The following is a 72,089-nucleotide window of genomic DNA, read 5'->3' as shown; positions in this document are numbered from 1 at the left end:
CCCTAATGAACTTCCCCACGTGATGTCTATGCTCTGTTATCAATGTGTTATAGGAGATATGGGTTACAACTTTTGCCCTAAATGCTCTAATTTTAAAGTTATATTTTCAATCTTTAACTGGTTCCAATGTGATATTTGCAAACGAACAGGGCTTCAATATTCTGTTGCAAAAACGTTCCACCAAAATAACCATCAACCCATCAATTTCTGTAAACTTTGCGTGAAAGATTATAGTTTATGCCCCCTTTGCGAAAAAACATTCGCATTAGCTAAAATGCGTCTGAAAACATACCAAATTTTAATCCCCTCACTTTTTATTTTACTGCTAATCCACTCGATCTCCCTGACTCACTTTAGTTTTTATCAAAAACAAGTCATTTTCTTCACAATAATTCTACACTATTCATTGGTCTGACAAAATGCACCCCACAATACTTTTTATTTTTTTATGTGTGCTGCTGGGCGCTTTGGGAATATCATTTTTATCAATTTTTATCTCCTTTCTACAAATGGCCAAATTTTTTCCAGATACGGAAATGACCAATCCGGACCTATCCACAAAATTATTTATCCTAGTCCTAATTAACTTGCTTGCCATATCGCTCCTCATCAATCTCATCCTACTCCAGTTTCCCAAAGGTTCTCTTGTTTTTGTCTAAGAAAAAAAAAACAGTCACTCAATGGGTCTCTTACACTCTCTACTCGACAGTTTTCGTTGGCTCTATCCCAAAAAGGACATTTGTTGCCCAGATCCGTTTGCGGAATATGTTTGCGCAGATCGGTTATTGTAGAAAAAATACACAAACAATTCCACAAAAAAATTCATCACTATGTGTTTATTCCTTGCAGAAAGGCCTTTTTCAAAAGATACCCGGGCCCTAAATGTCCCATCGGTCTTCGACCTTGTTTTCCCGTCCTGATCTGATCACACGCTACTTCCGATGCAATTTATGCAATAAAAATGAAGACCGAATTAGGAGTAAGAAAACACCCACATTTTTCCCAACATGACGAACATCAATTTTGTCGAGTATGCATAAATATGCAGAAGAAATGCCCGATTTGAACGATAATATTTAATCAACTAAACACAACTCGATTCACAATTTCATTTGTTTTTACTTTTTCCTCGGGATGGAGTTACCTCAATTTTCTGTAGCTTGCCCCCCTGGCCTTTGAACCTACACACTTAAGGATGCGTCATCCAATTTTATTCGAATTAATCAGGTCTTTCATGTCTTTCTGCGTAATTGTTCTAACAATATATGCTAAAGTTCAAAGATTTTTTTAATTTTTTGAAGAGGAGTTAAAGAGTTAAAACTTATTTTATGGTGTTTCCTCTTCCAGCTCAGCATCATCTTCCAGCTCAGCGAGTTCGTCTCCCCAGCTGCACGGGTTGTTGCGGCCATATTAGTGTGACACACGCCCCAAGACTCACACCTCCGGGCAGCGGAGAACGACCTACTTGAGCCGGGGCTGCCCGCCTGGCATAATTATAAAGATTTTTTTCTTATCCCCCTCCTTTTTTTCCTTTTTTTCCATAATAGTTAATTCAAAAATGGGTATCGCCCTCTCATCAAAAATGTTACACTTCCTCAGTATACCGTTCAAAAACTGTTCAAAAACACTTCTTTGGCTGATAAACGGAATTGAATTTGTATTCAATTGCCCTATTTACAGCATAGCTTTTATCTACCTAGTCATTGCGACTGAGTTTGGTCTATAATATCTATCGCATTCCACGAATACCTTCGAGGTTTTCACAACGGTAGGGGCTAAACCAAAAAAAAAGAAAAATTGCCTTTCGCAAAACAAAAACATTTCTAACAAACTTTAACAACAAATGCATTTAGCATTATAATTATTAAATAAAGCATTTAAAAACAAAACCTTTCAAAACGATTTTTACAATAGAATGTTATACTAATGACAGAGGCTGATAATATGAAAAGGCTGATAAGATGAAAGTTTAATCATCCCCTGCTTCTCAAATACAACCACCATCTTCATCAAGCCAACAACCAACACTACAACATCGCAATCTAGTAGAACAACAGAAACTGACATCAACTCCGGCATTTTCATCAATGCGAGAACCACAGGACCTATATGACCCTTCAAACAACTAGCTAGTGAACAGTAACAGATCGTATTCGTTTCAAAATTCCCAACAAAGCAGTCACGCAGAGAAAATATAAAAAAGTGCAAACAGAGATGACCTCATGAGTGATAAAAAAACGAAAGAACATCTTCTACTGCTAGAAAAGACAGAAAAGTAGGGAAAACACCGTATATCCTATGAATCCCAAATTTGTGACAAACTTGAGATATGCTTTGAAGAATAAGTTCAGAATCTCTGACATGGTTAAGGTTCAGAACATCCCAACCGGCGAAAAATTCCTTGCAAAAACCCAAACCCTGCCAATTATGAAAAAATTTTCCTTACCAGACACAATGAATGTTCGGAAAGTCAAAGACAGAGACACTCAAAACAACACTTACCTCGCCAGAAAATATCAGCTAGGTTCCTATGTAAACTTCCCGTATGCCCACTTGACTGCCTTCCCGACGCCTGCGTTCGCCACCGAAGAAGTCACTCAAGCTTCAATAATTACGGAAAATTTGAAGTGTCGACAGGAATTAATTATTAAACAGACGGAACTGCCGGAGCTACAAATTAGATTTGAAAGATTACAAATGCAGTGCAGTAAAAAGGAGAAAGTAACAAGCGATGATTGCTGGCGGAGGCAGTACATGGTCTCCCAGCAAGTAAAAAAATGGAGGAAAGTAATGTTAGAGAAATTCACAAAGTGTATGCGAGAAAACATTTAGAAATCACTACAGTCAACCCGAATTTAAGAATGGAAAACAAAAACCAGTTGAAAAAGTACAGCAACTCAATTCTGAACAGACAAAACTCAAGAATTAAGTACAAAAGTACAACACAGAAAAGAAGACTGTGAACAACACTACGCAGAAACATCAATCGGACCATGGAGACAACAAAGAAGTGGTAGAAGTGACTGTACATCAAGATAATGATCAATGCCCAAATTCATCCCAACGTTCGTCTTATACATGACTAAACTCCAAAAACAACTTCTTGGAGATTAACCATTAAGCCTGCAAACTTTACGAAACTCCTAGAGACTAATTTCCGATATTTTTTAAACTACTCGCTCTTCGCGATTTATTTTGTATTTCACCACTTCAGTTCCTTTATCGCTTTTTGCGATCGTTTTTTAGCACAACATTATCGCCCTTTGCGATTGATTTTATATTACGAAGCCTTCAACCCTTGTAACTATCCCAACTAAACAACATTTGCAACGAAAGGTTGAACAAAACTCAAAACTTACCTGACCTTCACTTAAAACTTCTATATGAAGTAGATTAATTTATTAAATTTCTTTCTTACTAAAAATTGGGGTGAGCAGTAGTATTACGAGAGCCGTTACAAATGACCGGATAATTAATCCCACATTAGAGCGAACGTATTTAGGCGTTAATTGACCATTCTTTTGTTGCGCGCTAAGCAAATTAACGCTTGTTAAGACTACCAGTACACGAGTATTTAAATTACTTAGTTCTACTTATTTAAATTAACACAACGTTAGGCCTGGATCTCCTCGCTTATATGCAGGATAGAATAAATACGTTGTTGAGCGTAGGCGGCCTGTATAACCGCACTTTGTTTTGCTTTAAATTACTTCTGCTTTTGACAGTTGCAATGCAGACATTTCCTCAGATTTCTTCAGGGGATAAGACAATAAAGTCTCATAGAAAGCCCCGAAGAAAACCATAATTTTTGGGGTTGTAGAAGAAGGGAAAACCAGAAAACAGGCGCCTTCGTGATCAGTTTTTGATGTTCTCAGTTTTTAGAGTTATATATTTTTTGGAGTTTCAACAATTTTTCCGTGAGATAAAAGGAGTTAAATCTCTTGCCTTCTCGGCCAATAGGAATATTAGGAAGCACCTTACTATGAACGTGAGTTTGTAATTGGCCCCCTATCGACCCAAACTGAGCTGAGATGAAAATGTAAATTTTCTCAGCGAAGTGGGACGGAACAAAATTAGAGAGAAACAAGAGAGCGGAAAATCAACAGCAGACAACTGCTTCTTTTTTCTTCCAAAAAACCACTTTCTAAAGTCCAACAGAAAAATTATATCAAAGATTCCGAATTTAGCCATTTTTCAAACGGACAATTCTTACTAGAGATCGGCTAGAAGAAGTACCTGAAAGAATATCGAAGACGTACTCTCACAATAACAACTCCATCAAGGAAAAGCTAAACCCCGTTAAATACTCCTCAGTGTAAGCTTGTTTATTTAAACAATCTTTATTATTAATTTAACTTTTCAGCCCCCAACAACGTTAAATTGAGACTTATAGCACATACAGGTCTTAGGCATATATTTTTGCCTTCGATTTGTTATATCTTTTGTCAAGTTAGACTGGCATACATAAAGAGATCCCATATTGTGTGATCTGTAGCAGCCCATCCTAATTTGATACAACCCCCTGCATAAGGCCTGCAAACACGGATCTTATTGTCTTCTCCTCGCCTTACCTTGACAACCCTTCCTAAGGGCCGTTGAACACCTGGTGTGTTTGCCTCAAAAACCCACACGACGTCTGATACTTTTAATGATTTGAACAATATATGTTTTTTTATTCTTTCTCTCAAAAAAGATGATAAATTCGGGATTCGTTTCGGAATCAATCGATGAATTGTGGAAAAATTGGCGTACAGAAATTTCTGTCAGCTAAAAAATGTCGCCAACTTGTTTAATCGAGAAAAGGCTAAATGTCGAGTGAAGTCTTTAATTTGTTGTGAGAATACAAGTCGGCAACAAATTCTTAGCATTTGAAAGTTTGCACAACAGAGTACAGGAGGTCGGAAAAGTCAACATACGTATTTGGGTTGCTACTGACGAGAAAATTACAGTTTTGTGCCTAAGCTCTGAAACTGTGGACAATGAGACGTTTGTTTCAGAACTGGCAGTAGAGTTGATTGTTGGCAGCCTTGAAAAAAATTCTATCGCAATTGAGACAGCGGATAGTTTTTTTCGCTCTTCTTGTCACCAGTCATCAGTCGACATCAATCAAAACAGACCATCTTTCTGCCTGATGTCGTTGATGTTTGATGAACCATAAATTAAAATGTTCCCAACCAATCAAACCAATTGCAAATTTTTCCATCAAACGCTTCCATTTCCATTTTTAGAAGGTAATGTATATATGGATTGGGCACATATTGTACATATAGGCACAGCTATTGTCGAATCTGTTGCTTCCCAGGTTGAGGTGCCATCCGGAAGTGACCCCTGATCAGACCGTGCCAGACGAAAGTTACCTCTGATCAGACCCTCCCAGACCAAAGTATCCTCTGATCAGACTAAAGTGCGCTCGAAACACCGTGTGCGCTCTAAGTGCGCTCGAAACTGTTTCTGATCAGACCTTCCCAGACGGAAAGGACCTCTGATCAGACCATAATCAGACCATTGTCCAGACGATTGTGCGACCATGGCCCAGTTCAAACCCAGACCATTGTCCAGACGATTGTGCGCTCAAAATCACTTCTGATCAGCCTAATGTGCGCTCAAAAGTTACTCCTGATCAGACTATTGTGCGCTCGAAATCACCTCACAGCACGAATTTTGTTATAATATATTCATTTCATACAAAATGATGTTTGCATTATTATATTCATCTAAAAAAAGACCATTCTAAAAGTATTATTGCAAAAGAAAAGATAACCCAACTGCTGAATAAAAAAATTATTTAGTATACATTAGTGCATATTTCCAACTCAATGGATAAATTTAGACAGTTTTCCATATAAAGCGTCGTATTCTACAGTTAAACAAAGTTTCCTTGTCAGGGGACTGACATGTTCAATCAGTTGGACCCCTTTGGTTCTGATCAAAGACATCAGACTCTAGATGTGTTTGTGATCAGAATGCTGCTTTTTGTTGCCTCTTGACAGAGCCGACATCTCTCTGTAAAAAAAACAAAAATCAAAAAAAAAATTCCGCTCGAAATGGTCTCTGATCAGACTAATGTGCGCTTGAATCCGCCTCTGATCAGACCATTCCCATCCTGAAGTGACTTCTGATCATACCATCCCCAGACCAAAGTGACCTCTGATCATACCATCCCCAGACCGAAGTGACCTCTGATCATACCATCCCCAGACCAAAGTGACCTCTGATCATACCATCCCCAGACCGAAGTGACCTCTGATCATACCATCCCCAGACCGAAGTGACCTCTGATCATACCATCCCCAGACCGAAGTGACCTCTGATCATACTATTGTGCGCTGGAACCAAATCCCAGACCCTGTAATTTTGGTCTGGTAACACACCGTGTGCGTTGGACTTGGTCTGATCAGAGGTCACTTCCGGATGGCACCTCAACCTGGGTTATCTGATGGATTCAAGGAAGTCCATGGGTGTTTCCATAGGTGTCAGTCACCACGGCCTTAAATGGAAATGGACCTGGAAGTTTTGTCAACTGAAGCTTTAGAAACAAGATTTCGAAAAACACATGCTTACAATGGTGTTCCACGTTAAAATTTCAGAGCCGAAAATTGGCCAACATCACCCAAAATGAGCAGTGCTTCTGTTGAATTAATTAATGGAATAAAACAAATAACCGAAAATGCAGTTAAGAAGACAGACAATTTTTGGCATGATCCAATTCTGTACTCTGTCAAGAAAAAATTCTCCTTTATAAAAATATAATTATTAGTTTTTTACATTTTACTGATTTCAGGTATTATATTGTAGTGTCGTTCAGGTATTTCAGGTATTATATTGTAATATAATTCTAGCAAAAAAGTCACCAAAAATTTCAGTTAGATCGTATTGATCATGATTCACATCCATTTAGGTGTCGTAAAGACGTTACATTTGTTACGGGATAAGGCATTAGAAGCGCTGAGTTTTTTTTTAAAAAAAGAAAATAATAATTGTGAAAAGCCTGAGTGTACAAATACGCTGAAAGCAAAGACCTCGAAGTAACATTGATTTTTTGCCATGACGCTTTGATGCTTTTCTTTGATAGACACGGTGTCGCTTTTCCTTGTGGCCATATTTTTTCACTCATTAATTGTTACCAGAAATAAAGTTATTGTCAATACCAGCTAGAGCAAAAATCATAATTTTTTGCATTTTGAGCTAAATTGAAGAATCTTTTAATCGAATTCACTTTATATTTTAATATTGATAAATGAACTCTTGGTGGCAGGACAAAATACCCAATGCCAAAATACCCAATGTGACAAAATACCCAAAATATACCCAATAATTTATTCTAACGTTGAAACTTTCAGAACGATTATTTAACATAATATTTAGTAAGTGCATTTGGCCATGCCTCGCGGGCCATGGCCATGCCTCAGAGGCCCGTGGGACTTGATATGAAACTATCACAACCAAACATGGGATTACACTATCAACTTAATTGCGAGAAAACATACTTGTAATTTTTAGTGCTAATTTGTAATCGGATTATTGAACGAAAAGATCAAAGGCAATAAATTGGGTATAATGGCATTGGGTATTTTGGCACATTGGGTATTTTGGCATTGGGTATTTTGTCATGTAACCGAGCTCTTAATTACCATTAATGTAATTAAGAGATTGGCTTTTTTCAATTACGTAATCGGGAGAACTTCTATTCATCAGTACGAAAAGTAAGAAAAATGTCTATTTCGTGCCTATCAATCAAAGATATTAGCCGCTATTGAGCGTAATAGAAATTTAGTGCTGGTTGAAGTGAAGCTGATAATGACCATTTAACTGTAAAACTTTGCACACGAAAAAGCTTTTTTTTTCTGTCAATTTGAATTTATATGGTGCCCACAACTTATCTGATACCGACAACTCTATTCTGTTGAAAAGTATCATGTGTAAAAACAATCATGTCAAAGCTGACTTTGTTTGAACACTTAATGAAACATTCGAAAACCTAGTTAAAAGCACTCAAAAAATCATTGAAAACCTTTAACATAAAGATTGACTTGTTAGAAAAATGCTCTGATCAGACCTCCCTTCACTCAAAAATGACTTTTCAGATCAGCTCTTTCAGCAATTTTAAGTACGTTTGTTAATAGTTTTTATATTAGGCCTCGTCCATAATCATTTGATTTAACCAGTTGTTCTTAATATGTTATGTCTTCAATAGATATATGGTGTGTTTCAGTTGTCATGTTTTGCACTTAAGAAATAATCCTGAAACTGTTAACCATTAGAATTATGTAAATTTCTTTGATTGTCATTATTTAGGTTGAAATGGTTTATTACTTCGCTTATCCACCCAATGGATACTGTACTGGATTTTACACCTTTAAGCTGAAAAAAAAGTGAGAACTCTAAGTTTTGCATATTTTTTAGAGCATTGAACTAGCCGGCTTTGATACTCTCGGAAACTTTTTTTTCACCTGAAATGCAATTCAAATGAAACGTTTTCAGAGTTGAGCAGAACATTTCAGATTGGCAATTTCTTTGGTTGATGTTAGCTTTCATAATATTAGTTCAAATAACACTGTTAATTCCAAAAAAATCAAAAGAAATTCAATTCTAAATGAACAATAATTCATGAAGACATTTGAGAGAAATCTCTTGTAAAAAACAGTCAATGCAGATTTTTTACTGACCCTGCATCTGCTTTAATAAAAACGCATTTATAATTTGACTCGGAGCTAAAAACAAAAGAGAAAAAAATAAACCGCTTCTTCTACTGTTTGGGCACAGAGATACACAAAAGTCTGCTAACTGCTTAAGTTCCGATTTCGTAATTTTTCAATAATTAGAGTGTATTCTGGTTATTAAGTGAGAAGTTTATCTGCTGCAATGTTTCTGCAGTTTTTTTTAAAAAAACTTGAATCTATACCATAAAAATAGCGGTTTATCAAACATTTCGTTAGCTTCAATAGATTTTGACAGTTGTCATCTCAAATTTTAAGTGAAGCTTCAGACTCTTATAATATGGTAGAAATATTACAAAAAACTTAAATATAAGAACTACCATTATTAGTCTGTTTTTAAAACTTAATCAATATTTACGTATACATAAACGTGAAAAAAAATTTAATGGCATTAACAATTATCAGTATCAGAAAAACACTATTCAAAGAAAGTATTGGAAAAACAATGTTATGGAAGACTCCTGGATTTTTTTCACACCTTATCCTTCAATTTCCTTTAGAAAAATTAGCAAAATATAAAAGTTTTCAATCGCAATAATCCCCTACTCACTATGATTATCTGTTGTTAAATTCTATAGTTGTTCGCTTTTTTCCAAAAAAATTGGATACAAATCTTGTTTCGCAAATATTTTGATTGTACTATTATTTGTTGAGACTTAGAATTGAAGAAAAAAAATAATCTCTAGAGGTAATCAAAGCAAATAGTCAACAGAACTGTTTTTTTGATTTGCTCAATTCGCAAAAAAAAGAACCAGAAGGTTAATTTTCATCAAATTCTGCCCCGTTGTTACTTTTTGGAAAAAGTATCGATAAATGCAAAATTTGAAGAGCCATAGAGGAAACACCACGTGCATTTGCCTCCAAAGTTTCTTGCACAAATACGACAGATTAAGGTTTAAACTCGTATCCCGGAGGTTGGTGGCAGAGTAAATCAGCGCTGAATCAGTCTAAAGACGTTCTGTTTTTTAAGATGGCCAGTACTCTGTTCATGTCCCAATTTAAATGGGCCACTCTTGATTTTTGAGTAAAATTTACTGCATGAAAAATAATATGCTCAGCTTAACTCCCGCCAACGAGGTTTGATTTATGTGCGCTTCGAACTTCCCCGTAAGTACTTGTAACATTTAATTTGCGTAGCAAGTCGTAACCACTAAGCTAAATGGGCTTTGCAGTAATTGCCTACAAACTAGCTTATATATAGATAGTGTGTATACTACTATAGAAATTACTAGTTAGAAGCTACAAAAGTGTGACATTACTCTGCTCAGACTTAATTTTGGGCTATGAGTGAATTTCAAACTTTACAGGATAAGTTTAGCCGGGGCTGACTCCATGACCTCAATATAATCATAATGAAGAAGAACTGAACATAAAAAACTTTAAATATACTGGAGATGCAATGTTTCAGAACTGAATTAATCTTATACACTTAAAATGTGCTGGTTCAGCGCTGAAATGCTCTGAGACTCACGTCCGGGGATAGAATTTTCCACTCTCATAGGAATCCATGGCGTTCGTTATTTTTTTCACAGCTAGTTTTTTATGATTCGAGAGAGTTGCCAAGTATGATTTGGCACAACTAAGACTCAAGTCAACTTATTTGGAGTAATACGCAAAGTCAATTTTAAACTCTTAACACTTTATTTCAAATCGGATTTTTTTTACGCTATTTTTGCCGAATTAAAGCAATTATTTCCAAACAAGGCAATTGAGGAATTATTCATGTCTATTATGTAATTGAAATTTGAGTCCCATGGGAGTAACGTATTTAAGAGGTAAATAAAACCCATTTTTGTGGTAAATTTTATATCCTTAAATGTTCCAATTCATACCTGATAACGGTCTGTAATGATGAGATGAAATTAGAGACTTTAACTTAAATCCAGTACAAATTTTTTTTCTGCTGAAGACGATGAGAATATGGCGCCGAACCAAGAAAGAATTTCCGAGCTGAAGAGGGCTGATACACTGGAGATCATTTCTCAAGTTCATTTTGGACAGGTAGAAAACTTGGGTTTAACATTCTTTCAGCGAACCCTTCCTCACCAACATTTGTTTAACTGGTTATTCAAAAGTTGTCTCTGTGTTCTAATTTTCGAAGTTATTCTGATGTGTACAAGTCTATCCGATGAAACTATTTTTTCAGGACAAATTGAAAAATCTGATTCAGAATACACAATAACTAACATAATGTTTGGCTATATGAACATCTTGCTTTGCCCTACCTATTTTTAACTCACGTGCACCTCAATGTTCTCTGAACAAATAACTGAAAAGTTGAACTAGTACTAATTAAATTACTTAAGTTGTCTGAGAGCTATAATGATGGAGCATCAATGGTACATATATTTGCCTTATGCGCAAAATTGATTTAATTCTCCTTAAAGTTCTTTTTCCAATATATTTACCACTTTTTAAAGATCAAATTAAAAAGTCTCATTTTCTAGAGAGTTGTTATACCAAGGAATATACTATTTGTTTCCTTAATCTGTTATTACTAATACAAGTGACTCTTCTGCAATTATTTATTCTGTGGTCTCGTCGAATGTTCTAATTGACACGTTTTTAACATATGTCACAGCAAGGAAGCGTGGTAATGTGCGTTCGCACAAAAAATTCCGACCCCGCTCATCCACATTTTCGGCATAATTGTCTACAAATTGATGAACATATAGGAAGTCTTTCCCCCACCCCCAAAAAAATTCAAGTCTGTTTCAAAAAATTGGTGCATGAACAAAAATATCGCCTCCAACGCATATGCTTCAGTCGAGTAAAAAAATTGCCGCATTAGATTGATGAGATCTCCCATTTTTAAGAAAGCGAGGCAAGACGAACAACAAAACCAAACAAAAAAACAATAATTAATTACATCCAAAAGTTATGTCCAATTTTTTAAAGAGAAATTTAATTAAAAAGACAAGATAGCGTCAAAATAAAACTAAATATGAACAAAATAACTTGTACTGTGCTAGTAAAATTATGGGATCAGTCCATAATGAGGTTCATTTACAATTCGAAAAAAAAAGAACGAAACCAGCAAAGTTAATAAATTGCTTACATTTTTAAAAACAATTATTTGAAAATAATGACAACCATTAGATATCAACTGAAAGCATCTTAAAGTTTTTTTTACCAACATTACCTATATAGAAAAGCATTGAAAGCTGTCTTTATTCAATTTTTAGCGCCGTTACAAAATGAACAACAAATAGCGATAACAAACAAAAAAATGAAACTTTCGAGAAAACGCTGTCGAAGCAGTAAAGCCATATTTTTCCCCATAAAATATGTTTGACTGCGCCTTCTGCAAATGCCAATAATGTAGAATGTGACCTCTCATTAATAAGATTCGGTAAAAATTGACAAAAAAAAAGAGAAAAAGAGGCAAACGAAAAAAAACTTCATCATTCTTTGAAAACAATTGTCTTCAAAACTACGAAAGCCGTTAGCTAAACAATAAAATAAAAAGTAGGTAAGTTTATTCGTCAAAACGAAGCCCTAGCCTTGAAAACCTGTGATTATTCCGAAAATGTGCTACGTTTACAAAAGGAACGTCAAATAGAGACAAAGATAAGAACTTTAACTTACTTTTTTTTTGCAAAAAAACCCGTGTCGATGCCAGTAAAATCATAACGTAATCTTTAACCGCTTTAACTTCTGTACACTTTCTCTTTCTTTTGACTCCAAACGTCATTTGTGAGCTGTAATTAACAAGACTAGATAACAAATACACACAAAAAGTAGAGAAAAGCGAAGTTAAAAAGTGCTTTTTTAAAAAACAATTTTTCCATAATCTGAACCTTTTAGGATTTTGTTATGTTTGCATTGTACCTTATATTGAACGCCAGTAAAGTGACAAGTGAACTGTCAATAATGTGATATTATGAAAAAAAAAGAGAAAACGGCGTTAAAAATGGGCGAATGTATAAAATTAAAAAAAAATTGTGAAATCTCGTATCAAAGCCAGAAAACCATAATTTAAAAAGTACAACCGCAATAAAAACTAAATTTATTTCAGTAAAAAAAATCATTCTTTCGTTGCTGACACTATGCTACATGTTGACCAAATTAAGAGAAAATTAATGGCAAAATTCAAAGAGATACTCTTTATGTAAAAAAAATTTTTTTGAAAGTCAAAATGACTACAAGCTCTCGAGTAAAAAACTAGATACATTAATTTGGAGCTCTATAGGAAGCCAATTGGACACCAGTGCGCTTTGAATTGAGTTGCTCTGATCTTTAATTATTATAAAAAAGATCAATTTTTTTAAAAGAAAGACCGACTGATAAGATGCAAATTGTTTCTGGATTGTAACTGTCCAAGATTGGATCAAAACTAGTCCTTCTATTGCTGTCATCCAATAAGAAGAAAAAATTGTGTTTCGAATGTTATAGATATAGACAAATTGTTGGGTGAAGAAATAAAAAAAGTGCTGCGATCTTGATAATCGTCAAGAAAAATTAGCAAAAAAACGACAAAACTGTAATTTTAGAGCACCCTCAATATCAATAAATGTGGAAGTAAAACTTTTGCCCTTTGGAGTTCACAAAGATTGAGTCAAAGATTTTTAGGAGTGAACTTCAATCAAGTTTAAGCACAGTGGACCAAAGAATCTTTTTTCGTGCAGTTTTTGATGAAAAAGGTTGAATATTGATATATTTATGCAAAAGTTTAGCCAAAAATTAATTTGAAACAGCCAAAAAAGTTTTTGGTTTGAAAAGTCAAGACAAAAACACTACTGTTAATAATTTTAACATACTTTAAAAAAACGACAAAATTTTTGGCAAAATTTTCAGAAAATGTGAAACAATTAACGCAAATCAGTCTCAAAAATCACAAGAATTTAAACGTCGATAACTGGCTAGAGAAAAAAATCAATTTCAGAGAAATCTTTTTATATAAATATTCTACGCTGGAGCGGCATTTTAACGATACCACTCATAGCTCTCTACCATGATTATATCGATCGGCCAAAATTAACTTATAAAAAAACTCATTTGAGTGCATAGTTCCACCCCCTCTCCCTCACGATCACGTGAATACGAAACGTAAAACAGCGCCGAAATTTTTTAAATTTCTTCTAACAACTTTATTGTTTTGCAGCTTGGTTTGAAAAAAATAGTTTTTTAAGTAAGCTACCGGAACTCTTCAGTGTGCACCCACGGAATAATTTAGGTACAAAAATTCTGGACTGAATGCTCTTTCAAGTAATTACGTTTTGCTCAAGCGAAAACATGAACACAATATCTGTATTACAGCAGTCCTCTCGTAGCCCAAGATGCAAGAGTCGAATATAGAAAGAAAACTGTGTCAGTTTAATTTTTTCAACTATTCTGTATGTGAGTTACGTTGCATTGATTGACTTAGAACTACTCAGGGAATCAGTTATGTTTTTTTAATTACTAATGGAAACAAAAGCAGATGATAAATAGATCAGTTCTCAGTTCTATAGTTTTGTGCTCAAATTCAACTGCTTTTCTCTGATACCATTTGAATTGTCACTTCCTTCTCTTAGCCATTGAAGATCTGTTTCAGTCGCAGATCCATAATAGTGCAAGGTGATCTCTAAAAAACAGGGCATCAATGATGTATTGACAACATAGCTGGCTCAATTTGAAAATTGGCAAAAAATAGTAAAATTAATCAGTGAAATTGGAGAGAAATCTTTGTTGGAATACAAACTTGGTAACCAATTAACAAGGACATATTTAACATATTTGGGATGCGCAAATGAACAAGCAATTAACTGGCGTTACGCAAGAAAAGTTATTCCAGACAAAATTAGGGATTTCAATGAACGTTTTTCCGAAGATAAAACAAAGTGGGTGATTGAAAGTTGTTAATGAAGCAATGAGCCAAAAAACGCAAAACAAAAATAAGATATCAAATTTGCGAAACTGCGGGATCGCAGAAATTCAAAGACGATGTAACAATATAGCTGTAGGAACGTTCTGAGAGGAGTAAAAGATTGCTACGTAATTGCAATTTTTCTACCTGAGCAGAAAAACAGAGTCTGATTGAAAATTTCTACTGAAAACTGTTTTTTTTCCTGGTTTCAGAATTAATAAAAGAAACAAACCTTGAGAATGAGTGTTCAAAACTTATGCCATATACTTTCTCAAATATCGAACAAAAATGTTGTCTCTACAAAACCTGGTAATAACTTTCACCTCATCCAAAATCATCATTCTGATTTGGATTTTGCTAAACGGAACACTTTCCTGGTTTTTAGTTGATATCCAAAGCAAAGAAAGAAATCGGATGAATTTTGTGGACATTTGACCTTTGCGATTTTCAAAATTGTGTGTCTGAAATGAACAAAAAAATCTCCATTTGATAAGGATAGCTACGAGGAAGCAAATTTAATATAAATTTTTTGAAGCGGTGATTTCAGTGATGAAAAGATAGTCAACTAGAAGTATGGTTAATTTAACAACAGTGCAACCCTTTCCACCAAATGTGTTTTGTGTTTAAAAAATCTGAGAATTTGGTTTGAACGAGGTTATAGTTGCAGCAAGAATTTTCACATTATTAATTCTCACTCAGAAATTGAACAAACATGCTGCCTCTTTACCGAAAGAAAGGTATCGAAGCGCTAAGAGCATCAAATGAATTTGCCGCAATACTCCATATCGATGGAAGTGAAATTGAATCAAATCGCACTCCTCTTGCATCACTATTTGGTGGTAGTTGGGAAAAGCTAATTAAAGTGTCAAAAAATTTCTGTGCAAAGTCATGGTATCAAGAACACTAACAGATGAAACACTGTCTACCTTCACATGGAATATAGAATCTCAAATGAATTCTGGTCCTCTCAAAACCCCATCGAACTGCATTCTTGATCCACTCCACCTAACAACAAATCTTGGGTATACGTCTATCAGGTTTCCATGTGGTGATTTTTCCAAAACAAAGATTGAAATCTCATCCTTACAGGGAAACAAAGGCGTTCCAAATGGATTAAATTATGTCTCAATTTAAATGTCAAGCTCTTGTTTGGGTTTTAGAGGGCTTTACGCCTCCATTGGCCAAATTTGTTGAGATGAAAACTCCATCTCTCTCTCTCTCTCTCTTTGTTGGAAAAGAACACCAGTTAGAGAACTGCCTAAGGGTCTACTCAATAGAAAATCTACCCAAGGTATGGTGTTAGGAGAAGTGATCATTAATAGCACTCGAAGTGTTTGTGAGATGACGAGGGTTCATAACAGATTCGCATGAAAAGGTAGAAGAGGTTTTATCTGTTAGTGTTCCTGATCAAATGATTTTGTACAGAGAAAAATTAAACATTTTTATTACCCTTTTTCAACTAAAATCAAAACGTGGTGCAAGAGGAGGATTGAACTTCAATTCAAATTTAATTCCAACGATATGGAGTTTTACAGCAAATTTCGTTGATGCTCTCAGCGCTTCGATACCATTCTTCAGTTCCGTTGTCGGAAAAAGATTTTTTTGTTGACAAATGATTCTGCGGTTGCAAACCATTGTTGACACGGTAGTCAGATGTTCTGATATCTCCGAATAGTTTGCTTTTACCACCGTCCAAGTGAACAAAAGTACGTAGCGTGTCTTTTGTCTGTCGCACTGAAATACGGGGAAGGACCTCTGAAATCAAGTTTTGTTTTCGCAAAGACAAAGTGATGCACACTTGGCAACCGTTCGCGCGGTAGATCAGACATTTGAGATTGTTGGAGTTCTTGTTGAGCTCGACATTTGAAATTTTAATATTGGAATGCATTGGCAGACTGTCTGCGTTACGGGAGCTCGGCATTTCAAAATTCAGTAAGGTTGCATAGGGAGGCAACGCTTTTGTTCAATTCCTGAGTTAGTGTTAATATTGTGGATTTTCTTGACGGGTAGGGGTTTACACTATCCAGAATTATTGGTTGTCAGGCAGATCACAAGATAGTTGCCTTGGCAAGTGACTTTTGGCGAGGAGCTGATCTTCGTTGTCAACATAGAGACAAAACTTTTCATACAATTTTACGGTGAAATTCCTTTTCCTTTTATGCAAAGCGAATATATCGTCAGACAAGTTTTTCATTCTGCGATACATGGATAAATACCTGTAGGCAAAGATTTGACGACAGAGAGGTAATTGTTTGCTGTGGTTTTCGCAATGGTGACCAAAAAAGAGGCAGTACACATTATTTTTGTCACCACAATTCTAGTTGCCAAATCGTGTAATATCTATTACAAACCATTCATCTAACAATTTATGGGCTTCCAGTGGTGGTAATACAAAAACAATTGGATAATGACACTCAAGAGATCTTGGCAAGTCCATTTCTTCTCTTCGGATTGGCGAAAGGACAGTCCGCTCAAGCAACAAAACGATGCTTTCATCCGTCGAATCTTTTGAGCCCGCCATCTGAGGGATTACCTTATAAAGCTATGTAGCGCCATTTGAGAAATGAGGAAAAGTAAAGCATGTTTACCAGTCTGTTGGCAACAAAAATTCGGCGACGCACTTCGGAGTTCCCAAACAATGAAGTACAGTTGTAATATCGGACACGAAAATGTACTTTTTATTTCCCAAATTTTGCTGTTCTTTGATAAACTGAGCTACTTGGGCACCATCAACTGCTTCCTACAAATCCAGGTTTAGATTGGTTCACCTCTTCATTGGAACTACTCTGGTTTTGTGGTTCCATCTCTGCTAGCCTTTGCGTCAACCAGGGCTTCGGGCTTCTGCTTCTCCAATCAGAACTGACTCAAAGTGAATCATTTCTTTCTTTCTGCAGAGGACATTGACGAACAATCAATTCTTACTTTAAATACACTGCACCAATTTTGGCAGAGGACATTGAAAAACGACCAACTGTTGCTTCAAATACGCTGAATCACCATCAAATTTTGTTGCCTGTAACTTGGAAACCGATTTTTGAAAACATTTAGACATTGAGGTAGGCGTCTGTGGCACAATACCAATTATCGGAAGAAGAAAATACGGTTGCATAGTTCCAATTTGCGGATTCAATTAAAAGGAGTCACATGGAATGAAAGAAATGCACCATCGGTTGTTGCGGAAGTGAGATTGAAACCAATAAGAGCAACACCAGAGGACAAGGAATTGTGAATGGTGCTGGAACTCGATACGTTAGTAGTAAGTATGGTGAGTTAGTATGTTGATTGCTGTTTTCAAATGTCACCCTTGAGAGACCCTCGTTGTGTGAATACATGTTCCTGTTTGTATTTTGGGTATGCGGAAGGGGTCCTCCGTATCTTGATTTTGATTTTGCTTAATTGCAAGCATAGTGCTTCTATGTCTGATTATGGTTCTTTGTCTGAAATACCTGAATTGAAAGGTCATACCTTTCCTGAAGTTCCTTGACTTTAAAAAGAGTTTCCTAGACTGCATCTGAGTCCTGGCCGCGGTCAGAGTAATAAATTCGATGCATGACCACATTTCACTTTTGTACATCAACTTTAAAATGGTCAGAACATTCACGTAATACGTACCTGAATAAAATACCTGGTAAACATAGCTGAATTCGTAAAAACATACCAAATACCGACCTGGAACATACTAGCATCTTATCTGATACCTGGTCAATTACCTATATGATACCACCTGAATCTTACCTGGTACAGATTTAAAGCCTAACAGAGAGACTATTGAAAAACCTACTAGAATTCCTGAAAGCCTAACAAATACATGCCTCGAACTATCCGCAAGCTATCTGATATCTATTCACTAAGCTACCGGATGCCAATTAAACCTACCTGATACCATCCGAGGAACGTAACTAAAAACATAAACCTACTTGAAAACCCTATCAATGCAGAGTCTTTATAAAAATGAAAAAAAAACGTATGGGTAAGAATAAAGCAGTAGCTTTCCAGACACAAGACTATGAAAATTCTGTTGGAAAACGTGCCATTATGATCGTTTTGCTAACAGGGTAACGGGGATGTAAGCGCTTGGTCGGAAAGATAGGAAAACTCTTGAAAGAAAAGAAATATTGGTGATACATCAAAGTATTCGTGGTACATTTTGACCGTGAAAAAATTCTCGGGTCCTAGGAAATGAGTGGCAATCATACTGGCGAAAAAATTAGTAAAAGTTGATTGTAACAATGAATAGATAAAGTCCCAGTTAAATATATGAAGCTCGTGGCGGAAAAGGTTTTCACCCTGTTTTTGGATGGAACTTTTTCCCGGGTTTCTCTACAAATTTTACGAGAAAAAATTTCGAGAAGGAAATTTTAATCCGTTGTCTTTGTCGTTTGGCGTCAAAATGTCGTATTGACCGCCTGAGGGTTATTCAGGAAATCAATTATGCTCATTTGAACTCATAATGAATATTACAACACGGTTGTTATCGCAACCGAGAAGTTATCAAACTCCTAGGCGAAGCCGAGGTGTTATGGTATTTTCCAGGGCGATAAGTAATTTCTTTTGATAATTTCGTATGGTAATTTCTTAACGAACACCTGTTGCGATCAGCCCCCAACCAGGCAACAGTACACACACAGACACACACGCACACACGCACACACACACACAAATACAGACACACACACACACACACACACTCACACGCACACGCACGCACAAACGCACACACGAACCAACGCACACACGCGCACACACACACACACACACACACGCTCACTCACAAACACACACACGCACGTACACACACATACACACAACACACACACACACCACACACACACACACACACACACACACACACACAACAGACCACACACTCACCGCACACACCACACACTCACCACAAACACACCACACACACAACATACACACACAACACACACAGAGACACACACCACCTACACACCAAACACACGCCACACACACCACACAGTAACACACACGCCACACACGCACCACGCGCAAATACAACACACACACACACTACACACACCGCACACACACCACACACACACAACACACACACGCCACACACAAACACCACACACACACGCACACACACACACACAGACAGCACACACACACCACCAACACAACACACACCACACACACACCACACACTTTTTTTAGACTACAAATTTATCAAACTGTTTCCATCATTAGACTACGAGATTATACCACTCTTTCATCGCCACTGTTTACTTAGTAACAGTGGCGATAGAAGAGTGTGATGAACTCGTTTTCTTATGCTGAAGTGTTTTTCCAGTGTCGATCGGGCATTAAAATTTATTACACTGGCAATTTATTTTACTGCTATTATCGCAACATGTATTGATTAAAGGATATAAGCGTTTACAATAAATAAATCAGTTCTCATTTGTATAGTTTTTGAGCACAATTTGGACTGATTTTTTGATAATTTTTGATTTTTCACTTCCTTCTCGAAACCATTGAAGGTCTGATTCAGACGATCCATAATAGTGCATAGATGATCTCTAATGAATCGACATTAATGATAAAGTCTTTTTTCATGGTCAAACCATCGCCAAACGTTAACACCTAGCATACCTTCAGTCGAAATTAAACGAAAATCAAAATCACATTCCCACAAAAATCAATAACGGCGCTTATTCAAAAAAGTTCAGATGAGTGAGATTTTTTCTATCTATCATGAATAAATTAATCTCTTTTGATTTTCCCAAATTTCTTCCCAACTCGTAACCTGATTCATTGTTAGAATCAAGCTTAGTTCAACGTTGGAACAAACAGTAAGAAACATTAGAACGATAAGGTTGCGTTCTGCAAAATGTTTCGGTTCTAAAAATAGTGCGTAAATATTAAAATTAGAATCATAATTGTCACGGTGCAATAACAACTGTGTGCTAAAATTTTAGAGAACCCTTTTTGAGAGTAGTAGAGTTGTATAACTCGCGCGACTGAGTATTTAATTAGATAAATATTTCTGCCACTATTTCCTCTCCGCTCTTCTTTTACGAATATGAAAGTGGCTAAATGAAGTATAGTCCTGCTTCAGAATTTGGCGACTGTTTCACATTTTCTGAGTTTTAATCGGGTACTAGGAATTCATTTCACCCACAAGTTGCGCCGCTGTTGTTATCGCAATGATAATTGTTTAAATTTTCTCATCAAATGTTAAAAGGTTTGGAGTTTTGCGGAATCATTTTCCTCGTCTAATTGATCCATCGAACAATCTTATACCAACTCCATTCATTGCGTAAAGCACAATTTTGTCACTAATGTGGGATGGTATAGACAAATTGCACCTTAACACTTATCTAGAGAATATTTGTTCCGACCCCACTTGTGGGGGGAGGAACTATATACTCAAATGGGTTTTTTGTTCAGACAATTTTGGCCGATCTATATATTCATTGTAGAGAATTTTGAGTGGTATCATTATATAGCTCGTCCAGCGGAGAATTCGAAACTAAAAAGATTTTTTTTTAATTTCATTTTTTTTTTCGAGGAGTTATCGAGGGTTGAATTTTGTGTGATCGCGGGATATTTGGCATGATTTTGTTCACTTTTAGTGTATTTTCTAATCAAATTAAGATCTTTTATATTGAAATCTTAATTCAAAATTACATTTCACGCCACAAAATGCGTCAATTTTGAGTTCCTAATAGACTAAAGGCGATAAAAAGACTAGTTCTGGTCTCATAGGGAGGTTTACTATCAAAAAATTCTATTTGAGAGCTTTTTTTTATAAAATTTCATTTTTTTTGTTTTCTTGGATCACGTAGAGAGTAGTCGCTTTTCAAATCTGAGTTCCGTTAGTGAAAAACCTAATGTACATTCAAATGAAGCGCAATGAACAAAATTTTCGTCTTCAAGGAACCGCTCGTGTTTTTTTGGCTTCGACTCTGAGTTTTCGCAATTTCAAAAGAAATTTTGATTTTCTTTTTGAGGTTTTACTAATTTTTTGAAGTCCTATGGCATAGTCTTGTTGAATAAAACTGATATCGGTTTTGTTTTGAGCATTAACCGAACCTATCTAGAGCTTCCTGTGGACAGCTAATGGCTGTTAAGACTTTAAAATGAGTTTTTCGAGAAATTTTTTGAACGTTAAGCAATCATAAACTTATCTTCGTGAAATTGAGGTCAGTCTCAATAATGTAAGGACCTCTTTTCATTCTACTGAATCCAACACTTATCTAGGTAGCGGTGTTATTTTCTAACTGTTGGTTATATAGCTTCAATGCCAAAAAAATTTTTTGGATAATTTTTATTATTGGTTTCTCTCGAAATTTCATTGCATTATCCTGAGATTGATAACTCTCGTTGGCTTAGAGAAGACGTTCATTGGATCATGGATCAAATTGTTGGAGAACAACTTCTGGTTTAAAAGGATTCGACAATTTCTTCTCGCACATTTCTACTGATTTTTTGGCTTTTGCCTGTAATTGTTGTTGTTTCCATAGTCATAAGACTTAATGTCATCTCCTATTGATTACCTATGCCTAATAAATATTCTTGTCCAACATCCAAGACATACGCTTCAACTTAGCGTTTTTTGACTTCCGTTGAAAACTATTGAATTCAATGGCTGTTACAACTTTTTAAAAAATTTAAAAAGTTTTTTGAATATTAACCGATCTTAAACTTATTTTCGTTTTTCGAGAAATGTAAATCACCCTCAGTATTGAATGGACCCCTTATTTTCTAGTCCAACAAAAATTTATCTTGTTATAGGTTTTATTTTCTAACTATTGGTGTTATGACTTAGATGCACGAGATTTCATTATTTTTTTTATTTTTTGATATTTTTTTCGTATTTTTGCTTCCTTTTGGATTCTTAACACATTATACTTATGAAGATAGTTGCATTGGATCAAAGATGACGTTCAAGGGATCATACCTAAATTTTCTGAGACAAAAATTTAGGGTTTTAATGACTTCGAAATTTTCTTCTCCCACTTTTCTATTTAAATTTTGGATTTCGGCTGAATTTGTTGTTGTTTTCACAGTCAATGACTTTTTGTAATATCTTATTGATGACATATGAAAACAAACTTGCTTTTTGTTCCATTAGGTCATAACTTAGCGTATTTATTAGCTTCCGTTGAAAACTGCTGAATTCAATGGCTTTGGTAATACGGGTTTTCTCAAAAATTTTGCGGTTTCAATCTATTTGTTCATGTTTGTTGATTCATTGGAGTCAAGTTTATCAAAGAAAAACCCATTGTTAATAAAAAAAATTAACTTAAAACTAAAAAGTTTTCGCTGAAAAATTCATTTTTTTATGGCTTCGGCACTTTTCTCTCTCAATTTTTTATTGCTCAATATTTTGCTATTTTGTTTCTTTTTTTATTGTTTAGGTAGCCGTAAAATGCTGACCGGTCCCACAAGTTTGTTATTGAGTATTGAATGAACGATGTTACCCGAGGCAGTCATTTTCGTAAGACTAGGCTCAAAAATTACGATTATATGCATTTTTAAGATTTTTAATGATTTTCAATTTTTCCAGTTTTTGTTCTTTTCGTACTTATAACTTATTCTCACCATTGAGCGGCCCATACAATTCCGTGTATTTCAAAAATACATGTTATTGATATTATGACGTTACTGATGTTATACTTGTTGGATAATATGCGGTTTCATAAAAGGTTATGTGAGTGGTTTATTTTTGTTTCTTTTTCTCGTCCTTTAGCACAATTGCGTAATATCAGATCCCAATAATTTTCAAATATGGCTCAATTGAACTCAATTGTTCTTTCAGTATAAATTCAGCTGAATTAGTTTAAATAGAAATTGAAAAAAAAATGTAAAAATCAGATAATATATAATTATTTCAATGGCTTCACTAATTTGTAATTTCGCAATGTTTTTTTTTGTTGTTCGTAATTCTCTGAGTTTTCTGCTTTTTTAGTACGTTCTTTTGGATTAGTCTAACCACAGACACGTCCTACTGGTTTCATTGTGAATTTTGAGTAAATATATTCAGAATGTTTTTGTTAAAAGCTAATTATTTTGAAGACTTTTGAAATTATATGGTTTAAATAATATTTTGATTCATTTTTGAATTTTGCGTCACTTTTTTCTTTTTGTCGACTTTTTACCTAGTCTAATTTTAAAAAATCTATCTGCTGTGTAGTTAGGAAAAAGTAAATTTGTGTTGTTAGTGTTTTGTCTGATTGTAATTTGACGATGTTTCTAGGTGCTTTTAAATTAAGATTTTGAGTTTTTGCCGTGAAATTTTTTTGTTTGCTGTTTGTTGTTGTTGCTGTTGTTGTTTCGTATCCTTTTTTAATGCCAGATCAGTAAGGCGGCGTGGCTTTATCTAATTCAATTATTAGTTGGGTGCGTAACGATCTGTTTAAACTGAAACATATATTTTTTATTATCTCTTTGTCAAAAAATGTAAGTCAAAAGACAGTTAAGTCAAAAATGTAGATGAGCGCGGGTCGGAACATCATGTGCGACCGCACATTAACGAGCCTCCTTGTTGGTTTTCTATAATGAACCCTAATTTATATTGGAAGCATTTCGAGAAATCAGTTTTAGGTTTATTGAATTTCTCGTTGCTGATGTCCAAAAGAGACAAAATCATTTCTTGAAGGCTATACTCTACATGTACAAATTAATTAGTTATTAGTAGGTTAATTCCTGATGACGCTTCAATAGATAATGGCAGTTTTTGGAAACCAGTGCCAAAAACAAAAAAAAAAACGAACCTTTTTCGAAAAATAACCATTTAACAATTTCCTGAAAGCATCGTCTTAGCGCTAAGATTTTTTCAGAACACTTTTAAAAAGACACCTCTTTTGTTTTATTTCGGAAGGCATTTCTAATTGGATCTGTCCTTCTTCTGAACCTCTACTGTCTGGCAGTTCTCATCTTCAACAAAGAACTGCATTCACTGGACTTCTATTTTGTTTATATGCAAACTGTTACTGAAATTTTGGGAAGCGTTGGCATTATCGGCATACTGACCAGTTTTTTGATGTCAATGGAAAACAGAAATGACGCATGTCGAGCTCGAGGGTTGACCTCAATCAGTTATGCGTATCTGATGTTTTTGTCGAAACTTTACCAAAGCAAAATTTAAAATTTTACCTTTTTCAGGTGTTTTGAAAAATGGAGCATCACAAAAATTAGTCAAAAATATATTTGTGCTATTGAAGTATGCTTCCCATATTGAATTAATTGGTGGAAAATTTAGACCACCAAAGGAGAAAAAAAAAATTTAAAAATATTTCAGCAGACACCATGACTTTGCAGCAATTTAGGCTAGCCTCGAGTCGGAGACATTAAAATATCCTGCAAATTCAATCAACAATTAATGCAAAGCTCATGTTTTATCTTTAAAAAAACTAAAATGAAAACCATCATTTCAGCTGCAGTCCACCACCAGTTTGCAATTGAGATTCATCAATTCGAATATCTTCTGTCGGATTACAAAGCAAACTAATTTCTAAAAATTAATATATGAGATAAGAACATTTGATCTATACTTGGAGTTCGTTGAGCTGGCTCTCTAACTTCAAAAAACTCACCCTATAAGAAATTGGTAGGTACAATATAGACACAAAACATTAAAGGCAGCTTGTAAGTATAATTTGAAACATGTAAGGATATCAGAATTTACTTACCAACATGGTCCTAAATAACATTTTAAAGGTCGCAAACACAAAAGTGGCAGCAATTCAAAAAAGGCAACAAGACAAGCTTAATGAAGATCCCATTTTAAAAGCTCTGTCCAATGTGTGAAGTCTCAAAACGGTTCCCTTTTAAGTTAATTTACCCGAATTTTGAAATTAAAAACCCATACCTGACAAAAAAAAACTTTGACAAGAAATTGGAGTGATATACAAGTAAGTTAATTAAGGTAGCATGATTTTAAAAACACTTATTTAAGACTGAACCCAAAAAATTAAATCTGAATCCAATATTTTAAATTATAAAACTTTATTTTCAAATGTGTTCTATAATTTGCACTGCTTATTGTAATTTTTCAGGTGGTCACTTACTCCAACTTTTACACCGTGCATTGATTTTGGTTTGCATTCAACTTTGTTGCTTTTCGTTGGTTTCTTGTGATGTTTGTCTGAAGAATGGAGGCGGTGAGCATGATACCACTGGCTTTTTTGGCGGTCTTTTATTTAATGTGGGAGTTGAGTTTCGAGGAGTGAGGGTGTTGGGGTGAGAGAAGAAAGAAAAAAGGAGAGGAGAAAAACAGAATGGAAGGGAGGAATTAGAGAAAGAAAGAGACACCCTCTGTTTACCCCAGTACAGACAGATCTCCCTTTCAAGGAAAAATTAGCCAGCTTTTGCACTGAGATTACCAAACTTTTGTCTTTTGGGTTTACACAACAATCAGTGTGCGGTTAGTGTTTATGCTTCGAGTGGAGTTGTCTGCCCCTTTAGTGGGGGTAGAGTGGTTCCTCCCAAGCAGAAGCAGAGTCTGGGGCCAGTATCAGGGCGGAGTAAAATTTCCGCCCCTGATAATACGGCTCTTCTTTACTGGTAAGCTGGGGTTAGATCAGCTCCCACATCTAAACTGATTACAATGATCAACCTAGTCTCCCAAACTGATAATACTATTGTGGTTTCTTCAGCTTGTCAGGTGCTAAAATAGAGAATATAGATAGTCTTCCTTAGAGTTCAAGTCTACACGTTTCAAGAATTGGATTGGAGCCAACGCCAAAACCTGACTCCCACATTGATCAATTTTGTATAGCTGTTTTTCAATTCTTTTGGATGTTTTGATTTACATGTCTTAAAAGAGCCCGGCATTCTATTTGTGTCTAGATATTTTTCATTTCTTTCTGATGTTAGGATTTATATATCTTCTAAAAACCCGGGCGGTCTATTTCTGATGGGATTCAGTTAAAGTCTCCAACCTGTTTTGGTTTAATACTTTTTCTTTTACTTTGTTTGTTACTATTCTTCAGTTGTTTCCGCCAGTTTGTCCAGCTATAGCCCAAAAAGTTCTCATTCATCATTGTCTGAAATTGTTTCTGTTTTGGATTCAATTTGTAGACATTTGAAACCATTTTTATTTTCAGTTTTTGAGCTTAGTTTGTTATTATTTTTGCATCGAGTCATACCCCAAGACATCCGCCAAGTTTTTTACCAAGTTTGTTAGTACTATTGGATGGCTCCAGCTAATGTATCGACCCTCCACAAGAAAACAGCATCCAACTTTGTATGATTCTGTTATTTGACTAACTTTTTTTACTATCTTTCACTATTTTACAACTCTGTTCTAGTTTTTAGAATTAGCGGGTTACATTTTTTGAATGGTTTCAACTAACGTTTCGAGTCATACATCAGAACAGATGCAATCACCTTTTTTTTGTTTTGAATTAGATTTTTATTTACTTTGTTAGAACTTTTGGATGGTTTCAGCTAATGTCTCGAGTAATACTCCAAGAAATCCGCATCCACCGTTTTCTAATTTTTTTGGATGGTTTCAGCTAATGTCTCGAGTAATACTCCAAGAAATCCGCATCCACCGTTTTCTAATTTTTTTGAATGGTTTCAGCTAACATCTAAAATTATACCCCTAGATATCCACATTCACTTTTTGTTTTAGTTGTCTTGATAGTGGAATGAGACGTTTCGTAGAAGAGTTTGGTATGTCCTAATATGGCTCCATGTACTAAAATGTTTTATTTTTCTTTACTCCGTTTCACGGCCCTTGCCAACAATTCGAAGCTTAATTTTAGGATTGTGTCGCTTACTTTTGAATCAATGATCAATTCCTTTAACATAATAATAGAATCAATTTCTTTAACATTTCTCTTGCCAGATTATTTTCTTTTATGCAATGAAATATTGATCGCATTCGAATTGACCCAAAAATTTAAACTAAAAAATGTTAATTGCAGGAAATCTTGAACCAGACAATTGTGTAAATAAATTCACTGTTGGCTATCATTAATGGTATCCAAGAAAAAATTCTATCAAAAAGGTTTCATATTCAGACAAATGAAACGTGCGTTGAAAGGCAGGTGCGTTGAAATTAAGTCGCCGAGCTGATGAGAGCTAAGCTCGAAATTGAATTCGTTTAAAATTGGAACAACCTTATTGATGTAAATTACCTCAAGAGTTCAAGACCGAGCTTCAAAACCCGGTGAGATTGTTTTTGATCACCCCTCCCCCTCCAACGTCGTACCGCCGGTAGCCCTTTAAAAAAGCAGTCGAGTACTGCAGCAGAAATAGCCACAACCGGAAGGACACTTCAGAAAAAATTTTTTCCTAAAAATTTCTAGGCAAGTCATCAAAAAAGCAGTGGTCGACAACAACACGATCAAAAGTCTAGCTATCGAAAAAAAAGAAACTTCGATTCGGGAAAGCACTTCGTTTTATGATTTGCAATCCCCGTTTGATATAAATACAGTTTCGAATATGAGTAAAATGAATTACAATCTACGAAAAACTGTTATGAACGATAGTGTTCGTCTGCAAATCAAGTCTCAAGACAATGCAAGCTCACGAGATATCATTGATGACTCTGGCCCCATCAGTGATGCAAATACTGGTTCGACGCAAAACTTTCAAGACCTGAGTGTTATAAAGCAATTCCACACAACACCAGGAACCAAACTGTCCACACTGTCAATAACCTCTATAAGGTGCAAGTGTTAGAAAACTCGGGACAAGAAACCAAAACTAGATATAATGTTTGGGGCTCAGAGCACGACTCGTGGTTTAATGCGGAATCAATTTGGGCCTGTTCGAAGCACAAGCATAACTTGAACGATCGCAAAAAAAATAACAAAAAAACTTTCAGATAAAATTGACCTACTCCTCGCGTCGAGTGAGCAAAACTAGCTTGTTAATAATATCTTTGAAAACGTTGAACAAACAAAACAGAACGAGAACAGAAAACTGCCCTGTTTACAGACAGTAAATTGTTCACATGTTCCAAAATGTCGTTTCGTTCCGGTCAAATTCAGAACAAAGTGGTCACAACTGCTGACCGGCGTCCTGGATGATTGTGCCAAAACACCAGATGACGAACTAAATTGGCAGAAATTGTTTTCTGTTTCGAAGTACATCGTGCGTGCGAGCAACCAACTAGGTAAAAGGTATGAAGGAAATCAGGATCGGCGGCTCTCCGATTGCATCGATCAATGGAATGATGGTAAAAATGCAAACCTTTGGACAGAAGCCTTGTCAATAAAACAAGCAAAGAAAAAATCCACAAAAGGAATATGAAACCTATGTACAGAAGCCTTGTCAATAAAACAAGCAAAGAAAAAATCCACAAAAGGAATAGAAGAATTAGCCAGCAGAGCTAAAAGTCTATGTTTGCAAGGTTAATTTGGTCGCGCCCAAAAATCCTGTTATCTGAGGGGCTTGCGCCTAATAGCGGAGCTACTCTGAAAGCACTAGAAGAGCCACATTCCAAAGAAGTGCCTCCAACCATGCTCTAACCTGACAATGTTGCATCAAGTGCATATCAATTTAGCGTGACATAGTTTTCGAAAAATTGAAAACTTTCAGCAAGTACACTGCAGCTGGTCCTTCCAAAATGTATCCAGAGCATCTATTGCACGCAGTTTACTACTCCCGACCACTCTGAATCCCCCCTTAAAGCAATAACAAAGATTGTAAACACAGGAGACAGGGGTAAATTCCCTTCATTTGTTTCAAAAGCCCTCTGCAGCGCATCGCTCACCGCTCTGTCCAAAAAGAAGGGAGGAGTACGCCCAATAGCTGTCAGTGAAATCCTGAGGCGCCTTATTGCTAAATCTTGAGTAAAAGAAGCAAAATCAGAAGCAATTGAGTTGTCCGATTCCATTCAGCTAGGAGTTGGATTCAACGGATGTACGGAAGCAATTATCCACTCTGCGAAAATCACCTACGAAAGGATCCTCAACGCTGACTCTAAGGAAGGAGTGCTTCAGATTGATTTCCGAAATGCCTTGAATTCGCTTAAGCATTCACACTTACTGCAAGCAGCATGAGATTTCATACCAGGTATTGCAGCCTTCATAAATTTTTGCTACTCTCAGCATATGCCACTACTGTATAATAAAGCCAGTCTTCAAAGTGAAGCGGGTGTTCAACAAGGAGATCTCCTGGGTTCACTTCTCTTCTCGTTGACGTTATGTTCTGTTATAGAAAAAGTAAGAGACGCGGTTCCAAATCTTACCCAGCACACTTGGTAATTGGACGATGGTTTCGTTGCAGGTTCCGAAGATCAAATCCGAACTACGCTCGATATCTTAGCCAATGAAGGTCCAAAAAGGGGTCTGTATTTGAAGAAAGACAAGTGCGAACTCTGGTCAATCGTAGATCTAACCTCAGTTGATTGAGAAGTTCAAGAAATACGGGCAATGGTTTTGAATTCCTGGGTGCCGCAGTCGGATCACCAGAATTTGTTTCTTCATGCCTGCAAAAACGTGTTCAGCAGTTTGTGTTGCTCTTGGAACATTTTAAGTTATCTGGATGATCCCCAATGTGCTCTCGGCATACTCCGCTATTGCCTAGGGACACCAAAGTTAGTCTACTCTCTACGTAATAACACGCCGACAAGAGATCTGATCGATGTTTTAAAAGTTTTCAATTCCAGCGAACGGGATGCGTTCGATCAAATAATAGGTACTGTCCCCTGTGACAATGCGTGGAAGCAGTCAACCTTGCCAATAAACTTTTCTGGCCTTGGAGTGCGACATTCTCAAGAGCAAACAGAGCCGCATATGTGGGCTCAATGTTAGCTTGTGATGACGTGGTTCAGAAAATTACAAACCAGCGCGCGTCAGACAGTAGAGTTTTTAAGGAACTCTATACAAGCCTTGAACCTCTCAACTTAAATTCCTACTCACAGAAGAAAATTCAAGGAGCTGTAGATGCTGAAATGTTTTCTGAGCTGCTAAGAAATCAGTCGCCAAACAGGGAGAAAGCAAGACTGCAATCACTCTGTTTGCTTCTTTCCGGCGCATGGCTTGCGGAACTTCCCGTTCCTGCCTTAGGTCTCCATCTGAGTCCCAGTGAATTTCAAATTAGTGTCAAGTACAGACTAGGGATTGCAGTTTATGAAGATGAAAGAAAATGCCCTTACTGCAGGTCTGGGACCCTTGACATTTTTGGTGACCATGCCGTCATCTGTCACGGAAGAGGGGACGCATTTTCTTGGCATGACAGGATTCGTGACCGTTTTGCATCAGCTTGTTCAGCAGCTAACTTGTCCCCAGTCATCGAAAAACGGAACCTTATTGCAGGAAACAGTTCTCGCCCTGGCGACATATTTCTGCCTTCATGGAAATTAGGTCGTCCAGCTGCTCTAGACGTAACTTCTCCACTGCAACCAACATTACAAATCATGCAGCAGAGAAGTCTGGTTACGCGATTGAAGCAGCCGAAGAGCGAAAGTATGCGCAAAGCAAAAATAATTGCTCTGAGCAAGGATTTTCGTTTGTTCCTGTTGATGTTGAGTCATTGGGTCGTCTGTCAGTTACTCTCAAGAAAGCCTTAAAGCGCATAGCTCTGTTAGCTGACAGCAGGAATTATCGGTCGCAAGGACATGCTATCGCGTTTGATAGATTGGCTCAGTCGGATTCCGTTGTGATTGTACGAGGATTGGCTACAATGCTGCTTGCACGAGTCCCGTAACCCCATTTTTCGCAATATTTTTGGGCAAATTCTATTTTGGGCAAACATTGTGATCTGCAAGAAGAGTGGAGTCTTTTGAGAAATGTCACCCAATAAGAGGGGACCTTCGTTTTTGTAAATATTGTCTCACCCAACGAGCGGGAGAACATAAATAATTTTCAAGAGTTCAATGAAGATTGAAACGAGAAGAATTATGAAATTTAAGGAGAACAGGACTGATGTTATAGAGAGCCGTTGAGAAGAATAAAGAATTCTTCAACAAAAACGCACTTATTTGAAACTTTAATGAACAAAAACTTTTGATTCCGAATCAAAGTTTGGCAACAAAGATTTGTACTAATTCACATTTTTATAAATAAAAAAATAAATAAATAAATGATAAATCTAAATGATAAATAAGACTTAGCCCTTAACTCATTTTGCTCTATCGGTTTGGCACTTCCTCACTAAAAAATATCATGAGGATAAATGAAGTTGAGAAAATATCAGTTTTGGTCCCATCCGCACAATACCAAACTAAAAAGGAAAAGTTATTCACCAGATTACTAGAAAACGCATCTTAGATCATGTCTTTGTGTTAGTTTGGATTTGGGAAACAGTTCAATATTTAGCTGCAAGAAGATATTTCAACATCAAGCTCACTTTATGGCACCAGGGATTTTCCATTAAAAATACTACACTACTTTTCGAATTAACAAAAGTGGAAATTTCAGAGAAACAATTTTACAAATCGGACATTCATGGGTTTTAAAAATTTTATGTCGCAAAAATTCTTTAAAAGTTTAATTAACTTGTTTCTTTCAGGCTTTTGTTAAACCACTGAAAAAAGGTTTTTTCGGGCAATGTGAAAAATCTTAATTGATTTCGTTGGGTGTCCGCTTGATCGGGATTCAGTTGAACGACTTAATTATTTTCCACCTGTGATTTTTTGTACCAAATAAAAAATTTTTCTTCAAGAGTGTTCTTTTTTTTAAGAAAAATGTGCTCTAATCGAATTTGTTGACTAAATCAAGAAGCTTTTCGAAACCATGAATGTTGAGAACTGAAAAATGGTCGCAGGAAGATTTGCGTAACATTATTTAACAGACGTCTTAATTCACAAAGACGTCTTGTTAGCACAAACAAAACGTGATTCCTGACTTAATTATGTGTTTCTTTTGAAGACTTCGCTCATCTTGCAACCACACGTGAGCTTAAATACCGAAAACAAGCACAGTTTTCCCTTTGCCGTAACAGAGCTTTGACATCTATTGGTCGCAAATAAAGTAAAAAACCTAATTAATACCTTTATTGACCTGTGTCATGAATGCGTAACCAAACTGAGTAGTTAATTTGTCAACTCATTGTAAAAAAAACATTTTGCAAAGAGTAACTAACTTTGTATATATACTTTTTTTTTGGAGAACAAAAATTTGATATCTAAATGAAAATCAATTTTCTATTTCGACACTGACAATTTTGGAAGAGCCAGTCATCAGTCTTTTGGAAGCTACTTTTCATTATGTGGTGACGGACTTGACGGTTTAGCTGACAAACTTTTCAATGATGATATAAAGACATCAAAGATGATTTTATTTCTTCATTCCTTCAGAACTCTCAACACTTTTTTCTACGCCTTTTCCCTGTCAGGGTTTGCTATCGAAAGGTATTTACTCGTGTGTAGAGCAACTATGAACACTTTTCTCAGAAACTTTAAACTGAAAATGGTTTTTTACTTTTCTCTATCTCTGGGTCCGTTTGTTATATGGTCGCCTTTTGTCGCAGTTCTCTTTTGGGACGAGTTTAATCTTTTCATGGGACATCAATACGAAATCTACGTAACAAAAATAAAACCAATCTTCTGCTTAGTAATTAAGTCGAGAAAAAAATTAGCAGTTCTCAGGCGAATATTGCGACAAGACCATTCTAATGAGATGAGAACGAGTTTCGCACAAGCAAGATTCAAATGATCCTGATCACAAGATCAGAGAATGATCTATTTAGGTGATGATCTTTCAAGATCTGTTTAGGAGCAAATGAGGGCTTGTTTGGTCAGTCAACTTCTAATTCTGATTTAAAAAGAATCTGACCGAAGCCATTACTATGGTATTAAATGCCGGGTAGGCAGACAGGCAATCAATTCGAGCAATATGTGTGGACGACAAATTTGTTGCCATTTCATATTCGTAGGCATCATTTTTTCTCATTTTGATTGCCGTCATAGAGAGTCACAAACAACCATTTTCAGCCCCACTTTTACAATTTATAATAGAGAAAAATACACTGCCTTTGAGCTGTTTGATTGAACTCCAATTGACAACTTCATTACGATCCCAAAAAAAATCTTTTAGTTACCCGGGTCGAGGTCTCGAGCAGTTAGCGGAAATTTCTTTAAGTGTGAAAATTTTGTACGATTTATGCTCAATGTATTCAGTTTAGTTCTATATACTGAATTTGCTGATTCAAAACATTTTCAGCACTTTTAAACGGATTTCCTACAACAATTTAACAATTTTTTCCAGCATTTCCTTAAAACACAATTTTTTTTAGAACATTTCATCACTCAGTACATTTGGTGAATTTTTAGATAGTTTTGCATGCATTTTAAAAAACTCCACCACCTCAGCACAATTCGTACAAAATTTTGACATTTTAGAAAGAATGACGGAATTCCAGCCATCAGCGCAGTCAGCGCAACTCTAACATAATTTTTAGGCGAACTTCAAAACAACTTTTAATGTAGCACTTATTGTAGATTTCGATATTTTGGTAACTGTAAAAATTAGTTTTTATCAGTGGAGTTTTCATAGTATTTAGTTTTCACAGTACAACCCGAACTTGAGTCGCAGAGCTTTTCAGCGCTGAACCAGCACATTTCAAGAACAAACGCTTAATTCAGTTCTGAAACATGGTATCTACAGAATATTTTAAGTTTCTTTATGTGCAGTATTTTGTCATTATGATTATATTGAGGTCATCGAGTTCGCCCAGGCTAAACTTATCCTGTATAGTCTGAAAATTACTCATACCCTAAAATTAAGTCTGAGCAGAGTAATGTCATACTTTTGTAGCTTATAACTGGTGATTACTATAGTATTATACACTATTTATATTTAAACTGGTTTGTAGGCAATTACCACAAAGACCAGTTAGATGAGCGCTTACGACTCGCTACGCAAATTAATTGTCACAAGTACCCACGCGGATGTTCGAATGGCATATAAAGCAAACCTTGTTGGCGGGAGTTAAGCTGAAAATATTATTTTCCATGAAGTAAATTTGACTCAAAAATCAGACTAGCCAGTGTAAATAGTGACATGAACAGAGTACTGGCCATCCAAATAAAAGAATGTCTTGAGACTGATTCAGCGCTGATTTGCACTGCCACCAAACTAAAAACCAAAAAAAAATCAGAATGATAACAACAAACCAAAATAGTAACCTTAAACATCAATGTTTTTAATAATACTTTCTGCGTTTATTTTGAAACTATTTGAATGATAATAAAATCAAAAACAATAATAATAAAAATAAAAACAACAAAAACATTAATAACATTAACACTAAAAAAATGGCTTACATAAAAATAATATCAAATTTGAAAAATTTGACCAGCTTGAACTTTTCTTCTCAAATCGGCAACTTTATGCAATTGTTACATCCGCATTTCACAATTTTTCAATTTTACAAGTGTTAGAAACAAGATTTTTTTTCCAAAATTGGTCAAATTTTTTCAAATTTTTTTTACTACGCTTTTATGTCAAGAACAGCAGGAAACCGCAATTTGAATAATTCTGGATTTTGACAAATAAATTTTCAAAATCGCTTCCTTAATATGAGGGGTGGGTTATCGGTGATCAGAGGAAATTGCCTGAAAACGCATATTAGGCCCTGCAAATTAGGGGAGGTTAGCTAGATTTACCGGCTGTGAACCAATTTACGACAAAGAGAAGTTTTTTTGGATGAGTCTTACAGTTTTCAGTGCGAGTTTTTTTTTCTTAGGTAGTGTCATGGTTAGAATCGTACGAAGGTATCTGTTGCATCTCCTGATAGAGCTTTGTTTTTGCTGTCGAGTTAGAACCCCATCTTTGATCCAGCCCCCTCATCCTGTTGATCGTTGTCCTTTGTACTTTCTCTTGCCCATGGCCAGATAGGGTATCGTCAGTTTTTTCACGTTTTATTTTGTTTGCACTAAGGTTTGTTTGCTCACATGTATGAACCAATTTGTCTGTAGATAAAGGGTGGACAACGTCTGCAAGGCCCGAACAAATCTGATTCACGAATCGAAGTTCCAAATTCCAAGGAGGGCGTTGGTATCGTCATTGGTAGTAGTCGTCAATCCGCAATCAGATCTCTAGTAAAGCGTCACCTTCCCCCTCCTAATCTTGGAGCTGTATAAAGGAGCAAATCTAGTGCTACTCTTTCTTTATCTTTCCTATTTAAGAAGTTTGAAACAAAAATATGCTGATCGTAAGCCGGTCGCGGTACTAAGATATAGATGCTAAGAAACACTCTATAGTAATCTTTATTTTTAATATATAATAACGTTTTAAATTCCACAAGCAACGTTAAGGCATCTGTTTGTAACATCATCAAGGCAAAAAGCACCTCAGAAAAGTTCGACAAATCTAGCTTGATTTTGTAGCAGGTCTTAGTCTGAGATCGGTCGCCGACTCAATTCGTTCAAAAAACCGAAAATTATTATGCTAAGCAAACGGTTTTGAGCCATTTTAGAAGTTATTCTTAGTAGGAAATCGTTTTTGGAATTTCTCAGACATAGTACGTATTTTGCATTTAGAACGGAAAATCCAAGCGAAAGTTTTGATATAATACGCACAAAAATTCTCTGTCTAATGATATAATTTATTCTTTTCAATTGACTCGGTAACAATTTTTAAGAGAAATCAAAATAGTATTATTATGAGCAATAGTCTTAAAATTACGGCCAATTAAAAATTGTTAATTTTAACAATAAAAAAAATGATTGTTTTAAAAAATAAGTTGTTTGTGATTCTTTTGATGGTTTGGACCGCTTCTAAATACCTCTATTTTTTTCTAACTAGAAGAGCAAGCACAATGCAGGCAAGGTTTTATTATCAATTTCATTTTTTGCCTCTTATAACGCATTTTATAGCAACTCTTGGCTCGTTATGTTGATTCTATGTCAACACCATTATGGTGAGAGTCAAGTGTGGGACATTTGTGGGTTGCGACCCCACAATCTCTTAATTGATTGCAATCATGTGCTCTCCACTGAGCCAAATGGGCCACACTTCGAGAATCTTTCAATGCTCTCTTATATTGAGTTATCATTTCAAGCTCCATCTTATGATCACAACTTATTTACTAGAGGAGTGTGTACTCTAACAACGCAATCATGTATAAAAAGATCTTGGATTGGAACTAATATGCTAACTAAAAATGGCTAAAAATCACCCTTTTCTGCGACAACTTGAGAAGTGACTGATCAACTCGTCTTCAATCAATTTTCAAATGATAGGAACTTTTATCAATATTTCTTAAATCTATATTAATATATATGGTCAACCGGTGGCCCTGTTTTGGCACAATTTTTGCTCAACACTTTTTCAGTCAGTCTGACTTCTCAAATCCTTTCTTGAAATGGAGTTCACTGTTCACAGCTTTGCAAAAAAAACTGCCGTTTCTGATGTTAAATGTTGACAAAAAAGCTCAAACCGACGAAAGACGAGTAAAATTTTGTTTGGTTTTGGTGAAGTGAAACCTAAAAAACACCTTTTTCTTTCTTTTGAAAATTAAAAAACTCTTAACATGGTTAGGTACTTTTTAGAATAGTGACTTTATGGAAATTCCTTTTGAAGTACTTTGGAAATATTTTTGAGTATTTAAAAGGTACCTAAACCTGTAATAATAATATTAATACTACTATCTCATTATCGCACAGATAGTGAGCAACAGTAAAAAGAGTTCAAATTTTCAATTTCTAGACATAAATTTGAGAAAGAATTCCTTCTTAAGATTCTGTTAAGATTGGTTTTGCAGTCTTTGCGGTCGCATAGCGTCTGGAGGAACTCTTTGGTCACAACAGGTCAATTTCTAGCAAAAACTGCGCTCATTTTCGTCTCTGGTTTTACGTCTCTTTATCTATATGGAAAAATCATTCGGAAAATCAAATCTTCACCTTCAACTTCCAATGCGATTCAAGCACGCAATCAAGTTCTAGCTATTTCTTTCAGACTTATTTGCATTCTGTTTTTATTTGTTCAGTTTGTTCACAGCTTAGTCGAAATGGGTCTCAAAATTTCTCATGATCACTATGTTTCAGCATGTGATTCTCGACGTGATGAAACTAGTTGCCTTCTAAGGCTATTTACAGCACTGGAAGTAATCGAAATTGTTAATAACTGTTTGTGGCTTGTGTTCGGGGTCGCCAATTCGCTGATTTTCATCGTTCTCATTCGTCCATTTCAACAGCCAATCAGAACAGCAGGAAAGTTACTGCGTAAAACTGTTCAGAAATTGAAGTTTTAACTTTAATAAGACAAAAAAAATCCCTAAGAGATTATTTTGATTCCTTTCTATCCCAATTTGAACAATTAATCCAAAATATAACTCAAATAAGAAAGTTGAACACATTTTTTTTTTCATTTTGAACACACAATATAAATGTTTCTTTCATTGGAAATTAATCTAGCAAAAAAATTCAAAATTTTTACTCAATGGATTAAAGGAAAACTTATTTGAACGGCTTAATCACCATAACAAAACAACAGAAAATAAAAAACCTCTTCTAAAAAAACCTTTCGTTCGAGATACTGATTTCTTTGTAACTATCAACAACTGGTATTGAAGACCCACATAATTATCAAATTAATAGGACTGCGCTATAAAGATCACTATTTAAGATTGTAACTCCAATTAGCTCGTAATTGAGGATTTTTTCGTTAAGCCCCCTCCCCCACCCCCATTTTATGGCTGCGCATTATTGTCAACCCCGAGCAATAACCTGCAAAACGACCTTTATATAATGATCTAATGCGTAATGGCAGGCGTTATAGCATAACGTGGGGGGGGGGGGGGGCACAAACGAAAAAAATCCCAAAATTATAGTTAAAATTTGTAATTTGAAATGAATTAGAAATTAGGATAAATGGAAGACTTGGAAATAATGAAATCATCTATAAATTCTCCTCTAACAATTGAATACTGCTTCAAGTGCAATTTGAGTTTGTCCTCCACAGAAAGAAGAGTGTAGCCATAGTCATTGGATCTCATATAAATCCAATCTGGCTTCGGAACTGAGAAGACGTCGTGGATCTCCCGACATCCCGCGGATCCAGTCACAATATGAACAGGGTACCTCGGGTTGTCATAGATGCTGTCATTCTGTACCTATTCAAGAAGAAGTAAACATAATAAAGCAGGTTAACAGCAACTGTAAATTATTCATTATCATCATCTTAATGAGAGCAAAAAGTTGTAAACATTCTGTTCCATAAAGATAATTTGCAGTAAAATGACAAAGCAGTTATCATATTTTTGGGAAGAAAAAAGAAAACGCACTTAAATTTGTGTTTAAGACTTTGAATTAAAACTTCCCGAGAAACAAAATAAATTTTTTGCTTGTTTCATAAAAAGCAAACATAGTTTTTGCTAGTGTGTTTAACCTTTTGGTTTTAATTCGACCTTGTTTGTTTTTTGTAAAAAAAAAACAGAAAACAATTTATCAACGTGCTTTTGCATGCATTTTTGTCAACTGTTTCTCCTCAGCAATAGAACTCAATTCGTTATACTTGGCTAGGTTTTTCAGACAAGCATATTATTAAACAAGGTAATCCAAGAAACAGTTCTCGGAACTTTTGTTGTACGTCAAAAATTTCTCTGTAAAAATTGAAGCTGGGTTTGAATTAGCAAAATTTTGAGCAATTACCAACTGAGCGTGCTAATTTGATACAGGTAACATTTCAAAAAATACTTTTCGAAAAAAGAACAAATAGAAAACCAGTCATGTCCCATTTATATTTACTTTGATGATACCAGCAATGATATTTGCAATGTATGATACCAGCAGTTAGGAATTCTAAAAGTTTTCTGCTAAGAGTTTTCTAAGAGTTTTGAAAGCACAATGGGCCTAAAAACGAAAATTATAACTTCCAAGGAGATAGTATCACTCATAAATGTATAATTAGCCAACTGCAGCCTCCCTTTCATCAGAAATCGAATTCAGTTTTTTTTCAAATCTCAAATATGCATCAATTTTTACACCAAGCAACTAAGAGGGAAAAAAATTAAACAAGAAACAAGTCTCTCTATTTTAAATATAAATTTGAAACATTTTCCTAGTCGCCGCTACCTTGACATGCAAGTTCATCATTCAAAACTGACATTTGAAAATCAACTGGATTCTATTTCCAATTTAAAGTCTACTGTAAATTGATCATCATGCTATCTTTGGAAAAGCATCTCCTAGGTAGTCAAGTAGTTATATCGGAGCAAGAGTGGGGGGGGGGGTAAAAGGATGTACCTATGTATTAACATTAGGTATAGCCTATTTTCGTCCAATTTCCAAAGATGTATCTAAAAAGAGAGCGAGAACAATAGACCTGTCATCTTATCGTAATTACCCAGGGGTAATTATCTTAATTACCCCAGGGAAATGCATTCGCTCTAAAGCACTTCAGCTAATCTTATCTACTTAATAAAATATATCTGCAGAACTTTCACTTTCAAAATTTTCATTTACGCATAGCTTTTTTTCAAATATTCAATTTTTTAAAAATTTTGATTATTAATGAAGTTTTGTTTCGAAGAACTTCGAACTATCGGTAGTTTTCCACAAAAAACTTGGTGAAAAAATTTTTTTGATAATTTCAATTTCTTTTTCAATTTTGTTTACTCCTCATAATGTAAAAGTATGCAAGATTTTTGGCAGTTTCTTTTGTTAGTTTCTGATTTGTTTCCCGATAGTTTCCGTTTGATAAACCCGAAACCGTAAACCAATTTTTCAAATAAAGTTGTTCTAAGAATTGATAAAATTTTTCTTAACGCTGATTTCAATGAAAAATACTAGAGCACTGAAAACCGTCACTGAAAATTTTTTGTTTTTTCTTAGTTTCAGATTCTAAAACCTGAAACTAATTTTTTTTTTGTTTGAAAATATACGTTGCAGTACAACTTTGTTGGGTATTTTTCGAAATGGAATTCAATGGTGGTAATTTCACGGTCAATTATAGATTATAGGTTTGAGTTTTTTTTAGTTTTAGTTTCTCAAACCTCAAACTACAAAACAATATGGTGTTATCAATATGGTGTTTTTAAACAAAGCATTTGATGGTGATTTTTTAACCCTAAGAAGTTACACTTTTTGGTTTTTCCGAAGTTTCAGCTTCTGAAACCTGAAACCTCAAACTATTTTTTTTGGAATTGTGTGTTACAGTACATCTTTATAGCGTAATTTTTTGCGCAAAATCCGAAGGGCATAGATTAAAGGTCGTGAAAAGAGGACAAGTTTGTTTTTCTTCGAAGTTTTAGATTCTGAAACATGAAACCTCAAATTTCTTTTGGAATTTTGTGTGACAGTACATCTTTATAGCGTAATTTTTAATGCAGAATGCAATGGGCATAAGTTATAAGTGATGAAGAGAGGACAAATTTGTATTTTTTGAAGTTTTAGATTTTGTAACTTGAAACCAATATAAAAATTTGTCAAAAAAATACCCAATTCTTGAAAAAAGTACCCATTTTTGCCACAAAATATATAGTTCTTGGCAAAAACTACCCAATTCGTGCCAAAATTACCCCATTCTCGTTAAAAAAAAGCCAATTATTAACAAAAATTACCCAATTATTGTCAAAAAGTTCCCAATTCTTGGCACAATATACTCAACTTTTGTCAAAAAATACCAAAAATTCTTTCCAAAAAATGCACAAATCTTGGCAGAAATTAGCCACTTCTTGGCAAAAACACCCAATTCTTGTCCAAAAATACCCAATCGTTGTCAAAAAATACCCAATTGTCAAAAATTGCCCAATTATTGCCGAAAAATACCCAATTCTTGGCAAAAAAATTCCAAATTCTTGAAAAACAAACACTCCATTATTGTGATAAATGCCCAACTTTTGCCAACAGAGCCCAATTCTTGACTCAAAACATCCAATTATTGTCAAAAACACCCCAATGTTACCAAAAAATATCAAACTATTGCCAGAAAAAAATTAATTCTAGAACAAAAATATCTGTGTCTAGTCAATAATTAAACAATTCATAGCAAAAAATACCCAATTATTACCAAAGTCTACTACATTTTGCCAAAAATTCCTAATTCCTGCCATAAAGAACCCAGTTCTAGCAAAAATAACACAATACTTGCCACACAAAGAGACACAAATCTCGCCAAAAATAACCATTTTTATCACAAAGTAGCGAAATCTTGTCAAAAAATACCCAAATTCTCAGCAAAATAAAAAAATTGTATCAAATATTTATCTAAAATGTATCAAAAATTAGACAATCTTGCCATCATCTGTATTTCTCTAAGTTCTTACTAACAATCCATTTATTTAAAATTATCCTTAAAAACATCAACTTTTGAGGTCATCTTTTGTAAAGACGAATCTTCTCAGGTGATCGATATAAGTTTTATGAGCACAAATTTATCACGAATTATTTGCTATTGTTCAGAATTAATCGTTAAATGTTTGAATTCAATCATAGTAATTAAACAATTAAGTCCTATTCTCATCTCAATTACAAACAATTAGGTGATGTCATCATTGTAGGAGGGCCACTGAACTCTTTGGAACAAAATTTGCACCAGCTACGTCATATGATAGCTACAATTACGGATACGTAGGTATTGTATGGGGTCACTGAACGCATGTGAACAAAAATAAACCATTCTAATTACGATATGATTGTTCTTATTTTTTCAGAGCATACAGAGCTCACGTGTTTGAAGTCTTACTCATAATAATGTAATAATTACGTCACTATTGCTTCATAATGATGTCATTTTTTATTGTAGTGTGCAAACAAAAATTCAACTCATTGTGCTTATTTTCCTTCTCGTCAACAACTCAGCTATAGTTTGACTTTTTCATTTTTTTCCAGAGACAATTTCAATCTCCTTTTCCTATAAACCTAAGTTATCAGTTAAATACCTTTCAGTGGAGATTCTTCATCTCTAGGACATCTTCCTATTTCCCATTCCAGGTAAGTCACTTCTTTTATAAAATATGAAAACAGACCAGAAAAAACGATTAAGGGGCTATTATAATCATCGTACTCATTCGCAAATAGCAAATTAAGTCTTCAGAGAGATTGATATTGAAATATCTGTAAATTAAGTTCGTTTAGGAGTTCAACCGGCTTCACCCAAAAAGGCTGGAATAATGAATATCAAATCTGTGAAATTGAACGAAAATCTTAAGGCCCACTTCTTTTTCCCCGATTTCAATGATGATGTAGCAATTATAAAGGAGAAGAAGACGTGCTTTGGCGGGGTAGCTGAACCTCCATTCTCAATTCCGAGGCAACTTCTGGTCTTCATTATTGCAATCGAGAATTTGCCTAAAGTCTCTGTTCCATACAAACAGACAACTGTAGACTTCTACGAGAACCACTTCGAAAACACAACTTTACAAGTCTCAGACAACATGGAACTGGGCAGATTAGTCCGTGCACAATTCTGTGATTATGAGTTGTCCTATAGACCAATGTATGAAAATCAATTGGGATTTTTTGAGGAGGAGAGGGAACTTAAATTTCTCTAGTGTGTGTCTGACCAGTATGACAAATTGCAGGAGCAGAAACTTGATCAGGATATTGACGAGTGGGAAAATGGGTCATTGACAGAGAGTATTATCGCAAGTATAGAAGAAAAGAACGCACTCGACCCCAGGTTAGACAACAAAAAATCTGACAAGGGAGTCCCTTTTTCGTGTTTTTCTACAGACACCGGACAAGATACAATGAAAGAAGTACAAGGAGCATCGACTGTTGAAAATACTTCAATCAAGTCTGCCGTAACCATCCTTAGTACTGTACTCAATGATTATACAGATTACCAAGATCATATTTTATCTAATGAAGCAAGTGAAAAAATATCTGAAGAACCTTCCCTCAAATCTGAGCAACCAGCGTCTTGTACAAAGACTGTCAAGAGAAGGGCTCCTGCTGTCAATAACCCTGAAAGAGTGGGAAGTAAAAATCCAGATGGTGATGAAAACGAAGACAACATGTGTCCTCCATCGCGCAAATTGAGACGAGCTGCTGAGTTGTATAGTAACTAAACTAACATGCTGAGAAATTATTTCTTTGACTGATTATTTGTCTATATTTTCGGTATAATTTCAAATCCAAAACTATTATGTCCTGAGATGACAAATTGACTGGTTAATTTGCAATATTCTGTCTTTACCCTCAGAAAAAGGTTATTTTCATGTATGCTTTTGAATTGATACTTTGATACTATAATTTATTTGAGTTTGAAAAATGCATTTTCGAAATTAACTTTTATTTAAAGTTCAATTTTGAATTAAAATATATGTCAAAAAATGCTTGTTTTTGTAATATCTGTTTTTTTCTCAAACATGGCGATTAACGACGAAAAAGGCTTGTTTTTGTAATATCTGTTTTTTCCACGACGCGGGCTTCTGCAATACACTCCCGGCAGCTGATACTGGATGAAGCGAGGCGATTAAAGTGATAATTTCGAAGCAAACTCCAGCAGCAATTTTTCCCATCAGAATGGTGCAATAAGCGTGCCGCCTTTGATAATAGATTACCTGGTCATTTTAAAGAAGAATTTTTGCCAGGAATTTTTAGATATAGAAACTCATTCAAATCGTTAATTATAGAATTTACAATTTCTTTTAAAAAGTTGAAAACCTTTGCATAATTTTTTACTGTTTTGAAAAAAAATATTCCTTTACTATCCCATTTTGTTTCAAAAAAGTCGTTTCTTTTACAAAAGGTTTCTACTTTTCATTTTTCCATTTGTCAGTTTTCGAAGTTTTTTTAATTTGAAGTTTTGAATTGAATCATTTTTTTAAATGAAAATCTTTTTTAATAAAATAATTTTTTTTTTGAAAATTGTCGTTTTTTACATAATGTTTTTAACAAAAATGTAAATCTTTTTTCATGTAAATCATTTAAAGCTGTTTTCATGTAAAATTTTCATTTTAATTTTTTTTTAATCAAGAAAAAGTTTTACTAGAATAGTTTTTCGTTCAAAAATGCCGCTTTTTACATAAGGTTTTTAACCAAAAATGCAACTTGTGTTTTTTTTATTTTTGCTTTTTTTTCTGTTTTTGATTTTTTTTATGTAAAAGTTTAAATTTAATTAATTTTTTTTGAAAAAAAAAATTTACTAGAATAATTTTTCTTTCAAAAATGCCGTTTTTTACATAAGGTTTTAAACAAAAAATGCAACTTGTGTTGTTTTTTACTTTTTCCATTTTTCCTTTTTTTCTGTTTTTGAATTTTTTTTGTAAGTTTTTAAAATTAATCAATTTTTTTTTTGAAAAAACAAGTTTTACTAGAATAATTTTTCTTTCAAAAATGCCGTTTTTTACATAAGGTTTTTAACAAAAAATGCAACTTACGTTGTTTTTTACATAAGGTTTTAAACAAAAAATGCAACTTGTGTTGTTTTTTACTTTTTCTATTTTTCCTTTTTTTCTGTTTTTGAATTTTTTTATGTAAATTTTTCAAATTAATTAATTTTTTTTGAAAAAACAAGTTTTAGTAGAACAATTTTTCTTTCAAAAATGCCGTTTTTTACATAAGGTTTTTAACAAAAAAGCAACTTGTGTTGTTTTTTATTTTTCTATTTTCCTTTTTTTCTGTCTTTGAAGTTTTTTATGTAAAATTTTAAATTTAATTAAATTTTTTTGCAAAAACAATTTTTACTAGAATAGTTTTGCTTTAAAAAATGCCGTTTTTTACATAAGGGTTGTAACAAAAAATACAACTTGCGTTGTTTTTTATTTTTCTATTCTTCCTTTTTTCTGTTTTTGAAGTCTTTTATGTAAAATTTTTAACTAAAATAATTTTTAAAAAAAATATGTTTTACTAAAATAATTTGTCTTTCAAAAATGTCGTTTTTTACATAAAATTTTTACCAAAAAATGCAATTTTTGTTTTCTATTATTTTTTGCTTCGGTTTTGAAGTTTTTTAATGTAAAATTTTAAATTTAATAATTTTTTTTGAAAAAACAAGTTTTACTGGAATAATTTTTCTTTCAAAAATGTCGTTGTTTAGATAAGGTTTTTAACAAAAAATGTTATTTTTTTGTTTTTTATTTTTCTATTTTGCAGTTTTTAAATTTTTTTATGTAAAACATTTTTTTTTCAAAAATGCCGTTTTTTACATTATGTATTCAACAAAAAATGTGAACTTTGTTGTTTTTTTTTGTTTTCCTGCTTTTCCTTTTTTCAGTTTTTGAATTTTTTTGTAAAATTTTTAATTGAATTATTTTTTTGGAAAAATATTGTTTAAGTAAAACAATTTCTTTCCAAATGTCGTTTTTTGCATAATATTTTCAACAAAAAAAATGTAAGTTTTGATGTTATTTTTTTGGAAAAATATTGTTTAAGTAAAACAATTTTTTTCCAAATGTCGTTTTTTGCATAATATTTTCAACAAAAAAAATGTAAGTTTTGATGTTTTTTCTCATTCTATATTTCAATGTTTCAGCTCTTGCAGTTTTTTGCAATTTAATTAGCAAAGCCGAAAATTGTAAAAATCAAAATATTACAATTATTACGAAAATCAATTTTTATTACCATTGTTTATTACAAATTAATACACTTATTGACAAAATTCAAGGAAATCTATATCAATTCAAGCTTTTGATGACAAACTTATTTCTTTTAATTTTTCATTATAAACAATTACATTTTTATTAATATTATATTCTTCTTAAGAATCTCCGATTTATTCATTGTCTCATGATAAACATACTTCAGAGTAAACCCCGGGGTAACGGTGTCGTGCGGTGACAAGTACTGGCTTCAAGCATCTCTAGCGTGCATCTTTGGATGTCGTTCGGAAATGAAAGATCGTTGGGCGCGCAGAGCGCGCCTCGCGGCAGAGCTGAGATCAACGATCTTTTATTTCCGAACAACATCCAAAGATGCACGCTAGGGATGCTTGAAGCCAGTACTTGTCACCGCGCGACACCGTTACACCGGGGTTTACTCTGAAGTATGTTTATCGTGAGACAATGAATAAATCGCAGCTTCTTAAGAAGAATATGATATTAATGAAAATGTAATTGTTTAAAATGAAAAATTAAAAGAAATAAGTTTGTCATCAAAAGCTTGATTTGATATAGATTTCCTTAAATTTTATCATTAATTGTATTAATTTGTAATAAACAATGGTAATAAATAATTGATTTTCGTAATAATTGTAATATATTGATTTTTACAATTTTCGGCTTTGCTAAAGAAATTGCAAAAAACTTCAAGAGCTGAAACATTGAAAAATAGAATAAGAAAAAACATCAAAACTTACATTTTTTTTGTTGAATATATTATGCAAAAAACGACATTTGGAAAAAAATTGTTTTACTTAAACAATATTTTTCCAAAAAAATAATTCAATTAAAAATTTTACCAAAAAAGTTCAAAAACTGAAAAAAGGAAAAGCGGAAAAACAAAATACAACAAAATTCTCATTTTTTGTTGAATACATAATGTAAAAAACGGCATTTTTGAAAAAAAATGTTTTACATAAAAAAATTTAAAAACTGCAAATCAGAAAAATAAAAAACAACAAAAAAAACATTTTTTGTTAAAAACCTTATCTAAAAAACGACATCTTTGAAAGAAAAATTATTCCAATAAAACTTGTTTTTTCAAAGAAAATTATTAAATTTAACATTTTACATTAAAAAACTTCAACAACCGAAGCAAAAAATAATAGAAAACAAAAATTGCATTTTTTGGTAAAAACTTTATGTAAAAAACGACATTTTTGAAAGATAAATTATTTTAGTAAAACATATTTTTTTAAAAAAATTATTTTAGTTAAAAATTTTACATAAAAGACTTCAAAAACAGAAAAAGGAAAAATAGAAAAATAAAAAACAACGCAATTTGCATTTTTTGTTACAAAGCTTATTTTATTTATTTGTTAAAACTTTATTTGTTACAAACCATTTTTTAAAGAAAAAGTATTCTAGTAAAAATTGTTTTTGCAAAAAAATTTCATTAAAGTTAAAATTTTACAAAAAAAACTTCAAAAACAGAAAAAAAGGAAAATAGAAAAATAAAAAACAACACAAGTTGCATTTTTTGTTAAAAACCTTATGTAAAAGCGGCATTTTTGAAAGAAAAATTGTTCTACTAAAACTTGTTTTTTCAAAAAAAATTAATTAATTTTAAAAATTTACATAAAAAAATTCAAAAACAGAAAAAAAGGAAAATAGAAAAAATAAAAAACAACACAAGTTGCATTTTTTGTTAAAAACCTTATGTAAAAAACGGCATTTTTGAAAGAAAAATTATTCTAGTAAAACTTGTTTTTTCAAAAAAAAATTAATTAATTTTAAAAACTTACATAGAAAAAATTCAAAAACAGAAAAAAAGGAAAAATAGAAAAAGTAAAAAAAAACACAAGTTGCATTTTTTGTTTAAAACCTTATGTAGTAAACGGCATTTTCGAAAATAAAATTGTTCTAGTAATTTTTTTTTCCAAAAAAAATTAATTAAATTTAAACTTTTACATAAAAAAATTCACAAACAGAAAAAAAGCAAAAATAAAAAAAACACAAGTTGCATTTTTTGTTAAAAACCTTATGTAAAAAACGGCATTTTTGAAAGAAAAACTATTCTAGTAGAACTTTTTCTTGATTAAAAAAATAATTAAATTGAAATGAAAAAAGCTTAATTTACATGAAAAAAGCTTTAGATGATTTACATGAAAAAGATTTACATTTTTGTAAAAAACATTATGTAAAAAACGACAATATTAAAAAAAAATTATTTTATTAAAAAAGATTTTCATTTAGAAAAATGATTCAATTCAAAACTTCAAATTAAAAAACCTTCAAAAACTGACAAATGGAAAAATGAAAAATAGAAGCCTTTTGTAAAAAAAACGACTTTTTTGAAACAAAATGGGATAGTAAAAGAATATTTTTTTCAAAACAGTGAAAAATTATGCAAAGGTTTTCAACTTTTTTTAAAAAAAATTGTAAATACTATACTTAACGATTTGAATGAGTTTCTATATCTAAATATTCCTGCCAAAAATTCTTCTTTAAAATGACCAGGTAATCTATTATCAAAGGCGGCACGCTTATTGCAGCATTCTGATGGGAAAATTTGCTGCTGAAGTTTGCTTTGAAATTATCACTGTAATCGCCTCGCTTCATCCAGTATCAGCTTCCGGGAGTGGATTGCAGAAGCCCGCGTCTTGGAAAAAACAGATATTACAAAAACAAGACTTTTTCGTCGTTAACCGCCATTTTTGAGAAAAAAACAGATATTACAAAAACAAGCATTTTTTGACATAAATTTTAATTCAAAAATGAACTTAAATAAAAAATAATTTCGAAAATGCATTTTTAAAACTCAAATAAATTATAGTATCAAAGTATCAATTCAAAAGCATACATGAAAATAACCTTTTTCTGAGTGTAAAGACAGAATATTGCAAATTAACCAGTCAATTAGTCATCTCAGGACATAATAGTTTTGGATCTGAAATTATACCGAAGAAATAAACAAATAATCAGTCAAAGAAATAACTTCTCAGCATGTTAGTTTGGTTACTATACAACTCAGCAGCTCGTCTCAATTTGCGCGATGGAGGACACATGTTGTCTTCGTTTTCATCACCATCTGGATTTTTACTTCCCATTCTTTCAGGGTTATTGACAGCAGGAGCCCTTCTCTTGATAGTCTTTGTACAAGACGCTGGTTGCTCAGATTTGAGGGAAGGTTTTTCAGATATTTTTTCACTTGCTTCATTAGATAAAATATGATCTTGGTAATCTGTATAATCATTGAGTACAGTACTAAGGATGGTTACGGCAGACTTGATTGAAGTATTTTCAACAATCGATGCTCCTTGTACTTCTTTCATTGTATCTTGTCCGGTGTCTGTAGAAAAACACGAAAAAGGGACTGCCTTGTCAGATTTTTTGTTGTCTAACCTGGGGTCGAGTGCGTTCTTTTCTTCTATACTTGCGATAATACTCTCTGTCAATGACCCATTTTCCCACTCGTCAATATCCTGATCAAGTTTCTGCTCCTGCAATTTGTCATACTGGTCAGACACACACTAGAGAAATTTAAGTTCCCTCTCCTCCTCAAAAAATCCCAATTGATTTTCATACATTGGTCTATAGGACAACTCATAATCACAGAATTGTGCACGGACTGATCTGCCCAGTTCCATGTTGTCTGAGACTTGTAAAGTTGTGTTTTCGAAGTGGTTCTCGTAGAAGTCTACAGTTGTCTGTTTGTATGGAACAGAGACTTCAGGCAAATTCTCGATTGCAATAATGAAGACCAGAAGTTGCCTCGGAATTGAGAATGGAGGTTCAGCTACCCCGCCAAAGCACGTCTTCTTCTCCTTTATAATTGCTACATCATCATTGAAATCGGGGAAGAAGAAGTGGGCCTTAAGATTTTTGTTCAATTTCACAGATTTGATATTCATTATTCCAGCCTTTTTGGGTGAAGCCGGTTGAACTCCTAAACGAACTTAATTTACAGATATTCCAATATCATTCTCTCTGAAGACTTAAAATGCTATTTGCGAATGAGTACGATGATTATAATAGCCCTTTAATCGTTTTTTCTGGTCTGTTTTCATACTTTATAAAAGAGGTGACTTACCAGGAATGGGAAATAGGAAGATGTCCTAGAGATGAAGAATCTCGACTGAAAGGTTTTTAACTGATAACTTAGGTTTGTAGGAAAAGGAGATTGAAATTGTCTCTGGAAAAAAATGAAAAAGTCAAACTATAGCTGAGTTGTTGACGAGAAGGAAAATAAGCACAATGAGTTGAATTTTTGTTTGCACACTACAATAAAAAATGACATCATTATGAAGCAATAGTGAGGTAATTATTACATTATTATGAGTAAGACTTCAAGCACGTGAGCTCTGGATGCTCTGATAAAATAAGAACAATCATATCGTAATTAGAATGGTTTATTTTTGTTCACATGCGTTGAGTGACCCCATACAATACCTACGTATCCGTAATTGTAGCTATCATATGACGTAGCTGGTGCAAATTTTGTTCCAAAGAGTTCAGTCGCCCTCCTACAATGATGACATCACCTAATTGTTCGTTATTGAGAAGAGAGTAGGACGTAATTGTTAAATTACTATGATTGAACTCAAACATTTAACGATTAATTCTGTACAATAGCAAATAATTAGTGATAAATTTGTGCTCATAAAACTTATATCGATCACCTGAGAAGATTCGTCTTTACAAAAGATGACCTCAAAAGTTGATGTTTTTAAGGATGTTTTTAAATAAATGGATTGTTAGTAGGAACTTAGAGAAATACAGATGATGGCAAGATTGTCTAATTTTTGATATATTTTAGATAAATATTTGATACAATTTTTTATTTTGCATAGAATTTGGGTATTTTTTGACAAGATTTCGCTACTTTGCGATAAAAATGGTTATTTTGGCGAGATTTGTGTCTCTTTGTGTGGCAAGTATTGTGTTTTTTTGCTAGAACTGGGTTCTTTATGACAGGAATTAGGAATTTTTGGCAAAATGTAGTAGACTTTGGTAATAATTGGGTATTTTTTGCTATGAATTGTTTAATTCTTGACTAGACACAGATATTTTTGTTCTAGAATTTATTTTTTCTGGCAACAGTTTGATATTTTTTGGTAACATTTGGGTGTTTGTGACAATAATTGGATGTTTTGAGTCAAGAATTGGGCTCTGTTGGCAACAGTTGGGCATTTTTCACAATAATGGAGTGTTTGTTTTTCAAGAATTTGGAATTTTTTTGCCAAGAATTGGGTAATTTTTCGGCAATAATTGGGTAATTTTTGACAATTGGGTATTTTTTGACAACGATTGGGTATTTTTGGACAAAAATTGGGTGTTTTTGCCAAGAAGTGGCTAATTTCTGCCAAGATTTGTGCATTTTTTGGAAAGAATTTGTTAATTTTTGACAAGAGTTGAGTTTTTTTTGCCAAGAATTCGGAACTTTTTGACAATAATTGGGTAATTTTTGTCAATAATTGGCTATTTTTTAACGAGAATGGGGTAATTTTGGCATGAATTGGGTAGTTTTTGCCAATAACTAGTTATTTTGTGGCAAAAATGGGTACTTTTTTCAAGAATTGGGTATTTTTTTGACAAATTTTTATATTGGTTTCAAGTTTCAAAATCTAAAACTTCAAAAAATACAAACTTGTCCTCTCTTCATGACTTATAAATTATGCCCATTGCATTCTGCATTAAAAATTACGCTATAAAGATGTACTGTAACACAAAATTCCAAAAAAAATTGAGGTTTCAGGTTTCAGAATCTAAAACTTCGGAAAAACCAAAAAGTGTAACTTCTTAGGGTTAAAAAATCACCATCAAATGCTTTGTTTAAAAACACCATATTGAAAACACCATATTGTTTTGTAGTTTGAGGTTTGAGAAACTAAAACTACAAAAAACTCAAACCTATAATCTATAATTGACCGTGAAATTACCACCATTGAATTCCATTTCGAAAAATACCCAACAAAGTTGTACTGCAACGTATATTTTCAAACAAAAAAAATAGTTTCAGGTTTTAGAATCTGAAACTAAGAAAAAACAAAAAATTTTCATTGACGGTTTTCAGTGCTTTAGTATTTTTCATTGAAATCAGCGTTAAGAAAAATTTTATCATTTCTTAGAACAATTTTATTTGAAAAATTGGCTTACGGTTTCGGGTTTATCAAAAAAATTTTTTCACCAAGTTTTTTTGTGGAAAACTTCCGATAATTTGAAGTTTTTCGAAACAAAACTTCATTAATAATCAAAAATTTTAAAATATTGAATATTTGAAAAAAGCTATGCGTAAATGAAAATTTTGAAAGTGAAAGTTCTGCAGATATATTTTATTTAGTAGATAAGATTAGCTGAAGTGCATTAGAGCGGATGCATTTCCCTGGGGTAATTAAGATAATTACCCCTGGGTAATTACGATAAGATGACAGGTCTCTTGTTGTCACTCTCTTTTTAGGTACATCTTCGGAAATTGGACGAAAATAGGCTATACCTAATGTTAATACATAGGTACATCCTTTTACCCCCCCACTCTTGCTCCGATATAACTACTTAGTCACAATGGTCGTTTTCAACCTATAGTGCCTTCACGTCTCTAATTAGGAGGAAAATTCTTGCATGTTTTCATGCTTTAATTGCTGGAAACATATAGCGCATAAATCTTTAAAGTTAAATTAACTGGGAAAGAGTTCTTTTTGCGACTCAAGTTTGATAGCTGTTGCACTCTTTCCTGACAAATCGCATCCCCCACTTAATCTGCTTGCTTCAAAAATTAGCACAACTATACATCAAGTAATTATACGGTCTTGCGGAACATCCAAAAACATCAAGTGTTCTGCTAAATGTAGATCATAACCGAATGAAAAAATAGCTCGTATTTAAAGGCAAAAAAAACGAAATGGAGTTTAGGATCTTTTCAATAATTGCCCCCCTTTTGCAAAAGGGGGGCCTATTCTTGAATAGAATTTAAGCGAGCGATTTATTAACCAATCAGAGACGACTAAATTTTCCGTGTATGCTCATACTGTGTTAAACTGGACAGAATAAAATGCGTCATGCTAGGGCAATTAGCCGAACTGGAATACAAAGTGAAAAGAACTTCCGACTGGCGGGTCGGTGGGAGCGCTTCGCAGCGATAACCGACCCGCGATTTCCGGATTACATCTCACAGCGCGTGAGAGGCAGGGCCGTGAACAGCGGTCCGCAATTTCGCTTAAACTGACATTCGGCTATCTAAACTGTAGGCCAACTAATATTGTGGTAAAGTATAGCACAAAAGAGGTGGCGATTCTCTACTAGGTATCAAAGGGGGGGACAATTGTTGAAAAAATCAGGAGTTTAAAAAAAGAAATAAGTCATCCCATCTGGTTAGAGAATATTTGGTTTTAAAAAAATTTAAAACGAGTTTTCAATTAGAGCAATTAAATTATATGCAAACATCATCTCCTGATCATTTGTTGATAATAAATTATTCAGTTCTGATGGTTGACCATTTATTTTTGGTGCGCTCAAAGGTATTTAACCTAAATATCATGCTTGATAAATTTTATGATCCCTTCAAAATATTTTGGTAAATTCGATCTATTTTATTAGGCCTATCTTTGAGATTCATTAGCTTTTGGGCCCCTTCGGCATGAAAACTGCAAAGGAAGAGAGGACAAAAAGGAAAGGCAGGGAACTTTACACTTCAACTAGGAAATGAAGGTGATAAATTATATTCTGACCCACGGCAGAGCAAAAAATGTTTTTAGATTGTATTCCTCATTTTCTATCCCTTGATAGTTAGAGTAAACATTTTTTAAAACTTTAACCACTGTTTCCACAATTGTAAAAAATCAGCATTTTCGGAACCCAATTAAAGTTCTTGACCGATTGCTTGGAAATTACATTAAATTCTGAACCAAACTGAATGGATTGAGTTCTTGACAACTGATGAAAGAAAAATTAATCCTTCAAGAAAACCATACAAACCCGTGCAATTTGGTGCGAAGCACAAAGTTACCACTCAGATCATAAAAAAGTTTGAGAAAAAAATTTGTTAAAAATGTGCATTCACGACAGGCAAATTGCAAAATTGCAATTTAAAAAAAATCATTTTCAGACTCTAATTGACCTGCTGAATTTGAAAAATTAAGAAAAATAGCAGTAAAGCGTCACTTGTAAAAAAAAATTAAAATATGAAAACCTGAAAAAACTGTTGATGTTCAAAACCATATACTTCTTGCGCTGTTTGTAACGCAGACTTGAGCTTCACTTTCTCATCTTTCAATAAGTTGCTTTCATTCTTCTACCGTAATGTAGAACATTTTCCCGTAATTAACTGACATTTTTCGATCAACTGTCGTTTGAAAACACAATTTTTGAGCTACTGTTTTTCATGAAAACTTCATAAAAAATTGCAGCAGGAGTTTCTATTCAGTCATTTACAATAACTCTTTCTCGCAACAAGGTTTTTAATAAATTCTTTGATCTAAACGAAAAAATATCTTGCATGTCATTGAAATTCGTTCGTTTCGTTAAAAACATTCAAAATATATAAAACCTTATTTTCTTCTTATCGATGAAAAATGAGCCCTTGAAAAATAGTCAAAATATTGCATTTAATTACAATAAGTTTAAGTTAGCGCAGAAAAAATACCCCGAGTTTGCTGAGGGGTACTTGAAGACCAGTGAAATCAATAAGTTTTGATTTAAGCCCCATTGTTGGTCTATTTTACGAGCATCGTCCAAAATATTTCGTTTTGTCTTGTTTGCAGCAGCAATCATTTTCACGGCTTAACAAATCTTTTTAGCAGCATTTAGTCTGCGACATTTCCTGGCACCTATTCATGCAAAAATTCACGAATAAAAACCAGTCCTCGTCAAGTTCAAAAATTTGTTCACAAACAGACATCGTCTCGTATTCAGTTTACTATAAAAATGTCTCAGGGAATGGTTTCAAAAAAATTAAGTGTTCATGACTTCAAAACAAATATTACTGAAATAAATCTTATCAGTTGCATGTTTACAAGCTGACAAAATTGTTATTTGATCAAATCTAACCAAAATGGGTTTTAAAAAATCAGAAAAATAGAAAAAAAATAAAACGTTTGTTGTACTTGTCAGTGAAGAAGTTAGCATTAAAAACGAAGTAACGTAAAAGATAACTGTCAAAAACCTCAAAGCATAACTCTTACAGGATAAAATGTAAAAGAACTCAGAACTTCGTGTTCAATCAATACTTTTAAAATGGCCCACGAAATGAAATGCAAAATAGTGCCGTTCAGTTTTACCTGTTTAGCTCGTTTTTAATTCTCGGAATTATGTTTGCAAACGCATCTCATAAGAAAACGATAAAGCACCAATAGAGTTCAATTTCTCCGGGTTTCAAAAAAAACCAAGATGAGGTCAATCAGCTCTAGTCAATCAGTTTTTGATCTGACTTAGTCTACATTTCGAAACCGATTACACTTCATGGATTTTAAAATGATACAATTCTTATCTGGTAAAAAAAATCAGTTTAAATTTTGGATGCAGAAAAAAGGCAGCCTGCAATATCCATTCCTGCATTTCCTCAAAATGTTGGGATAGGACGTCAAATAAGAACCCCGAATAAACTATCAACTTGGTTGGAGTTACACATTGAAAGATTATAAATAAAGACAGAGCATGATAAATCTTTTTTTGCTATGACAAATTTTAACTTTATTTTCTTTTTTTTCTGACATGGATATTTGGGGTCTCTCCCATTACCCCCCCCCCCTCCCCCGCTTAGTTGTCATACACCGTATAGCCCCCAATCATGGTAGTTATACCATAATAGGAGACTATATTTTCGTTGGTGGAGGGGGCTATAGTGGGGAAAGAAATTGTAATGCAGCGGTACTCACTTTTTCAAACGTGTAGTTGTATATAGGATACAATCGTTGGTAGTTATGTTCGTGTGCGTAGAACTGCAAGTCAACTCCATTTTTGTAAAACAGGTCTTCAAATTTATAAAGTGAATGTTTGTACCCCGTTCGCATTACACTGTCCTGTTTCGAGCAATCGTCCGAATCTTCAGCTAAGATGTACAGTTTGCTACAATACATGGGTCGATGGGCCATTGCTACGATCCAGGGTCTGGCACTTCTGGCTTCGGGGGTGTTCGCTTTGGCCAAGTCCTCCACCAGCCAGTTGTACTGGGCCTATCGCGATAACAACAATTTTAAAAATTTGATTGCTGTATTTAATACAAAATTTGAGGAACTTTCATTTTAAATTCGTGAGCAAAAATAGGGGGAATTTTTTTCAACAGGTGAAACTAACTTAATCAATCAAATTTGACACCTTTGAATCATCCTGCTTGGGCATCAAAGATAGCTTTTTCTTTCTCCAAAAACTTACTTTTTAAATCATTTATCAAATTGAAGTGTGTAATCATGCAATACATTTTTGTGTTGATAATTCTTTGAGGCGCGAAAATCAGACGAGAAATTTTTAATTCTTTTCACTAACGAAATAAGCATTTCATTAAATTGTCTATATACTTGTTGGGGTTTTTGTATTGTTTAGTTCACTGTTCAACTATTCGTTATCACTGTTTTTGAGGTTAAATTGCTATTTTTGAAATTTTATAAAGAAAATAATTGTTTCAATTAATTTTTTCGAAAAAAGTTGTTAATCGCTGTATTGAATGGGTAACAAACTTTCCAGTGCTTTTTGGGGCTCGGAAATTACCTCGGAAAAAGATTTCTGATTTTCGGTGTTTGAGTTGTCTAGATATGTGATGCGCTTAATTCATCACCAAAAAAATCATCGCGCTTGTTCAATTTTGTGGTTGAGTGTAATGCTGAGGCCTCGTTTTTCATTCATTATAACTGTCGGTCCTTTCTGTAGTCATCTGGCTAGACCTTAATTTTTGAAATCAGTGGCCTTTGAGTGGCCTTCTACTTTGAGAAGTGGGTAATTTTTTGTTGTATTTATATCGCTGCTAATTTTCAACTGACGAAAAAACCATTGAAATAACGGTTTTTGCCATTCCAAAAATGAGTTTTTATTTCTGATTGGCATTCTGGCTACCGTTTTCTTAAGTTTTATTGTAATTTTTGGTATGGTTTCTTTCTAATTGGTTTCCGGGCTGGAAATTCCGGAGTTGTTTTTTCGTTATTGGCTGAAATCTTTCATACACGTAATCAAACTCATGTCTATTCACATAAAGTCAGCGACTGGATAAACTAAACGAGCAACCAGCATAAATCGAGGCTTAAAATGTTGAGATTATTCATTCGACTACCGCAAAATTCTGTGTAAAAAGTTCCAATTCCAAAATGCTCAACCACGTTTTGAAAAACTTGATTAACGAGCGAAAAATGCTCATAAGCAAACTAAAACAGATGAAGGCTGCAAATTTTGTTCTCTCCCTTGCATCATGTGGAATTTGCGCAATTAACTACACCTCTTACAACTATGCCTGCTCTTGTTGCATTATGTTAGCTCCTCGAACTGGGTGATATGGGTGGCCCCTCAAACCTCAAAGGAAGTTTCCTCCAAGAAATTATTCGTCGTCTGAATAGAGAACCAATTTACCTGTAGCTGTCCGATGCCGTAGTTGTCGTAGAAATAGAACTCTGAACTGAACATGACAAAATGAATCGGGCCCACATCAAAGCTGTGATAGAATACACTCGGGGGAGGGGAGGTGAATCTGTTCACGTACTCTGTGAAGTTGTCATACTCTTCGTGGTTACCAACTGCGACGTTGTAGGGCACTTTGGTAGCGATAGGCTGGACTAGATTCATGAATAAGTCACCCTGGATTCCATTTCGTTCATACATGTCGTAGGCAAGGTCGCCGATATGAAGCACCTGAAAAGATTGCTTCTATCCGGGGATGGGGGTGGAGGGAGGGGGGTTAGTTTTTGACTTCAAAGCAAACTGTTAGAAGGTTGAAAGAGAACAACCTAATGTAAATTGTGCATAGGAAAAGCTTGACATAGCTTGACAAGAAGCTCTACTTGTTCAACGTATACTTGGCTAGAGAAATGAAGCCTTGAGGAACAAGAAAGAACGTAAGAACGGGTTATAAGAGATGCCCAAGTTCGAGAGCTTAAGACCAGTTGGTGTAATTGGGTAGCACACTAGGCTTGCAAGTAAGAGATGCTGGTTCGAATCCAGTACTGGTCCATTTTCACAGTAGTTGCACCTGAATAGACCCCCTAACACAAACAAAATTGTATGAACTGCAATTTAAATGCTTTATATCCGAGCCTTAGCCGAGCAGGTTCTGCTGAGGAAATATAATTTCATTTCAATTTTTTTTTATTTTTTACGTTTTTTTTGCGGCAAAAGCGTTGAATTTAGCTATGAACTTTGGTTTAAAAAATCTGATTTTTTACTGCTTTCATCGCAAGTCTAATTCAACTCAATCACAGCAAAGATGACGATCTTTGTCAATCTTTACCTCGCACACCGATCCGCTCAACCGAATTGACTCTCTACTACAATCTTGTCTGTCTTATGCTCCAATCAGAGGTCGCCTTGGCCCGGAACCTCAACCCAGTCCTGATTGACATATGTAAAAATCCAGTAATATCTGAGAACTAAAAATCGGGCAAAAATAGAGAATGAGAATCCAAACAACACTCCTACCATATCATACACCCCAGTTTCCACATCCTGTATGAGTTTGGGCACGGACACATGATTCATCACTCCCAGGTCGCCATAGATGGAAAAGGTGGGCTTGAAGTCCGAAGTATCTGGGAATGTTTTGAAGGTGAATGTCTGGCTCTGTCTATCTCCGGCAGTCACAAAGTATTCTAGAAAAAACACAATTGATGTTCATAATAACAGTCTTTTTATTCATTCATTTAACACTGATAGAAGTTTATATCACAGCCCAGAAGATATATTTGAAGTCGAGAAGGAATTTTTGAACAATTATCACACATTGAGTATCATGGGATGTCTCGGATCATAAAGACGTGCCCGGGTCAACGATCATGCAACTTTCTTTGATTTCGTACTAGGTCATATATGATTCTTAGTAATCATTCTAGGTCATATATGATTTGTATGAATTCTTGGTAGTCATACAAGGACCATATATGATTTCCTAGATATCATACAAGGATCATACAAAAAAGTTCAAAGACTAAAAACTGTATAATTTTGATTTTCCATTGAAGTTGAAAAAATTTCTTGGATTTCATACAAGGTCATATATGACACATAATACATTGACTGGTGCCACAAATTTTCGTATAATGTAGTCAGAGGACTTATTAAATTATTATATCGCATTTGCAATCCACATTTGATTCTTTGTGTGCGCTAAAAGAATAACTTTGTGGTTTAAACGTATTCAGAAAACGAATTTGACATGATATGAATTATTTTCTTGATCAATTTTTTTATAAATGAGCATTTATAAGTATAAACTGGCTTCAGAGTATGTCAAAAATTGTGTTATTTGTTTGGACTTACTCTTTTATTTTGTGCCCAACTTTTAATCAACGACAAGTAATCGCAATCAGGAAAAGCCAGTAAAAACCCTCCACGGTGTTTATAATGGCTTCGTACCCCATAAACAGTGTACAGTTTAGATCCATGTCCCAAATTCAAACTCAAACTCAAAAACTCTTCAAGCTGCTGCTGTAATAAACTTGATTGTTGATGGTTGTACATGAATTTCCTTTGTGAATTATGTTGTGCCCAACTTGCAATTTATATTGTACGTTAGGGTCTTTTGGCGGATCACAATGTGATGCCAGGGTATCATAAATGTGATGCCCTACCGAATAAAAACAAAAAAAACATAAATGGGTAAAGATTTTCAAAAAATAGATGTATGATTCTTGGTATTCGTACTAGGATCATATATGATTTCTTGGTAATCATACAAGGATCATATATGATTTCTTTGGTTTCATACAAGGATCGTACTAAGAAATCAAGTACGGACAGTATGAAATCATATATGATCCTTGTATGAAATCAAAGAAACTTCAACCCGGGTGACGTCTGGTCATGAGACTCTTGTTCCAACTGGTCGTAGACTTTGATGAGACGGAGGAAGACACAAGTCGAGGTACCAGACGGAAATGACCTCTGATCAGACTCAAGTCGAACGCACAGTGTGTTTCCAGACCAAAATTAAAGGATCTGGGAATTGGCTCGAGCAAACAAAAGTCTCAACAATAGTCTGATTTTGGTCTGATCAGAAGTCACTTCCATCTGGGTTCGTCTGATCAGGTGTGGATTCAAGCGAACATTAGTCTGATCAGAGATTTTGAGCTCAAAATAGCCTGAAAAGTGGTAATTTTGAAAACACAAAGGTCTGAACAATGGTCTGTATTTGTTTTGGGTCGGGGTTGCACAAAATTCTGGAGAATGGTATGATCTCGGGCTGATCAGGGGTCACTTCCGTCTGGAAAGGTCTGATCAGAGAGCTTCGAGCGCAGTTCCAGCGCACACGAGGTTTTTGAGTGCACATCAGTCTGATCAGAGGTTACTTCGGTCTTGGATGGTCTGATCAGATAACTTCCGTCTGGCACCTCAACAAGGAAATTGAACACAACACAAGTAGTGGTCCTCGTTTAAAAATACCTATCATGAGACCCATACAGGCCAAAAAAAACCCATGATCATGGTTTAAGTAATGACTCTGCTTGAAGTCACTGAGAACTTCTGGCGTTCATCGAGAACCGCGAAGTGATTTGAGATATTAAGTCAGAATTGCGAAGTGACTTCTGCAGAGTCCCTTAACTATTCTTAAAACACGAAAGGCGCACGTTTTAAAATGACGAAAGTCAACGAAATTCAACTTCTGGCTAAGTAGCAACTTCTGGCATTTTGACTTCTGGCACTGTAGACTTTCAGCATTTTAAAATGTGCACGTGAGTGTTTTAACGTGCCGTAGACTGTTTTTACACGTGAATATTTCTAAATTTACCATAGAGTGTGTTTGGAGACAGAGGTTTCATTGTAGCTCTGTAAGTGTAAGTGTATCTGGTGATTCCATTCAACTCATGGGCAAATTGAGTCTTGGTGGCATTGACACTGATAGAGGTTGTGTTCTTGTCTCCTGAAGATTGCCAGAATGTAGCCAAACCCTGGCCGATGGTGTCCTCAAGCGTGGTAAAGGTGACAAACATGGATTCTGGTTGACCTAAACATCGCAACCAGAGCTCAACTCATGCTGAAACCAATAATTGCAGATGGTGATTTTTTCCATATATTTTTTCCATATAGATTTTTTCCAACTATTAGTATAACCGAAAGACTATACATGTTAAAATAATCAAAATTATGCAAATCTTCTGGTTATTGATTAATGTCGCCCATTAAGCAGTTCGTTCCTCTATATACAAAATTATGACCCGAATGATCCTAAATGTCTGTCTATTGGTATAATTTCATGCTGAGATTGCAAGAACTCTGTTTTTTTTAACAGAATTTTTCCCCGTCGCTCCTACATTAAAAGGTAAGTTTTTCAACTTTTGCACGCTCTTCAAAATCAATGATCTTTGACTCTGCTTAGTATACTTTTGCGTTCTTATTATCAGCTATTTTGTCCATTTGTTCTGTTTTAACCTCAGTCAGTTGGCGCATTTTCTCAATTTTTTTGATGTTATCCTCTGGTTTAAGTCTGTGTGAGTTTCAACAGACTGAACTCGAATATAATTAAATCAGCTGGTAGTACATGTGATTTGAGCAGGAGATCACAACAACGACCAGTTTACGACGCATGTAACACACTTTAATGCCCGTTTTATTGGTCAGTCCTAGAAGCGAATAATTTGATCGTTTCCAACCTCAACCACAACCCCTCCCCCCAACCCCCACAGGCTCCAGGCTTAGCAGGTGAGAGCAATTTAAAACAAAAATTTAACGAATTGCATAATTTGTGCTCTAATCAGGATTTGCCCTGAGGCGTAAAAACGCGTGAAACTTCAAACTTTTTAGTCTGATTTCAATCTGTCTATTTGATTAAACAGAAAAGATATTAAACTTCTTTGCTGTTTTAGTGCCTAAAGAGTTGTTAAGATACGTACAGTCAGATTGCCATTGACAAAAAAAGAACTCATCTCAAAACGAAGATCAGGAGCACAAATTCGGGAGCTTAAAACTATTTAATGTAATGGTTAGCACAATAGGCTTGTAGGTAAGAAAATTCAGTACTGGTCCATTTTATCGGTATTTGCGCCTGCCTAGACCCCCCTAACACTACTTAGAAACTTTCACTCATAGGGCAATTGCTCCGCATTAGGTAACGAACGGAACCATAATAAACGGATTGACAAACCAGTCTGTCAGAAAGTTTTGAAATATGTAATAAAAGTTCGCATTTTAACCCCATTTGATTCAGCGATATCGCCAATCACAGAGAACAAAAACCATTTAACAACGGACAATGATTTAAATCAAAAATCCAAGAGGCAAAAGGCAGACAACTACAATTGAAAAGCTCTGATGCTTTAATAAGATTTTTCTATTTAAAAAGGAAAAAGACCGGAAGAGTGATTATATTTTCCTAATTCATAATTGACAGCAGTTCATAGTGACAACGGTTTATTTCAAAACTTTCGAGTTAATTCACGAAAAAATCTAGCAACTTAACTAGTTATTATACCAGCGTGCATTTTTGAAAACGAGCCATTTTTTTGTTTGCCATTTTGCAAATAATTAGGAAAAATAAACAATAGGCTCACAGAGATCTCTCTTTTGATACAAACCCAATCAGTCCCAGACAAGAATTATCAACTGGGCATTTAAAAGCACTCCGCAAAGTCAGCATTATTGAGATAGTGTTTCCTTTGAAAGCAAAACTTTATCGGTTAAAATTGACTGTTGCATTTGAAAAAACTGGAATTAGACAATCAGAAAATGTTCCTGCGCTTGAAATTTTTCAGTGCTTTTACTTTCTAAAAGAATAGATCAGGATCTTTATGTCATAGTCATTATGTAGCAAGCAAACAGCTCAGTGATTAAAAATGACGAGTTACGTCTTTGCATTCAATCAAGTACTTACATAATTCGAATATTTAGAATGGAGGTTTTTATTCGCAAATACACAAGCCTACTTAAGTAGCAAGAAATAACTACTGGAAAACTAGCAACTTCAGAAGTCCAATGCCCTTCTTCAGAATAAAGGATTATACTAAGCCCTACTTTCAATCTCTGAATGAGGTTGTTTGACGAGGCCTTATGGCACTTTATTCAAAATGGCAAACGTTCAAAATGAAAAATATTTTTAACATCCCTCCACTTTAAGAGATAATTTGTAGAAATAAAGAAAGTCGTTACCAATTGATAGTAATGCTGGCTATAACAGGAGCTATACTGTTCAACCCATGAACACAGATGACGCGAAGGGCTCGTCAATGTTTACTCCACAGCCCAACGGGACGAGTATTAGTCAAAAATTAAAACAACGCCAAGATATTGCCCGTTAGGTACCTGGGTTTATTTCAAACCTTGTGAAAATCTAGCTACTTCGTTCACTCGTCGATACCACATTGGTTAACATAGCTCGGAAATTCATGCAGGAATGGGCAATCCTACCCCCAGAGAGACTTCATTATTCATTTCCTTGAAGGAGCTCCGTCGATTAATACTCTAACGAATCCGTCCGTTTGGCATGTTTCCTGGTCGTCACCGTTATCGCCTCTCTGTCGATGTTGTTCATCAGCAAAAAAAAACTTTCTAATGAAATATTCCGTTCCTACAACTCAACAACTCTGACGAAACTATTCTTCTGTATTTTATGCTATCATAAATACTTCAAGCTGTCCCTTCAGTATTCTTACCAGCGATGACTGATTAAGATCTTTGAAGTTGCTGTCGGTTCTGTTCTGTGGATCAATTTAAAAAGAATTTTGCTTATGAAATCTGACGTCACCTCCAAATCTGTAGACAATTTTTAGTTCTTTTTGATTTCTACATAGTGTTATATTCTTTTCGCACTGTAAAAAAAGTTTTCTACCAGATTCGGCATCTTTTCCAGCATAATTAAGACAGCAAAAAACGCGTGAAGACTTTTGGTGTATTGATTTCAATTATCGCTCCGCAATAATTTTTGCAATAATCACAATCATGCAAGATCCACAGTCCATTAGTTGGGTAGAGTAGTTTTCCGTTGCACGGAGGGTAAGCTAACCAACTTTTACAATATTGATTCAAAAGTTTTTTCTTCTGGTTATGCTATATTGTAGAGCAACCTCAAGATTGTATAATAAAACAGTTTAACATAACTGGTCTTTTGCACTCTTCAACATCACGCTTTTTCTTCAGAGTCCCTTTTGTCATATCCCCAGACATGATAAATACTCCTCACTTTGAGCAAATTTGTAACAATCTATTTGTCTGGACACGATCAAACAGTTCCCTTCTATATGCATTATTGCCACTCCTGTGATGAGTTGTGGCTGTGGGATCGCTCTGTAAACGTTGTCAATGGGATCTCCACGTTACACAGGAATTGGCATGGACATCAAAACTGCATCGTGGTGAGCAAAAAAAATTAATGACTAAGAGTAAACTGAAACTTAGGCTCGAGATGTCGGGAAAAATTAGGGGAAGAAGAAATGTTTTCCTTTAAGGTTCAGTCTTGATAAAATTTAATGTAGTTTAAACAAAAGTACCAGTTCTGTAGGCAATTTTGAGATAGCCACACTCCTGTTTGCGGCCAATGGTGTCCTTTCTTCTGTCATATACAGGGTTTGAACTATTATTTCAGTTTACACGACTTTCAATGACCAAGTTATGTCATTGCTTGCACTTTGAGCGCAGAAATCGTATTAAAAAATCCTTTCTTCGGTGACCACATGCTTGGGTTTTCTGTATTTCTTCCGAGCCCTGAACTGTTGGGAATCTTCGAGGTTTTTTTGAAGTCTGCTGAAATTTTACTCTGAGTTGTTTAGCAATCTACGTAAACCTTGAGTTTTTTTGCTGCTGAAAGCCATAACTTGAATTGCCTCTTTTTTAAACCAATCTTCAGCCTATATTGTGCAGTCTACCTTCCAAGAGATCAGAAATGTGTATGAAACGATCAAATTTGTGAAAATCTGAATAAAATTGTTTGGTGCCTGCTCTATTTCTGGAGGAAGGGTTATTCCCCAAACTACAGACTTAGAACAACAGTTTTTTATTTTCTAGGAAAATTGCATGTAAAATATTCAGCCTTTTAAAATTAATTGTTCACTAAAAGCCTTCTAATATTTATTTGCACCATCAGAAACTTTCTATTCTCTATTTGCACCATCAGAAACTTTTTTCAAAATAAAGGATTGAATTAATTAGAAAACGGGAAAATTAATCAATACTCAATAAATTTCTAGAGTTTTTGTTTAGGTTGTTTTAAAAAAGTTTATGATAAAAAAATCGTTTGTTCATTGTCAAGTCCGAAAAGTCGGATATTTGACGCCACGTTTCCCTCAGTTTTCTGCTATCAATTGTTCGGAATTACTTGTTTCCCAGTAAGTCTGTGAAGGATTTGTGTTTGTCTCTCGTTTTCTCCCGTTGCACTTGCATTTGCCCATGTGTTGACTTTCCATCACTGAGGCCATTTTTGGCTACCGCAGTCTTCGAGGAATTGAAGAAAACGTCAGTTTTTCTGTTGGGGTCGCAAATGGTGTCTGCTCTCCATCGGGTGAGTATTAGGTTGGTTCAGTCAGCTCCTGTCATTGAGATACCCTGGATTCCTTGTTCTCGTGATTGATACCCTGGATTCCTTGTTCTCGATGAAGGAATTCTTTATTATGAGTTTTTCTGCAAAAAAGAAAAAATTGTTTGTTTTGATCCATTCGTACGGGCAACACTGTTTGGTATGGCTTCACAAATGCACGTTTGGCCTGAAAGATTTTATGTCTGACTAGTGGTTGGTAGCAGTAATCTCTCTTGTAGTCTGGCAGAGCTGGCGTAAAAAAAATTGATTTCTCGACTTTGCGCTTCAAGGCCTTCGTCTGGCTTCAATCTATTGTAAAAAAACACCGCGACGTTTCGTAGCTTTTCACAATGCCACATTTTGTTATTAACAGTTGATGTTTCCTCTATGATGTCTAGAAGTTGATCCCAAGAAAAAAAGTTTATACAATTTGATTTTTGAGCAGCACATATGGCTGAACATTCTCTACTCGTTTTATTCCTTTTCCGGAAAATTCTTCTGGTACGCATCATTTGTCTCTCATGTCTTTAGTCAAGCGTCTCTCAGCAATTCAATTGCCCTTATTGAGCCAAGTGCTCAATGAGCTATTTCCCAATTTCATACTATGTATTCTTATGATCCGTTGTTTTTCGTAAAAAAAAGCGGATCAGATATTTGCACTGTCGCAAAAACACCAGAGCAAAGGTGGTCTATCTCACGGTTTCGTAAACTAGTGTGTGGTTCACCAATTTCAAGTAGAGAGTCATTTCGTCCAGCTATTCAAAAGATTGGCACAATACGTGAATATTACATCTGCGATTACCCGGTTGTCACGTCCCAACCTGCCGTTGCCTTGCGGATGGGTGGTCTGGTGACAACTTTGTAAAACTTACAGACTTCCTGCAATAGTTAACTGCAAAAATGTAATCCCTGACGAGTATGAAGACATTCCAGCCCTCTAACGGTCACCATATACTTTTGTAAAGTCGCACTCCAAAAGCTTCATCAGTAGTTATTCTGTGGGCTTGAAAATCGCGTACTGCGTGAAAGAGTCCTTGCTGAAACGTGTTCCAACAGAGATTGTCTCCAGAGGAGCTTTTCTGTCTTTCTGTGCTACATAATTGAGCTGGGTGCTAATATCACTGCCTCTTTCAATATCTTTGCTACAAATTTGGCCGTCACAATCTATATTGCAGCAAATACAAATTTTTTTGAAAAACGAAATGTCCTCGATTGAGTATTGAGTCATGTTGTAGTGCCGAAACCATCTCTCGAATTTGATCTTCTTTTACAAGGTAACTCAAGGTTCTGTTGCGTTCCACGAAGTGCGTTTTTCTGTAAAGTACTCCACAAGCAAGTTACAACTGAACTCACAGTCTGCATTATATATTTACTTTAGTTTTGTCGACTTTGGAAATCCCTCAGTTGGATTTCATAGATAACTTTTTTAAAAAATTGCGGTCTATGGTGAAATCTGATAATCTTCTTGTCCTTGTTCTGACTGAATAGCACTGTAGGGTCACATAATCTGAACCAATCACAATTTTATTTCACCTAAAAGAAGGCTAGAACCGTTTTCTGGTCTGAATTTCTGACAATGCTTCTGTTTACGTGGTTATGTAACAGATTCTGAGGAAGTCAATATCCGCATGTAAATGCTACTGGATATTCAATTCCGTTAACGATGTTTGGAAGCACTGCTGCGGAACGTTATCGATTCCATTCGTGTCTACAATGAAAGGTGAGTTATAACCGGGAAGCTTCAGAACTAAGCTATCAGGCACTGTTGCTTTGCATTCTTCAAACGCATTGTAACATTTGGCTCCAACCGATTCGGCTCATTTTTCTCGTAATCTGATGAAAACGTTTTAAATTTCCATTAATGTCTTTGATGAAACGTCTGTACTAGCCGCAAAACCTTAACAGGGACCTCACGTGATAAATATCTGGTCTGAATCGGAAAAGATAAGGGCTTTTCCGCTCACGTACTGCAGTTTGCAGGCTTTGCCCTGGGAACATTTTGCATCCTATTAGGTCATGGAATCCTCGAAAAAAACTCGTGTTTTTTCCAAAGACTAGAACGTCGTCTAGAACGTCGTCCATGAATATCAAACAGTGGAAAACAATCACTGAAATATTCCTAGTTCTTTGAAAATTCCAATTGGAAGTCTGAGATACTGGTAATTTCATCATCCAGTGTTTCGAAGGCTGTTTTGGGTTTTGCACTTTCAACCATTGGAACCCGCCCGGATTCAGAAGCTTAGTCCAAGCTGAAAAAAAGAGTACCTCAAAGCAAATGATCTAAAATCTGCTCATTTTTTTAAGTGGAAAAGCGTTTTTCTTGGTTACATCGCTTCTAAAATCAGGGCACTTTCTTTTCCTCCCAAGCTTCTTGGTGATGACGGTGACGGGTGCACTGGACTTGCGGTTTAATGCAACTATGTTCCGTGTTAGAATTGCTTCATAATTTAAAACTAATGTTATGTTCCCAGACTCAAGTCTGTGAGGAGCTAGTCTAAAAGGTGCACTATGATGTGTGTCGTTTTCATCCTGAATTTATTGTGTCTGTCCCCACTTGTTGTCGTTGAACGTCTCTAAACTCTCTAAGTCGTCCTCTTCTGTAATTTTGTTGCTAATTTTGATTGGGCATGCCTACGGAACGTATCTGGTCTATGCCTTCCTAGTAAAACGGTACTAGAAACAGCTTCTGATTTGCAATATTCAGATAATCTGGTTCAACATTTTCCTGTCTTCTCTGGTTGGTGTCTCCCTGTTTGCCATAAAAAAGAAACCAACGTGCCTTGGTGTTTGCAGTTAAATTGTAAACAAAAAACGTTTCTCTCTTTCTACATCATTAGCTGCTTGGCGTGTAAGTCAATTGATATTATCAAACTCTTTCGTTTCCCAATTGTCAGAGAAGATAACTAAAATTGGCTTTGATTTTGTAGAGATTGGCCGAAGAATGCCCGAGTGTAATGATCTGGTACGCAAAATTTACAGCGAGGCCCGACCTCTTTATTTATTACTTGATGCATTCAATCGGCGTTGATTTGAAAAAATGTTATATACCAACTAGAAGGAAGCCCTATTTTCATCTAATAAGAGATGAGAATTCATAAAGCAATTGGGTGTTGTCCAACCAAATGGCAGCCAGCAACGAAAACTTCTGAAGAATTTGTCGAAAAGAAGAGAATGTGGCACAATTTTATAGAAAGTGACAATTTTACCATAAATTACAAAATTTAAGCTAAATTTAACCCTGACCTCAATCCAAATATTTAGTTAATAATTCTTACTGCGAAAAACTTGCCGTTAAATCAATTGGGGCTGCCTGACTGTTTATTTTTACGGCCTAAAATCAGATTAGTGTTACCTGTATAGGACAAATGAATTTGTTGAGGACTGTAGTCGGGAGTAACATATTCAACCCCTTGGGTTCTGGGTATAAGAACACATAATATAGAGAAGCAAACGATATAATTTTCAATCGCCATTTATCTAATTGTTTTGTAAAGATTAAATTGGTTCACTGCTTAAAACTATAGAGTGCTTCCATCATCTAGTCAACGTGCAAAATCCTGGCAGCTAGCAAAAATAATAAACAACATCAGCAAATAATACTTTGACCTATCTTAATTATCAAACCAGACACAGAAGATGCCATAAACAACAAGTTCTCTCATCTGGCAAAATTGGAACATTCTTAACATTTCGATCTGGAACTACAACTTAAGTATAGTTTTGACATGCCAATATGTATGACACAAAAATTTGATACAGGACCTTATTTCGGAAAGCAAATGATTATCGTGCTAAGTTTGTAATTTCAAAAATGAAGGTATGGTTTTTTGCGGAACAGCATTTTTTCATGTTAGAAAAATAGTCAAACTAAAATTCAAGTTGCTATGCAAATTTAGTCTGAAAACTTTAAATTGCCAACTCATAAGTCAAATTGAACTCAAAAAGTTTCAATAATGCAAATTTAAAAACTTGGGCCTACCTTTTATAGCACCCGCTCCTCTATGAAATTAGTCCCTTTATAGTTAGGGTGCTGTACGTTATATTCACACAAAAAGTGTGCTGTTATGTGTGTGTGTGTGCGTGTGTGTGTGTGGGATGAGAGGAGGGGCAGGGCTATAAGGTTATTTGATTTATGATAGACTAGATGGAGTCAGGCATGACTTCCAAAAAGGAATATTTAATATTTGAAAGACTTTATTCAGAAAAAGACTGAAATACTCTTTCCTGATTGGATAAAAATGATATATTATTTTATCCTCCTTTCCCTTTATGTGTTTACCCATCTACCCTCTCTCAGCAGAAGAGAAAGTAATTTAGTCAGTACCAGTCACCATCCTGATTTAATAATAGAGTATATTTCTCTCTCTCTACTCCGCTCTTGTTTTGTATTGAGATAAACGTTAGACCGTAGCATTGGGGCCCGTGCACCGTCTACTGAAGCTCAGATAGAAGAGTAACAGACTAGAGGAATAGAACTTTAGTTAGTCAGGTAAGCCTTAAGATTAACTAGTATTCTTGAGACAACCATAAGACAGTTCAGGAAGTACCCTAACAAAGGTAAGCTCTAGAACACGTCTTATCTGGTGCGACCAGTGCTGAACTAAATTGGGTAAACAATTATAATTTCTGAAGGATATAACAAAAACTATTGTTAGAAAAACAGAACGGATTAAAATTCAAAGAATAACAAATGGCTTCCAAATTTGATACACAATCAAACCACAATAACGAATTAACACCTTTTGTTATCGCAAATGATTGTCCACAAGAAAATACAGAATTAATTTACAGAATAATCCTAAATTTGAAGAGAAACCTCTTCAAAGAGACAGATCATATACAACAAATAAAAATCAACCGCAACCATTTGACACACTATCTACCAGTAATACTACTGAATAGTGATAGATACAACAGAAACTATACATTTGTATTAACAAATGAAAATAACAACAGAAGAACATATTTTAATTTCCAAAATGAAACAACATTATCGGAAATGCTAAAAATATTTTTAAAAAGACATGAAGAATCACAGGATAGAACAAAACTAACAGCAATAACATCCACAACATACAACATAATAAGAAACACAAGTGGATATCTCAATGAAAATCGTCAACAGGTACAGTCTGTGAATGACAGATTAAGATTTGACATCAAAAATTATAATAATTGGCTGACAAAAATAATAGAACTAAAACCAGAAATAAAAACAGCATCAATGGATATCATAAAAATAGTATCTGAATTTACTTTCCTCTTTTGGTTAGACAATTTTGAACATATAAACGAAAAACGAATACAGTTCGGAGAGACATATCCTGACGAAATAGGATATCTCTGTGATGAACTCAAAAATATTTGGGATAAAGAATATTATTCAGAAAATTTTGAAAGTACTTTACAGATCAGTTCAGACAGTAATAATTTCATTGAAGGAATAGAAAATTACGTGAAAATACTGGATCAAGGACAATCAGGATCATCATCATTTAATATAACAAAAAGTTCAACATCAACGTCAACACCAAAAGATACACAATTGAACAACAATTCACAAGTAAAACAAAAATCAACAATAAAACCAGATAAACTATTAACATCAAATTTATTCGGAAACAACAATAATACAATAGAAGATGTAGACAATTCTGATTCAGATGAAAGAGAAATTAGATCTGACAATCAATTTCCACCATCGGTAAACCAAAACAGACGAAAATACCAAAACAAGGACAAAATTAACAGCAACAGAATGTACATCAACTCGGTAGATAACAAATATAGAAACCAAGAACAAAATTGGGAACAACAACAATATAATTATGAAGGCATATAAAACGAAATTACACAAACAGTAACAAAACATACTAATAAATTAATAAATAACCTAGAAGAAAAATATCATCGAATGAGCCGAAATATGGAAAAAAGACAAGAAGAAGCACTAGAAATGGTAATCAATAAATTGGATAGAACTCTTGACAATCTACAAGGACAAAATAACTATAGAACGGAATACGAACATCCATTACATAACAGAAATCAAGAAAATCCTTTTCATAACAGAAACCATGAACATACAACAAATGAAAACATACAAAATACTGATAGACATAGTAATCAACAACAAGGAAATCAAAATAGAAGAACAAACTCAATCACAACAGAAGAAAGGGAAACAACAGTAGTAGAACCACCTTTACCATTTTATAAACAATTAACATCAATGAGCATAAACGAAGACCCTCAAATTGAACAAAACATTAGCAGTGGTTCAGTACCAACAACAATAAGACCATTCGATGGAACAGACCCAGCATATACTGTTGAAGAATATTTAAATAGCATTGTCGCTGCTATGATATTCAGCAGTGGCATTGAACCGGTAGATAAACCAGGACATCACCAATGGAAAGTAAAAAGAGCAGCGTTAATACTACATACTTTACAGGGACCTGCACAAAAATGGTATTCGACACTTCCAAGTGAAACAAAATTAGATTGGGAAACATTTTGCAAAGAATTTTCA

At 34.6% G+C, this 72,089-nt stretch overlaps 1 protein-coding gene and 1 long non-coding RNA gene across 3 annotated transcripts; one reads left to right on the top strand and one right to left on the bottom strand.

Moving 5' to 3' along the window:
- Positions 1-7,615: 7,615 nt before the first annotated feature.
- LOC142353257 (uncharacterized) lies at positions 7,616-10,743 on the top strand. Its single transcript, XR_012761039.1, has 3 exons — positions 7,616-7,703; positions 8,296-8,338; positions 10,627-10,743. It is a non-coding gene; the product is annotated as an uncharacterized LOC142353257 (long non-coding RNA).
- A 24,271-nt stretch (positions 10,744-35,014) lies between these two features.
- LOC142353569 (acid phosphatase type 7-like) lies at positions 35,015-69,109 on the bottom strand. 2 transcript variants are annotated; one of them, XM_075405847.1, is made up of 7 exons: positions 68,907-69,109; positions 60,842-61,057; positions 58,537-58,706; positions 57,475-57,753; positions 55,797-56,093; positions 38,359-38,553; positions 35,015-35,573 (listed from the first exon to the last, which is right to left on the bottom strand). In XM_075405847.1, the coding sequence occupies exons 1-7, from the start codon at positions 69,025-69,027 to the stop codon at positions 35,562-35,564; spliced, it is 1,290 nt and encodes a 429-aa protein (XP_075261962.1). In that variant the 5' UTR covers positions 69,028-69,109; the 3' UTR covers positions 35,015-35,561. The 2 variants fall into 2 exon arrangements, with proteins under 2 accessions (XP_075261962.1, XP_075261961.1); XM_075405846.1 differs by lacking the exon at positions 35,015-35,573 and having other exon boundaries at positions 38,278-38,553.
- Between the last annotated feature and the right edge of the window lie 2,980 nt (positions 69,110-72,089).

Source organism: Convolutriloba macropyga, chromosome 14 (assembly GCF_964194025.1).
Source record: "Convolutriloba macropyga chromosome 14, txConMacr16.3, whole genome shotgun sequence".
In the NCBI taxonomy this organism is placed as follows: domain Eukaryota; kingdom Metazoa; phylum Xenacoelomorpha; order Acoela; family Convolutidae; genus Convolutriloba; species Convolutriloba macropyga.
Note: the sequence above shows the minus strand (reverse complement) of the source record. Positions and strands in the feature narration are given on the sequence as shown.

Coding starts and splice junctions, on each gene's coding strand:
- LOC142353569 (XM_075405846.1), bottom strand. CDS start 69,027: ATGGCGATTGAAAATTATATCGTTTGCTTCTCTATATTATGTGTTCTT. Junction 61,058..68,906: donor AATTCATTTGTCCTATACAG/GTAACACTAATC, acceptor TGCGATGTTTAG/GTCAACCAGAATCCATGTTT. Junction 58,707..60,841: donor GTCTCCAAACACACTCTATG/GTAAATTTAGAA, acceptor TGTTTTTTCTAG/AATACTTTGTGACTGCCGGA.